General features: G+C 52.3%; 2 protein-coding genes across 2 annotated transcripts; both read left to right on the forward strand.

The window, feature by feature from the left end:
* The first annotated feature begins 340 nt into the window (after positions 1–340).
* Positions 341–9,213, forward strand: LOC130678892 (A-kinase anchor protein 17A-like). The gene is made up of 5 exons (XM_057495421.1): positions 341–499; positions 1,943–2,720; positions 3,482–3,630; positions 6,237–6,477; positions 7,530–9,213. The coding sequence occupies exons 2-5, from the start codon at positions 1,959–1,961 to the stop codon at positions 8,442–8,444; spliced, it is 2,067 nt and encodes a 688-aa protein (XP_057351404.1). The 5' UTR covers positions 341–499; positions 1,943–1,958; the 3' UTR covers positions 8,445–9,213.
* Positions 9,214–15,536: 6,323 nt separating this feature from the next.
* LOC118935977 (acetylserotonin O-methyltransferase) lies at positions 15,537–25,346 on the forward strand. The gene is given in 7 exon segments (XM_057495974.1): positions 15,537–15,616; positions 16,405–16,800; positions 18,080–18,215; positions 19,482–19,561; positions 22,151–22,226; positions 24,652–24,664; positions 24,779–25,346. Coding segments are annotated over 7 exon segments (1,044 nt in total). The 3' UTR covers positions 25,042–25,346.
* Positions 25,347–55,985: the final 30,639 nt, after the last annotated feature.

Raw genomic sequence — 55,985 nt, forward strand, 5'->3', positions numbered from 1 at the left:
TAAAAATAACCAAATCATAGATGTGCTATTAGATCACAGATAACGTATAATTAGGTCTTATTATTTTGCGGGCAGTAGTTATGGTAACTGCAGGCGCAAAAGCCGCCCGGCCCCTCCGTGGTCGTAGGCGGGGCTGCGCACCAACAGCCCCAGGTGGGGCCTCCGCAGGCCCCGGGCACAGCGCGGGGTGCGGGGTAAGGTGAACGCCAGCGCACGCGCAGTACAAACCCCGGCCCCCCGGAAGTCCCGCCTTCGAGGGCGGGTCCTAGCCGGCCGGAGAAACCTGAGGCCGCCGCGCGGCGGCTTTCGCGAGCCCGGGCGCCGGAAGCGGAAATACGTCATAGGGACGGGCGGCGGCGGGTAGTGTCTGGGGCCCCTCCCGCGGACGGTGTTGGCGCCGGACTGGGAGGCCGCACCTGCCGGGGTCGTCGGAGGAGGGCGGCCAGCTCGGGCCAGGGCGGCGGCGGCGGCCGGGGGGCGCAGGAGGAGCCCCGCGCCGGTGAGCCGACACGCGACCGCGTCCCTCCGCGAGCCGTGGCTTCCGGGGGGCGCGGGGCTGGGGGATTGGGGGCCAGAAGTTGCAAGGGCTGGAGTGTCTGGGAGCCCGAGGACCCCTGGGGCCGGGGGTCGCAAGGGCTGGGGAAACCGGGAAGCCCGGAGATACCGGGGCCCGGGGCTGTAAAGGCCGGGGGTACTCAGGCCCGGGGGGGCTGCAAGGACTGGGGTACTGGGGAGTAGAGGAGTTGCAAGGTCCAGGGAACTGCAGGGACTAGGGCCCGGGGGATACTGGGATGGGGGTTCCTGGAAGCCAGGGCCTGCCAGGGTGTGGGGTGGCGGAGGCTGGGGGCACAGCCTTGGCGACCCAGGGTGGCCTCATACTGGGCGGTGCCAGGGAGGCCGGGGTGCAGGAACGGGAGGTAAAGGGGCGGCTATTCCAGGAAACTGGGAGAGGGAGGCCGTAGGTGCCCGGAGGTGCACAGACCTACCCAGGTGAAGTGGGTGGTTGGGGGAGGTAGGGAGGCCGAAGGTGCTGCCTGGGGTATCAGGGCAGCCGAAGGGATGGGGGAAGTGCTGTGGAAACGGGGGTAGCCAGGTGACCAGGGTGGGCAGCCAGGTCTCTGGCTCGGGCTCCCCTCGCGGCCCTTAGCGTCCTGGGGGCAGGGCTGTGGTCTCAGCCGGGCGGGAGCCCCTCGCAAGCACCCTGGACCCGCACAGGTGGCTCCTGCATCCTGCTGGGACCGTCCTGCCCTGGGGCCCCTCCCCTGTCTGTCTTCTGGCAGGAAAAGCCTGTGAGCAGAGCTGGGGGCGGGTTATTTGGGCTTCTGTGGGTCAGGTTCTTCTCAGGAGCTTGGCTTTCTGGAAGTTCCGGCTTCTCAGACCAGGAAGACCTGCCTGCATTAGAGCGGGTGGGGGAGGAACAGCGCCAAGGGGCTGGAGCCCCCGTCGAGGGAAGGCCCTTGTATGTTTAACGTGGATCACCCTGGGTTATTGGTTGTTTTCAGCCCAGACGTCCTTCCTGTTTTTTTTTTCAGGGCCTCCTCCTCAGCCCGTCACAGAAGCCCTTTCCTGCCCTGTCCCTTCCCCAGCGGGGCCTCCACAGCCTCCCGGGAGCTGTGCGGGCTGCCTCGCCTCTCCCCACTGTACCTACCGGGGTAGGAAGCCAGCCCAGCCCTGCTCGTGCTGCAGGGCCAGGGGAGAGCTGCTGCTGGGCACTGGGTGTAGATCTGAGCTGACACAGGCTTGGCCTTAAGCTGTTCTTAAAAGTTTTTGTCAGCCCCGTTTTTCCCCCTTTCCTGTGATTAAGAAGAAAAACAAACTCTCAGGTGATGATGGCTTCTCATGAGGTAGAGAGCAGCTTCTAGCTTCTGTGACGTGGCAGAGAGGCAGCCTCGTTTCCCATCCCTGGCCTCCTCCTGACCCCGACTGTGTGCCTTTGTTGCAGGCCCCACGTGCCGGCTATGGCCGCGGCCACCATAGTCCACGACACGTCTGAGGCGGTGGAGCTGTGCCGGCCCTACGGCCTCTACCTGAAGCCCATCACCAAGATGACCATCAGCGTGGCCCTCCCGCAGCTGAAGCAGCCGGGCAAGTCCATCTCCAACTGGGAGGTGATGGAGCGGCTCAAGGGCATGGTGCACAACCACCAGTTCTCCACGCTGCGCATCTCCAAGAGCACCATGGACTTCATCCGCTTCGAGGGCGAGGTGGAGAACAAGAGCCTCGTCAAGTCCTTCCTGGCCTGCCTGGACGGCAAGACCATCAAGCTGAGCGGCTTCTCCGACATCCTCAAGGTGCGCGCCGCCGAGTTCAAGATCGACTTCCCCACGCGGCACGACTGGGACTCCTTCTTCCGCGACGCCAAGGACATGAACGAGACGCTGCCCGGGGAGCGGCCGGACACCATCCATCTGGAGGGGCTGCCCTGCAAGTGGTTCGCGCTCCGGGAGTCGGGCTCCGAGAAGCCCAGCGAGGAGGTCCTGCTCAAGGTGTTCGAGAAGTTCGGTGAGATCCGGAATGTGGACATCCCCATGCTGGACCCCTACCGTGAGGAGATGACCGGGCGCAACTTCCACACCTTCAGCTTCGGCGGGCACCTGAACTTCGAAGCGTATGTGCAGTACTGCGAGTACGCGGGCTTCATCCAGGCCATGAGCGCCCTGCGGGGCATGAAGCTCCTGTACAAGGGCGAGGACGGCAAGGCGGTGGCCTGCAACATCAAGGTGAGCCCGGGCCCGGCCTGTGTCGGCGTCGCCTCCCCCCCCCCCCCCCACCTCCCAGGCTCTGGCAGCCGCCCACGGCTGCAGTTGCAACAGGCCTGTGCCCAGGATTTCAGGTGCAGAGGTAGAGAATCAGGCCACCCTTTGGCTTTTACAAAATCTGTTTCTTAGGGACACATCAAAGGACCCAAGTATTTTAATATAGTGGGGAAGGTGATGGCCAGGGCCACTTCCATGTGAACTTCAGCTGTGTTCAGGCCAAGAGAACGTCCTTCCGTGAGGGCTCAGTCTGTCTGGCTGGGGTGGGCTCTGATTTGGGGTGGCTTTGCGGTGACAAGGAAGCCAGCCTGGTAGGGGAGCCAGGTTTTTGTGGCAGGACCCGCTTGCAGCTCTGGTTAGTGTAGGGCAGGCAGATGCCCTGTGCGGCAAGGTTGAGGGGGTGGGTCATGGAATGGGGGTGCCCCTGCTTGCAGGAGGGAACGTGTCTTCTGAGAGGGCTGGCTTGCTTCCTTGAAATAAAGGGTGAGGCCAATTAAGCCTGGTGGCGGTTCCTGCTCCCTGGGGAGGCACTGGCACTCCTGCAGGGGTGGCAGGGGAGGGGAGGACGCTCAGTGCCAAGCACCTGAGTGCCGGGGCCTCCGTGGGTCTGCAGGGTGGGTCCCGGCCAGTGGACAGTCCCCAGAATGCCTGTGAGGCGGGTGGGGAGCCTGCTGTGTGTGGGACGGTGCCCAGGTAACGTCTGTTGCTCCGCTTTGCTCTTGAAGGTGTCTTTTGATGCGACCAAACACCTGAGTGATGCCTCAATTAAGAAGCGGCAGCTGGAGAGGCAGAAACTGCAGGAGCTGGAGCAGCAAAGAGAGATGCAGAAGCGGCGGGAGAAGGAGGCCGAGGAGCGGCAGCGTGCAGAGGAGAGGTGCGCCTGTGCGTGCGCGTGTGCGTTTGCACACATCAGTGTCTGCACGTGCATGCATCTGAGGGTGTCTGCATTGGTGTGTGTGTGTGCATATGTCTGTGTGCGTGTCTGCATCTGCCTGTGGCTGTGCACGTGTGTGCGTGTGTGCATCTCTGTGTCTGCGTGTGCTTGTTCTTGTGCATCCACATGTGTCATCTGCGTGCACCCTGCTGGTCCCGGGGAGCCCGCTTTGCATGTGGCGTGTGCAGGGGGCCTGGCCTGCCTTCCTGCCGAGCCTCCCCGTGGGCACTGTCCTTGTGTCCTGCACACACAGCGGGCGTCTGGCCATCCTGCGGGTTGGCACTGAGGCAGAGGCCATGCTGACAGGGAAGCAGAGCGCAGATGGCAACCAGGCTTTATGTGAAAGGGTGGTGCTCGGGCCGCCTTCCGTGGCGGCACAGACCCCAGAGGCTGACCCAGCCGTGGTTTTTTCCTTTATCATAGTCGGTCTTTTGGTGTTGCAAATATGACTTAGGCAACGACACGACCAAAGTTTTAGCAAGTGAGAAACTGCCTGTGTTCCACGTACTGCTGCGGTCGGGGCGTCCTGCTGGCATGTGCCTGTGTCCCACACGCATTTCCGTCCTGCCATCTTGTGAACGTTAGACGTATTGGAGTTAGTGGATTTGCCCCATGCAGTCTCTGTCCTGTGTATGGGTGTAACCATGTCCCCTGCTGGGGGCACTTGTCTGCTTGGCCCAATTCACCACTGCAGTAATGGCCCCATGCAGCTGTGTTGGCAGCTGGTGGCCTGGATCTCCGCTCCATGGGCCGATGCCCGGGCAGTGGTCCCAACCACGCTTGGCCTAGCCCCACATCGCTCCCGGAGTCTGCTTGCTGACTGGGAGAGGACCGGGCAGTAATGTGTGTACAGGTGGATGTAGTTGGGGGAGAGGAGCCCGCAGGAGCGCCAGGACGTGGCAGGTGCTGGGCACAGAGCCGCCCTCTGATGGGGCAGCACATGGGAGGCCCATGTGGACTCGGCAGGGCCCGGGCCCTTGTGGACTTTGGAGGGCTCCAGGTGGGCGAAGGGGGGTGGTGATGACTCCTGAGGGGCTCAGAAGGGGCTGGTGTAGGTTCCAGGGATTCCATACAGGCATGGCAGGAGCTGGAGGACTTCCTGGGGGGCTGTCTGTGGGCTCCGGGGTTCAGGTGGGGTCTGTGAGGACTTGGGGGCAGTGTGTTTGGGCTGGAGGCGTGCTGTGATGACTCGGGGGCCCACGTGGTCTGCAGGTTCAGGAGGAGCCTGTGAGGACTCAGGAGGTCCCCCTTGTGGACTCAGGCCCTGTGTGGACATGGGGGTTCGCCAGTGGGCTTGGGAGGGCCCCTGAGGCTTAATGCCACGTGGAACGTGCCCATGTTGGCAGCTCCCAGCCCACCCAGGACGAGCAGTGGCTGGAGGCTCAGTCTGTGGACCCTGTGCTGTGTGCAGCCCAGCTGGCCCTTGTCTGGGGCCCTGTCCTGCCTTGTGACCCGCAGTCCCAGCGTCAGTCTTGCAGAGGTGTCCCCACAGAACATCGGAGCAGCTCTAGGCTTTGTTCATGGACGCAGGAAAGGTCAAGTGTCCTTGTTCCTTGGGGTAGGAAGACCATGCCTGTGGCCTTTGAGGCCGGGAGGCGTGGGAAGGATGGGCTCCCTGACCTGGGCAGGGGCCCCAGAGTGTTGAGGGGCAGGCCTGTGACAGATGCTGCCTGTGGTGGGAGCCAGGCTGGCCCCAGAGCCCGCTGCCCTTGGTGGCCTGAGTCTGCCTGCAGTGAGCCAGCCCAGCGTCCCCGAGGCTGGAGCGTGAGCCTCGGGCCTTGGGCTGCAGTAGGGAACAGCTTGCACGTGGACTTCATGTCCGCGGGATGGTCAGCTGCTCCTGCGGGTCCTGCTGGGCTGCGGTCCCTTGAGATGTGCATATCTGGAAGCCTGGGGCCTGGACGCCTGCCAGGGGCCTGTTGGTGCGCCGCTTTGTGGCCTGTGGCTCCTTGTGGCTTGGTCAGCCCGGCCCCCTCTGCGTGGTCCTGTTTGGCCTCTGGGGGCGCTGGGTTTCCGAGTCCCTGCTCTGGGCTCCTAGTGCCTCTGCAGGGAGGCCCGGGCTCTCCGCAGCCCGCTGACCCCCTGGGGGCTTTGGGAGTCGTCTCAGCACTGAAGCCTGTCTGGGGGTCCCTGCGCTCTGCCCGGTGTGCCCTGTGGGCCCCTGCCCAGGCTGCAGGGGGAGGTCTTGGGCTGCCCCTGTCACCACGCGGGGTCCCCCGAGACAGGCTTTGCCTCCTGGGCGGGCAGAGCTCTGTGCGACTGGCATCCCATGGCTGTGGGGCACCAGTAGGTGGAACCCGGTTCAGAACCCAGCCTGCTGCCGTCAGCCAGGCTCCTCCAGGGGCTCGGGTTCGGGATACCCCTTGGCGGGCACCCCCGGAAAGATGCAGAAACCCTCACCCTCGCGGACACGCGCTCCTCGGGTTCCAGCGAAGTCTGCTTGGGGATGAGCTAAAGTGCCAGGCGCGGGCAGGCCTGCCGCCCACCCCCCACGTACCGGGCCCCGGCGCCTCGGCCTCACGGCGCCCTGCGCGCGTTTTGTGCAGGAAGCAGAAGGAGCTGGAGGAGCGGGAGCGGGAGCGGAAGCGCGAGGAGAAGCTGCGCCGGAGGGAGCAGAAGCAGCGGGACCGCGCGCAGCGGCGGAGCCAGCGGAAGCTGGAGCGGCTGCAGGCCGAGGAGCAGAAGCAGCTGCACCGGAAGATCCGGCTGGAGGAGCGGAAGCTGGTGCTGTCGCAGCGCAACCTGCAGTCCATCCGGCTCGTGGCGGAGCTGCTGAGCCGGGCCAAGGTACCTGCCGCGCCGCGCGCCCCGGTGGCCCCGCGCGCGCTCTGCCCGGCGGTCCCGTCCGTCCGCCGCCACTTGCTGCCGGAGCCCAGGGCGGGACTGCCTCCCGGCGGGGTGTTGCGCGTCCGCGTCCGGGGCTCTGCGCGCACCTCTCCAGCACGTAGGGGCCGGGTAACTGCGCAGACGTGCCCAGGGCTGCCCTCAGCCTTCCAGGGACCGGGATCGGGGCTGCCAGTCCCGGAGCCACGAGGGCGAGCTCGCCAGGGGGCCCAGGCCCGGGACTCGACTCCCGCCGCAGATGCGTGGCCTGGACAGCCAGCCTTGCTCTGACCCTTGCCAGCCAGCGGCCGCGGCAGCAGGACGAGGGCCGAGCCTGGCGGGTACAGGGGTGGCCCAGGGAAAGCCCGTGCGCCACAGAGCCGGGAGCGCCGCCTCCGCAGCCACAGGCATTGTCGGCCGTGCGGCATGCGCCCCGGTGCTCCTCCCGGAGGCCACTGGCACTCCCGCCAGCCGGGTCGAGGACACGTGGATGGACATGGCCGGAGCTCCTGCTCAGGGGGCCGCGCGCCCCGGCATCTGGCGCGGGGTGACCCCATAACCTGTTGTCTACTTACAGTTGTGATAAGTCCCGGGAAGGAGAATGGCAGGCGTGCTGAGACAGGTGGCCGCTCAGCTCTTGTTCCATGGTGAATATTGAAGACACTAACCCAGGCTAGGCCACCACGTCCTGCGGCGGCCGCGGCAGCGTGTGTCCGCGCCGTAATCTCAGCTCCCTGCCGCTGGTGACTGCTTGGGACCCTCCCGCAGGCCCCGCGGCACCTGGAGGGCCCGGCCCGCCTGGGACGCCCGCCCAGGCCTGGCCTGGCAGCTTTGTGCGGGGGCTCCTCGCTCGCTCTGATGCGTGGCGGCCCCGGGCGTGCAGGGCCGGGCGGGCCGGGTCTGGCCAGGACCTCTGGCCATAGCCCCGGCCGCGGGGCACCGCAGACCCCGGCGCCGCCTCGGAGTGTCTGGTGGGGCGCAGGTGGGGCTCAGATGTGCGCCCCTTTGTCCTGCAGGCGGCCAAGGCCCAGGAGCAGGAGCAGAAGGAGGCGTCGCTGCGCCTGCAGCAGCTGGAGGAGCGGCGGCGGCTGCAGGAGGCGGAGCTGCGGCGCGTGGAGGAGGAGAAGGAACGGGCGCTGGGGCTGCAGCGCAAGGAGAAGGAGCTGCGCGCCCGGCTGCTGAGCATCCTGCTGAGCAAGAGGGCCGACGACCCCCGCACGCACGACGAGCTCGCAGCGGCGCACGCAGGCCTCCTGCAGCCCGTGCTGGACATCCTGCAGACCGTGTCGGCCGGCTGCGTGGGCGCCGCCGTGCTGCCATCTGTCGCGGGCCCGCCGCGCCCCGGGACGCCCGAGGACACGCCGCCCCAGCCGGAGGGCAGCCGCGCACCCAGCGGCGTGAACGGGCGTGTGGCCGAGGAGGCCCCGGGCACGCAGGCGCAGGACCCGCGCCGGGCCGGCTCCCCCGAGAAGCGGTGCCCGGCTGTGCTCGCCTGCATTCCGGACAACCAGCAGCAGCCCGCGGGCCCGCCCGCCACCAGCGAGCAGAGCGCGCCCAGGAAGGACGCGCGTTCCGAGCAAGACAAGTGCAACCGGGAGCCCAGCGGGGGTCGCGGCCGCGCCAGCGGGGAGCGCAGCGCCGATGACAGGCCCCGGGAGGCGAGCCGGCCGCGGGCGGGCAGTGCGGAGCGCGGGCGGCGGGAGCGGCGCGCGCACAGGAAGCGCGCGCACGAGGACGCCAGCCCCCGCCGGCGCAGCGGCAGCCCGGATCGCTCGCGCTCGCGGAGGTCGCGCAGTGGAGACCGGCACGGCCGGAGGGACCGGAGCCGGGGCCGCAGAGGCGGCTCGGGCCGCAAGCGTAGCCGCCAGCGGCGCAGCGAGCGGTCGCGCTCGGGGTCCACCGGCCGCCACCGCAGCACCTGGAACAGGTAATGCCGGCGCGCCCCAGGCCGGGGCCTGCGCAGATCTGGATCCTGCAGGCCCAGCCGCCGGCGCCAGGAACCTGCGCGCTGCCGCCCTCCGGGGGCCGCGGCCGCTAGCTTTACTTTACCCAGAAAACTGTTGACGGAGAGCTTTACTCGCACCGCCCTGTAAGTCAGGAGGCCGCGCAGGCGGTGGCGCATCCAGGCCACCCCGCGCCGCAGCCGAGCATCTGAACGCCGAGGCGCTCCCCTGCCACCAGCCTGGCTGCACGTGCCCACAGCGGCGGGGGAGGCCCTGTTCCTGGCGCTTTGCTCTCCCCGTTCTGGCACCGGTTGGGAAGCAGTTCTGGTCTGGGACGCGGAAGGAACGGAGGGGTCAGGCCCGTTGCGTCCTCAGTGAAGGAGGCCCACATCCCGCCGGGAGCGACCCAAGGCGCTGCCACTGGGCTCAGGGTGCAGGGCTGGACGCCCCCTCACCTTCAGAAACGTTCACTTCTCACGAATTCAAGTAATTGGGTCTAAAAACGGGTGAAAAGCTTTGGTTCCTAGTCAAGGGTAGCGTGTGTGTGGTTTTTTTAAAGAGCTGTTTTGCTAAGTTATTTTTACTTGGAACGTTTCAAAAGGGATTTAAGGCTGCACACTTGTTAAATTTTATAATTAATTGCTTTTCCAAGCAAAGCTCAGAAGTCCTTAAGAGTAGTTGTAACGTTCACGTTAGGAAAGGTGGTGTTCATTCCAGGTTGCATTTTTATGGTGAAATAAAACCCTTTTCCAGTGAACACACTTTCCCATAGTTGTGTGTCTTACAGTTTTGGGGCTGCGTCAGCGATTGGAGCCTGGCTGAGAGGATTTGGAGCGGGTGGAAATGATTCACTTCCCCCAGAACTGCTGCTTCGCACGGCGTGTTTCAGGCTGGGGACCCGAGGAGGAGATGTGGCTCCCCAGAGGCGTCCCATGTGTTCATGGGGCACCCCTCTTAGCAAGGTCACAAGGTTACTAGTCCATCCAAACCTAAAAGGCCAACTTAAAGGGGAATTACTTGTTCTTTCCTGCCTGGGGATGGGGTGGCCATGGTCCGTGGCCCCGCCGGACCCAGGTGTGTGACCTCCTGTCCATCTAGGCTTCCTGACCTGTCGGTGTATGGGGGCCAGTCTGGGGCCTCCCACCCGACTCGCAGCACCACGGGGCCCAGGGCCCACCTCGCTGTGGATGGCTTCTTTCCCGCCCCCAGCTGAGCTGTGGGCCCCTGCGTGTGCTCTGACCCCCGGGGTTAGGAAAGGCCCTCAGTCCTCCTGTGCAGCCACACCAGGGTACCCGCTGCCCAGCCCTGAGCGTCTGAGCTGTTGGCAGCGCACAAGGACCCTGGGACCAGGTGTCACCCGGGGTCCGGGGGTCTGAGGTCAGGTGACCTCAGGTGATGTTGTCTCCGAGGTCAGAGGATCTCTGAGGTCGGGGTCTGTGCCGTCAGGGAGTCTCTAGCTCGGGCACAGCCCGAGTGTGCCTGAGCTGGAGACGTGTGGTGGACACGTGTCCCGTGATGGACACATGTCCCGGGACCGAGGGGGTCAGCGTGATGGCAAGTGGGCAGCTGGGATCTGTGCCCAGGGGAGCAAAGGGGTACGCAGACCACACAGCTCAGACTCCACAGCCAGGGGGCTTCTGGCCGGGGGTGGAGATGGGGCAGGTGGATCCCCATGCTGGGGTAGCGCCCAGCGGGGAGGAGGGGTGCATGGCCTTGTGGGTCGTTGGCTGTGGGGTCCCGGAAAGCTGAGGACGCCACCCTGACCTACGGCACAGAGTCTGGTGGACGGAGTCAGGGTCATGCCCTGAGGTTCTCTGGTGTCCCTGGGCGTCATTCGCCGAGCTTCCCCGTGCATACCCTCAGCTCTGCCCTCTGCTGCCCGGCCCAGCTGCGGGTGGCTGTGTCTGCGGAAGCCTGAGTGTAACGCTTTTCTCCTGGGGTCTACAGGCTTTGCCTGTGTGACAGCCACCAGGGTGTGCCCATCAGGGCTGTCACGCCTTCCTGGAGGACTAGTGCCTGCCTGTTTCTTCCCTGTGTGCACAGCCTCTTCCTCCAGGCAGCCCTTCCTGGGCCGGCGTGCAGCCCATCTGCACCTAAGGATGTCACTCCCATCAGCCCACAACAGACAGCTACCGGCTGCATCCTGGTGTGGGGGGGCCATGGGCTGAGTGTGTCCCAGAATCCACGTGTGGATCGTGACCCCCCCAACGGGGTGGGGTCAGGATGGGCCCTCTCAGATGTGGTGAGGTTACGGGGTGCAACTCTCACGATGGATGAGGGCCCTTACAGGGAGACCCCCACAGAGCCCCAGTCCCTTGTCCACATGAGGACACAGTGAGGAGATGCCGTCCCTGAGCAGGAGGCCTCACCACACACCCACCTGCTGGCGCCTTGACCTGGGCCTCCTGGCCCCAGAGCCATGAGAGATCCAAGTGTGTTCTGCATAAGCCCCCAGCTTGTACAAGTTGCCCCCAGCCCGTGGGACTTGCCCCCAGCCTGTGGGATTCTCTCATGAGCCGGGTATCACAGGGTCACTCAGTCTAGTCCATCTGGAGCTGATGGCAGCACTGTTCTCCCCACCCTATTCTCTGCTCTCCTGCCCGGGCTGCACCCTCTCTCCCCTGCCTGCTGAGGCACCCCTGGGCTCTCTGCCTCTTCAGGCCCCCAAGTTTTATCCCCAAACAGCAGCAGGATGAAGCTGCTCAGTGTGGCAGAGACTGCACCCCTGTAGGCACAGCCTGGCTCGCAGCCTCTCTCCAGCCCCAGGGCCTTGGCACCTACCACCCATCCCCTGGGGCTGCTCTTCCCTGGGTCACCGCATGCTCTCCCGGCAGAGAGGTGTGGAGGTCTCCCTGACACAGTCAGAAACAACAGCACCCCTCCCCCAGTGCAGCCCCAGCCTCCTCCACAAGCACTGGGTCACCGTCATGACCGTCGTTCCCTCTCATGTCTACATGTGGCTTCTTATCTGCCTGTGGCTCTTCCTCTTGGTTAAAATTTAACTCCCGGGAAAGGGGAACCCTCCTGCACTGCTGGTGGGAATGTAAACTAGTTCAACCATTGTGGAAAGCAGTATGGAGGTTCCTCAGAATGCTCAAAATAGAAATACCATTTGACCCAGGAATTCCACTTCTAGGAATTTACCCTAAGAATGCAGCACTCCAGTTTGAAAAAGACAGATGCACCCCTATGTTTATCGCAGCACTGTTTACAATAGCCAAGATATGGAAGCAACCTAAGTGTCCATCAGTAGATGAATGGATAAAGAAGATGTGGTACATACACACAATGGAATATTACTCAGCCATAAGAAGAAAACAAATCCTACCATTCGCAACAACATGGATGGAGCTAGAGGGTATTATGCTCAGTGAAATAAGCCAAGCGGAGAAGGACAAGTACCAAATGATTTCACTCATATGTGGAGCATAAGAACAAAGGAAAACTGAAGGAACAAAACAGCAGCAGAATCACAGAACCGAAGAATGGACCTACAGTTACCAAAGGGAAAGGGACTGGGGAGGATGGGTGGGAAGGGAGGGAGAAGGGCGGGAAAAAAGAAAGAGGGCCTTACTATTAGCATGTATAGTGCGTGGGGGACACAGGGAGGGCTGTGCAACACAGAGAAGACAAGTAGTGATTTTACAGCATCTTACTACGCAGATGGACAGTGACTGTGAAGGGGTATGTGGGGGGGACTTGGTGAAGGGGAGAGCCTAGTAAACATAATGTTCTTTCTGTAATTGTAGATTAATCATACCAAAAAAAAAAAAATTTAACTCCCAGGCAGAGGGTTCTGGCCCCTGCTGGGACCCTCCTGGCCCACGACTGGCAGGCTCAGTGAGGAAAGTCCATATGTGTTTTCCAATGAGGAAAAAGAAGAAAAGCACATTCTTCAGCCAAAAACATCAGCCTTTCTGCAGTTTTAATGTGTGTTAGCAACAAATCAGTTTGAAAATAGAATGTGTGAAACTGATGTTAGAATTGTTTCTAACACACGGCCACTGGAATGGCCCTACAAACCCTATTCATAATAGGAAAGAGGTGCAGGCGAGGGCGTGCAGAGATGGGACCCCTGGGCACTGGTGGTGGGAATGTAAAGTGGTGCAGCCGCTGTGGAAAATCGGCTGGCAGTTCTTGAGGAAGTTAAACAGAATTACCCTGTGGCCTAGCTTTTTCACCCCTACGTTTATACCCACAAGAGTTGAGAATGTGTTCAGATGAAAATGTGTGCACAGACGTTGACAGCAGCATCGTTCACAATGGCCATAAACGGGGAACCGGTGTCACGGATGCACATGTGGTCCATGCACACAAGGGAACATTACTCAGCCCTGAAGAGGAGGGCAGCCCTGAAAGGCACACAGCATTGATGGACCTGAGCTTGCAGTGCTCAGGTAGAGACGCATACACACAGGGACACATGGTGGGGGGGTCCATTTATAGGAAACGCCCAGAACAGGCAGATCCACAGAGAGAACAAGGATTCGTAGCTGTCGGCAGCTGGGAGAGCTGGGGAGGCCTTCTTGTGGGGTGGACTGTTCTGGAACCAGAGAGAGGGGAATGATTGTGCAACCTTGTGATTGTGCTAAAAGGCCCTGAATTGTTCACTCTAAAATGGGTAAAATGGGAAGTTCACCCTGAGAACAACCTCAGTGTGTAGTGTTCTGGCTTTTTCAGTAATTTCTCTTTTCTTGGTTTCTGGAGGTGACTCACTCCAATTCCCTGTCCGCCTCGGTCTTTGATAAGCCTTGCCTGGTTCAGGGGGCTACCATGTGGAGCCCCGAGGCTGCTCTGGGGAGAAGTCGGAGGACACGCCTCCCCTCCCGCCATCTGGGACCCCCATGGCCAGTGTGCATGGCTGTCCAGCTCGGTGGGGTGGGAGGGTGGGGGGCGGCTGCCTCATCTCTGCTTGGCGTGTTCTGCTCACCTCAAGATCTTTACTTTTTCCCACCTGCAAAGAACCAATTCCTGATGCATCTGGCCTTCCTAGGCTGTGGGCATTTTCCAGGGGACACTGTATGACCCCATGCGCCAGCCCCATCAGAAACGTTCACATGTAAGGCAAATGGGCGAAGGTGCGTTTTGGAATTGAGGCAGGCAGTCCAGCAACACTGTTTACGTTGCTCCACTTCCACCAGCCCTGGGGTTCTGCTCACTTGAGCCTCAGCCCCATTGTGTTTAACAGCCCATCTCCCTGATGCAGGGCACCCGGGCCTGCCAGGGTGGATCTTGGAGGTATCAGACTGACCCAGCTCACCCCAACTGTTCCTAAACCTTTTCCCAGGACATGTGCTGGTCCCACGTGCACGGTGGGGAAGGCACTCACCCCGGAGGGCGTTGTTCTGTGGGAACCACGGTTTTCCTCATCTGGGATCCCCTACTTTTGCGTCCTGCGGGCATGCAGCACCGCGACCCTTGGAGACTTTGCCCATGCGCTCATGCCAGTGGCTGAGAATTTACCAATGTGAATGCAACCAAAGTGCCCTCACCTCCTGTGTACTCAGAAGCCGAGGAAAAACTGGGATCTCCCTGTTCGCCTCCCACACGTGTGAGCTGTAACCCACATGCCCTAAAGCCCACCTGCTTCAAGCATACCATCTGGTGTGTTTTAGGATATTGAGAGCTAGGCCACCATCGCCACGGTCGGGCTCAAGAACGTTTGGCCTCCCCCAGGAGAAAGCCATGAGGTAGGTTCGCCTTTTAAAAACTCCGGTCAGCGTGCATTGGTGTCCCCGTTCAGCCCCGCCGACTGGGTTCTTCTGTGTCTGGCCTCTGCCTTCTTCTGGCACAAAGCCGACCATAGAGGGCCTGGCTGGCCAGGGAGATGCTGTTCCTGAAAGCAGGTCCACTCGGTGGTGCTCGCTCGCCCAACATCTAAATTCCTTGTTTTTTTTTTTAACTTGTTTTCAAGAAAGACTGTTTCTGAAAGCAGAGCCCTGGTGCCTGCCTGGAATGGCATCCATGAGGCCCCCATCTCCACCCTCCACCTGACTCCTGAAGTCGTCGGCTCGAGCAAGACCCCGGTGATCCGACAGCCCTGTAGATCAGCGTCTGAGAGGGGCTACCTGCAGCCCCACCAGGCAAATGCCATCGACGGCCGGTCACCGTGTCCTGGACAGCGCCGAGGTGGCTGCCGTCCCGCAGAGACGAAATCAAATTAAACTGAATTCTAAGATGATTTAAAAAGGGTAAATGAAGTGAAAAAAATAAATGAATTAAAAATAAAATGAAAAAATACTTTAAAAATAAAAATAAATGTAAAAGGAGAACGCAGTAATAAAATACATCGCATGAAATCAGATCCGGGGCAAGGCCCTCCTGAAGCCGGGTGACACTACGTGAACTTTGGCCCTGCACATGCTCTTGGGGAACCACTCCTGTCTCAGAGCCCCCCTCCTCGGGGCTCCAGCCACCAGCCCTGCAGAAACACATTTCTTCCTTTCGTGAGCTGTGTGAATAACCGACTTGCACCCCTAGGGACCTTCCTGCCCTGGTTGGCCACCTGTGTCCCAGTGGGTTGGCCCAAGCAGAGGCTGGATAGCATTTGCTGGTATGGAAAGCACAGAAGGGCATCATTTCAGACAGTGTTTAAAGATCCTAAGTCACGAATATCTGGCAAACTGTCCCCCTCTGCGGTGGGCTGAATGGTGCCCCCCCAAAAGACATGTCGAGGTCCTGACCCCAGATGGGGTGAAATGAAGAATATCTGAGCTGAGGTCTTTCTAGATGAGGGTGGCCCTCCACCCAATGACAGGTGTCCTCATAAGAAATAAGAGGAGAGACACAGGCACAGAGGAGAAGCCACATGGAGATGAAGGCAGAGACAGGAGGGATGTGGCCACACTCCCAAGGCTGCCTGGAGCCCCCAGAGGCTGGCAGAGGCAGGAAGGAGCCTCCCCTGGGGGCCTGTGGAGGGAGCACAGCCCTGTCCTGCCTGGACCTCAGACGGCTGCTCTCCAGGGCTGGGAGAGGCCGGTTGCTGTGGTTTTAAGGCCCCTGACTTGGGGTCATTTGTTACGCTGCCCCAGGAAGTTAACGCACACATGCCCTTCTCTCCCCGTTTGAAGGGGCGCAGAGATGGCTCCATCCATGGAGGGGGTCACCAGCGCTGGTGATGGTGAGCCTACTGGCTTTGGATCAGCTCAGCAGCTGACAAAGTAACGGTGACAGCTAGGGGTCTCAGGCATTTTTAGGGCTGTGTGCCATCAGGGACAGATGGACTGAGCAGAACACCAGAAAGCGCCCATAAGCTTTGTCACCCCATTAATTAGGCCAATGGGATTTTCTGGAGTGATCTGTCTCTGGCTCACCACTGGCCTCCTGCAAGGACCTTCTGGTAGTGGCCTTGAGCAGCTAGCCGTCCCCCGCTTGCTAACAGACCCACACTCCGTGAAGCTAGGAGATCGGGGGGCCCTCCAAGCCAGCCTGTTGTGAAGAAACAAAAGTTCCCCGGAAGAAGAGGCCCACCAGCTCCTGACCGAATATTCAAAACGGCTTCACGGTCTCCCAGGTAGGAGGCTGGCGAGAACAGTACATCGGACATGCTTGGATGGCACAGGACGGAGTCCAGGAATGGGGACAGGCTTGGTCACCTGGGGCACGGGGCCAACTGACACCCAGCATCTCAGAACAATGTTTTCAAAGCTTACGATAAAACATTCATTACAAAGCAGACAAAGTTTATGCAAAGATAAGAATTAAAGCCGTGAAAACATTTTCTGGTAGAGCAATAACCTACTAACACACTAAGAGCCAGGTGGTGCATTTATATTAGGAGCAAAGTCGATGCCCTATTCCACATTTTAAAGATACACCAGGGTGCAAACATTTGCTCAAACCTCTAGTCTCAGTCTTGGGGGGTGTATAGCCAGAAGTAGAATTTCTGGTTCCTGTGGTCATTCTGTTTGATGTTTTGAAGCACGTCCATCCCGTTTTCCGCTAGCAGGATAGGTTCTCGGAAAGCGCATTCCAAGCTCCTGCTGCTAGTGCTGCGTGCGTGCGCTTCTCTCTTGGACGTGCTTTTTGCTGCCTGTGAGTTGGGGGTGTTCGACCTGCTCCCCAAGGCCCCGGAGCCGCCTGGCTCAGCGGCGATGGCTGCACGTCTGGCCACTGGCTCCCACGGGACGGAGCTTCTGTTGGACGCCTGTGCATCCCTGAAGCTGCACCAAGAAGAAATGCGGAGAGGAGAAGGTAGGTGTTGTTTGGCATTTTACAGGAGGCGTTTGAAGTTTGCACTCAGATGCCTTTTCTGCAAAGGGCCAGAGAGTCAGTGTTTGCAGAATGTGGGCCATGTGGTCTTAGCAGCAGCTGCTCTGGGGGCCTTGGAGCTCGGAGACCTGATGTAAATGAGTGTGCATGGCTGGGTTCCTATAAAACTTCATTTACAGAGACAAGCGGTGGGCCGGAGTTGGCACCTGGGCTGCAGCATGCTGACCCCGGTTCTAGGGATTTTCACGTGCTGCTGTGCACACAGACGCCGTGAACCAGTCCCCATTGGGAAAACAGGCAGGGGAGTCATTTTCCCATTAAGCCAAATTTGTCCGACGGAAGGGCTGCCGTTCGTTTTGAGATTATACTGCGATGTGGGTGTTGAAGTGGCTTTTCTCCTACGAAGTAGGGTGATGTTAGCTTTTCTTTTCTCTGAAATGTCCTTACTTTGTGAAATTTAAATTGTGAGTGCTGTGATGATGGGTCAGGGTGTATTTAGAATTTTGTAGCCCTGGGGATTGGCAAAGTCCAGAAACAGTGCACGAAGAGGGGAAGTGTGTGCCCGGCATGACAGGGGCAGGTGTGCCACATCCGGGCAGAGGCTTCCGGAGCCAGCAGCCGGCTCACCGTCACTGACCCTGATGTTTCTCCTTGGCGGCTCCCCCTCTGGGTCTGGAGCCTTTGGTTCTTGTTGATGCCCAGCCCGGGTGAGGGGACACGTAGGTGTCCAGGCCGGGAGGCCCTGGGATGCTCAGCTTGGAGGCAGATGACTGGAGAGGATCCGGTTGGTTCTGTGAGCTCTGCCTCTGGGGCCCCAAGGAGTGGCCCTGATTGTTCAGAGGTGACAGGAGGCCTTCTTCTTCTGAGCAGGGCAAGCCATGCGCCTGTCCTAGGAGGGACGGCCCACTCCAGGCACAGGACTGCAGTGGGATCCCCTGTGGGACAATGGGAGCTGTGGGCGCTGGTCCCGAGTGGGGAGGAGGGACATAGGCTTGGCGACTGGGGTGGCCATTTGGAGACATGGCTCGGACCTGCCGAGGGGCATCCTTGGTCAGGATGAGGCCCCCCAGGTGGGGATGGGGGGTTGAAGGCTCCCAGCCAGGGCACCTGGTGTTGGGGGTCACGATGAATTACCCCAGGTGGGGGTGGAGGGGTGGGAGCCCCAGCCAGGACACCCGCTGTTTGGGGTCAGGACAAGGCCCCCAGGTGGGTGTGGAGAGAACCCCCAGCCAGGGCAGTTGCTGTTGGGGGTCTGCCCAGAAGGTCCCTCTCTGCTCACTCAGGATAAGCCCCCAGCTGTGGGGAGTTCCTCGCTGGTCAGAACCACGTTTCCATGGTGCTGGTGGCAGCGTCCACGCGGCACAGATAAGCAGTCTGACGGCTCCTTTTCTGTTGTTTTCATCTGCTTTCAGGTTTGTATCCCAACACCGAGCTGTCCAGCACCTACCCGGCCAGGGCCAGCCCCACCTGCCAGTGCGACGTGCTTCTGTCCACGGCGGGGACCACCTACGGGTGCTGGAGGCACCTCATGGGCTGTGGGCTGTGCGGGTCAGCAGGCTCCCTGGGCTGCCTTCCAGGCTTCTGAGCACCCGGAGGGCCAGTTTTCCCACAGAACCAGACCCGACACGGCTACGCTTGGGCCCCCAGGTCCTGTTCTCCTTCCCCAGATGAATTCGCTCAGTGTACATGTATCCTGATAGGAAGTCCTGCGGGTCAGTGGTCTCCAGGGTACCAGGGGGTGGCAAAATGGCCTCCAGTTGGGAACCAATGCTCTACACTGTCCTTCTTAGTTATTTCAGCCCAGCCACACTGTGAGCCGACAGTACGTCCACCGGGAAACACGGGGGCCAGTTTAATTTGAAAGGATACGATCGATACGACATGTATTCATGTTTATAAGCATCATTTGACTTCATATTTATATTCCAAGATCCCATAGATGTGAGACACAGCCCGGGGCTGCCTGCTGGATCTCTGCCCAAGGGTGCAAGTCACAGAAGGCCCCCCGGATCTCTCGGGGCCTTGCTGGACCCTCAGGCTGGTCCTAGTGGCTTCAGAGCCTCACCCCAGGGGCAGAGAGATGGTACTGTCGGTGCAATGGAGAGGGTCGTCCTCCTACAGGCTCTGCCCTGGGCTTCCGCACAGGTTCCCATGCCGTCTGCACGTAACATCCGCACCCCTCGGACCGCAATGTGCTGATCTTTGAGATACTTCCACGGATGAATCTGTGTGTGCATAGAGCAAACACAGAAAGAATCGATAGTTTAAAAAACCAGAGTTTGTGGTTCTACTCATGTCAATCCTCCCTCTGGGTGATGATGTGCAAACCCACCATTTGAGTACAAGATGAGGTGCAGTTTGCAATCCGGCCGGTTGCCCGGGTAATAGGTCAGGTGGTTGCTCTTCTTTGCACACATGCACAGAGATCTGGGGGTGCCTGGAGTTCTGCCATGAAAGTCCCGAGGTGGTGAGGAATCAGGGGCTATTTTCAGTTTCCATCTGGCTGTGGGCTGGTGTAGGAAGAGAATGGGGAGGGATGCGGTGTTCCTGGGGCTGCTCGGCGCTCCCAGCCCTCCCTTCCAGTGGAAATGGGCTTCCAGAGGAAGACGATGCCTTCCAGCCATGCTCCACGGCTCCCGCAGCTGGGCGCACGTTGGCGGCTGACCGAAGGATACAGCTCTTGGCTCGGCAGGGGGTGACCTGTGTGATGGTTTCTGACGACCTCTCTGGGTTTTCATAGTTTTGACAAGCATACTTTCACACACCAGGTTGGAGGGTGAGTGGCTCAGTACAAAGTGCATGTGAGACCTGCAGGAGGCCTGGAGCGTCCACGGGAGATGTGTGCTCACCGCCTCTGACCCATCACTGTTCCGTGTCATCTGTGACCTTGGGGGTGAGCAGGTGCCCCTAGACTTTGCTGCTGGGCTTCCAAGAGTATTAATCCTTGTTTCAATAGTGCCCTGTAAGCAAGTGAAGGCAGAAAATGGAAATCCCACGTGGGGCGGTGGAGAAGGGCTTCCTTCCGCATCCTGAAGGCTGAAGCCCTCCCAGCACCTCCCCATATGCAGCCAACTAGCAAAGGCGCAGAGGAGGGAGTGGGTGGGTGGAGCCGTGGTTCTCCAGGTCCCTGGGGCACCTGCCGAGACTCAGTTATTGGGTCCCCACCCTCTGAGGTTCGGACCCAGGGCATCTGGGTGGAATGGAGCCTGCGTTTCTGACAAGCACACAGGGATGGTGGTGGCATCTGCAGGTGTCCTTGGGGCACAGTTACCCTGAAGTTCCCTTTAGCTTTGTGACATGCCCATGCCAGCTGGGGTCTGGGTCTTTGCTCCATCACCCCTGCCCAGCCACCTCCAGGGGCCTCCTGCTTTCTGGGTGGACAGCTGGTGAACAGCACCCTGTCCAGGCTCCCTGCCTTCCCCTTCCCTGGACATTGTGGTCCTGTTCATGAGCAAGTGTTTTCAGACATTGTGGAATCCAGGTCCCAGTGCTGGGGCATTGGTGTGTCTAGACCCCTTCCTACGAGGGTGGAATCATGCATTATTTATATAGTCAAGTGCTCAGAAGTGGTTCAGTAGTAAGTGATTCTTGCTGCCTGTCCGATTCATGCTCAGTTTGTAGAGGGACCGTTAAGCTCTTCACTTTATAATTGTTTGTTGAGCTCTGGCAAGAGCCTTGGGTCCTAATCCCATCAGTGTTACATGTGGGTCTTATCCTGCAAGATCCAGGAAGCTGTTTCAGATAAATACCCAAACCAACGTTCCTACACACCGTAACTGCCCCACAGGGCCTGCAAATTCTCTGCACACTTTTGTTGAGACGTGTCCATGAGTGTGGGTTAAGGGTCTGTGCTCCGGGGTCACTCCCTAAAACAGTGATCTTCACTCGCCTCCCAGACTGGCTTGTCAGCCTTGGCTGGCTTTCCCTTTGTTAGAGCTTCTTTCTTCTCTTTTTGCTTGCATTTTAATGTTTGAAGGAGCAAAATATGCATGTAATTCAAAAGCTAAAAGCCGCCTGAAAAGGCCTATGAGGAAGAGTCTAGCTTTGTATCCTGACCCCTTGATTTGCTTCCTCTCTGGGTCTTGTAGGTGAGCTGTTTCATCCTGGGTGTTGGGTTTGTGCTTCCAGTGCTGACTTTGTAAGAACAGCAAACGTTGGAAATTCATCCCATGCTCTTGGGTAGGAAGAATTAATATTGTCAAAATGGCTATCTACCTAAAGCAATCTACAGATTCAAAATACAGAAAGCATTCTTCAATGAACTGGAGCAAATAGTTCTAAAATTCATATGGAATGACAAAAGACCCCAAATAGCCAGAGCAATCCTGAGAAGGAAGAATAAAGCAGGGGGAATGAATTATGCTCCCTGACTTCAAGCTCTACTACAAAGCCACAGTAATCAAGACAATTTGGTAGTGGCATAAGAACAGAGCCACAGACCAGTGGAACAGACTAGAGAGCTCAGATATAAACCCAAGTATATGTGGTCAATTAATATATGATAAAGGAGCCATGGATATACATTGGGGAAATGACAGCCTCCTCAACAGCTGATGTTGGCAAAACTGGACAGCTACATGTAAGAGAATGAAACTGGATCACTATCTAACCCCATACACAAAAGTAAACTCGAAATGGATCAAAGACCTGAATGTAAGTCATGAAACCATTAAACTCTTAGAAGAAAACAAAGGCAAAAATCTCATGAATATAAACATGAGGAACTTTTTCATGAACATGTCTCCCTGGGCAAGGGAAACAAAAGCAAAAATGAACAAGTGGGACTATATCAAGCTGAAAAGCTTCTGTACAGCAAAGGACACCATCAGTGGAACAAAAAGACATCCTACAGTATGGGAGAATATATTCATAGATGACAGATCTGTTAAGGGGTTGACATCCAAAATATATAAAGAGCTCACATGCTTCAACAAACAAAAAGCAAATAATCCAATTAAAAAATGGGCAGAGGAGCTGAACAGACACTTCCGCAAAGAAGAAATTCAGATGGCCAACAGGCACATGAAAAGATGCTCCACATCGCTAGTCATCAGAGAAATGCAAATTAAAACCACAATGAGGTATCACCTCACACCAGTAAGGATGGCCACCATCCAAAAGACAGACGACAACAAATGCTGGTGAGGATGTGGAGAAAGGGGAACCCTCCTACACTGCTGGTGGGAGTGTAAATTAGTTCAACCATTGTGGAAAGCAGCATGGAGGTTCCTCAAAAAACTAAAAATTAAAATACCATTTGATCCAGGAATTCCACTCCTAGGAATTTACCCTAAGAATGCAGCAGCCCAGTTTGAAAAAGACAGATGCACCCCTATGTTTATCACAGCACTATTTACAATAGCCAAGAAATGGAAGCAACCTAAGTGTCCATCAGTAGATGAATGGATAAAGAAGAGGTGGTACATATGCACAATGGAATATTATTCAGCCATAAGAAGAAAACAAATCCTACCATCTGCAACAACATGGATGGAGCTGGAGGCTGTTATGCTCAGTGAAATAAGCCAGGCGGAGAAAGACAAGTATCAGATGATTTCACTCATTTGTGGAGTATAAGAACAAAGCAAAACTGAAGGAACAAAACAGCAGCAGAATCACAGAACCCAAGAATGGACTAATATTTACCGAAGGGAAAGAGACTAGAGAGGGTGGGTAGGAAGGGAGGGAGAAGGGGAATAAGGGGCATTATGATTAGCACTCATAATGTAGGGGGGCACAGGGAAGGCAGTATAGCACAGAGAAGACAAGTAGTGACTCTATAGCATCTTACTACACTGATGGACAGTGACTGTAATGGGGTATGTGGGGGGGACTTGATAATGGGGGGAATCTAGTAACCATAATGTTGCTCATGGGATTGTATATTAATGATACCAAAATTTAAAAAAAGGAAAAAAAAAGAAAACAACAACAAAAATATTAGGCTAAGTAAAAGAAGCCTGACAGAGAAGACCACATGTTGTACAATTTCATTTATATGAAATGTCAAGGAAATGCAAATCTACAGAGATAGTGTGTTAGTGGTCACCTTGAGCTGGAGATTGAGTGCAAATGGGCATGAGTTTTCTTTTTGTGGTTATGAAATGATTCAAAACAGTATTGTGGTGATAGTTGCATAACCATGTGGATAAATTATAATCATGGAAATGTATGCTTAAAATGGGTGAATTTTATAGTATGTGAATTATATGCAATAAAACTTAAACCATTATAAAAAACAGCAAACGTGTATACATCTGTGGGTATGTGTATGCATGCACATATCTGCCTGTTTATATTTGTGTATATGCATACATCTGTATATACGGATGTGTATATATATATGTCTGTGTATATGTGTATATATATATATGCATACACCTATGTGTATATGTACATGTGTATATACATGTGTGTATATATGTATATGTTCTGTGTCTGTGTATATACACATGCATAATGCATGTGCATGCATTCACCCCCCACACATATGTGTGCAAATGTGTGCATGCACATGCATGTGTAAACATGCACAATGTATTCGCACACATGGGTGTGCATTGTGTGTGTTTATGTGCAATATATGTGCATAATGTATATGCATGTATGCGTGTCTATATGGATTATATGTACATATGTATGCACACCTGTATGTTCTGTGTGTATATGTGTATATTTGCAACATGCATGTGCACATATGTGTAACACACGTGTGTCACATACATGGACATGCCAGCATGTGTGCATGTATACATGTGTACACATATATGGATAAATTTTGGTACAGCAATGTCACATGCTCTACTTGTCACCTTGCACATGGCTTTTTTCGTGGACAAGCAGCCAAGAGAACCCCCCAGATCTGCATGTAAGGAGCCTCCTTGCCGCTCCTGTGCCCCCCATGCTCTGCCCACGGCCATCCCCACATTCACACCACCAGCCCCCTATTGATGGAAACTCTATTAGAGTCACTGTATCATTGCAAATCACTACCAATAATACAGGATCTTGTTTGAGACAATTTTTTTAAAGGCATATTTCATTGTGTTTTGTTAGAGGATCGAGTGCCCAGTAAAATGGGTTGAGATTTATATGAAAATCATCTTCATATTTGGTCAGGATGCTTGCATTTGAGATTTCAGAGAAAATGGAATGTTAAATAATTTTGAGGATTTGTTTCCAAACAAGGGAGGAAGAAATAAGAGAAACCACAAAGTTCCACATCTGCTTTTCAAATTGTGAACGTTGGGTGTTCAGCTGTACATTATTCTGCCCAAACAGGAAACTCCCCAGCAGGCCTGCCAAGGCCTCACATCCTCCCTTCCATGCTGACTTTCGAAGGGTTGGGGCATCTTGCTTGCCTGTACTGAGAATGCTGATAAGACTTCCTTTAACTTGCATCCCATCAGCGCATAAAGCAGTTGGCCCATGGAACGTCTGCCACCTGCTCTCTTCCTGGCCGCGCCGGCAGCTGCTTTATGCTTTATGCATCCGTGTTTCTGCAAATTCCCGCTACACTAAACAGTACATGAAGGTTCACACCTGAGACTACATAGTGGTCAAGAACACCATGTAGGCAAGTGGTCCAGTGAGAGACGATTCCCCCAGACCCTGACCCCATGTCCACACCTCCACACTCCCCGGACATTAGGTCTTTGTGGGGAAAATGAATTTTTCCTGTTTGAAATCTGGGAATGATGGTCACATGGCTCTTAGCCGACACCCCCGGGGCTTGTGAAGCCGTGTCCAGCCCATCTCAACGTGGGAGTGGCTCATACTCCCCTGAAGGTGAAGGCAGCATGGCTGGCCAGCCCTGTGCGTGCAGGGCCACTGCCTCCTCCATCCCTGGTTAGGCCCTGAATGGCCAGCATGGTGGCGTGGGGGCGCTTTGCACAATGCCCCTGGTCACCGGGTAGAGCTGGCCGGCCCCCAAGGCCACCTTCCTGGAAGGGACAAGGGTGTTCGGTTTGTGTCTATCCTGCAGATAAGGATGGAAGGTGCCTGGGTGGAGGGAGAGGTGTGGCCAGGGTTCTGTAAGGGACCGGAGTAGGGGCGCAGGTCCTCAGGCCCGGCCATCCGTCCTCACGTCTGCCTGCCTCGCCCCATCCCAGGCGGTGACGTCCTTGTAATCGGAAGCCTCCTGGACGTGGAAGTGTGGGGACCCCCCACCACACAGCTGTACTAGCTCAACATGCTGGTGCACATGGGGGGCCGGGAGAGGACGTTCGCCCAGTTCCCCTCCTTCCTGGCATCCGCTGGCTTCTGGAACCCCCAGAGCAGGGGCCCCCTGGGCATCTATGGGGCCATCCTGGCCAGGAAGTTAGCCCCCCGTGGCTGCAGCTCCCACCCAGGTGCGAAGAGGTGGTCATGCTGATGCTTCTTGGTTTGGGCGCCCAGCCGGTGGCTCGGGGTGTTTGCTGACCGTTACCCCCTGCCTGTCACCTGGTGGACTTTGTCCTGTATAACATGCATGCAACCCGTGACATCGATGTGCATCATGCGTAGGGCCCGCCAGGCTGCTTAAAGCCAAATCCTTCCTGGGCGCAGCCTCGGCCAGGGAGGGGAGGCGGCAGGTTGACATGCACCAGGGTCACTCAGCCTCCCACGCTTGTCTTAGATGCAGCCACTGCATGTGCCGGGGTGGACGTTTGTTTTCGCGGCCACAGCATGGCAGGTAGACCTGTACATAAATGCAGAAGCCACGGGAGGGGACTGGGTGGTCTCTAAAGCCTGGTCCGTCCTCAGTCCCCATGATGCTCGGAACCCATCCACACTGCTGTTCTTGCTGGGCTGAGCTTGGGTCCTGCAGACACTGGCCGTGTCAGTCATCTCATCTTGTGGGGACGCACGGGCATGTGGGGCTCCTGGCACGCAGGGTGGAGGTCAGGGATGTCACTCAGCGCCCTGCAGTGCCCAAGCCGCGCACCCCAGAGAAAGGTGGGTGGAAATTCTGCTTTACCAAAACATGTCATTAATAGTAAGACCATTCCCCAGATACCTAACATCCTCCCCAGTAAACCGAAAGGTGAATGTGGCAAATTGTACGTTATGTAGGATTTTCGGTAATTAAGACAAATCCACCACAAGTGCCAGCAGGTTCCCCTCGGCACAGAGGCGGTGCCACACAGGCGGTGTGCGGGCTCTGCAGGATGGGCAGGCGGTCACTGTGGGAGACCAATGGGAACGGGGGACAGATGGCCCTCATGTCCCGGCCGGCCAGAGTGAGCGCTGGCTGCACGCACAGGGCACCTCCGCCCTCCCCCGTGAGCCGCAGGTGGAGTTCCTGCTTCTCAATCCAGGGCAGCAGGAGGGTGGAAGGGTGGCACGTGGGCCAGTGCGCCCATGTGGCCTCAGACTTCCCCCAGCACGGTGTGAGGTGGGTGCCAGGTGGGCACACCTGCAAATGGGAGCAGAGCAAGAGGGGTGGGCCAGTGCATGCCAAGCAAAGTCCCCCAGGGAGCTGGCTCAGGGCCCCAAGGACAGGGCACCTGGGAGAGGGGGATGGGCCACAGCACCCGGTAACGGGGTCACAGTGCTGGGCAATGGGGACGTCTGTGAGGTCCTTCTGAAAATCTCAGCCCCCTCAGAGCACTGAAGGCAGGTGGGCCTGGCCTCAGCAGATGGGATGGGGGTCCCTGGGGAGAGGGTGTCGCCTCCAGGAAGCCACCTCCCGCGGGAGTGACCGGGTGTGAGCCAGCTGTTGTCACAGTGGACAGCAGGGGTCGCCCTCACCTCGCTGTCTCGCCGGCCTGCAGGTCCACCCGTGTGTCTCCAGAAATCCATGAGGATGGGGAGGGGGTGGGAGATGGTCTTTTGTAAGCAAATGCTGCCCTAAAGACACCTGCTGCCCAGGCAGCCTCCCCATCCTCTCAAAACGCCTATGCGTAGCTTTTACAACCCCAAGTCGCCACGGTGACCCGTCCATCTCCCCCGCCCTTCCTTTCATTTCCCTCCCCTGTAACTTGCTGTTTATCTTAGATTCTCATCCGTCTGGGCCCTGCAGCTGCTGTCGGGACCCCCACCCCACCCTGCCCTGTTGCCCCTCGGTGTTGTGATGGTCAGATGATGTCCCATCACCGCGGGTCCTGTGTGCCCCACCGGTGTCCCCTCCAGGATGCGGAGCGATTCCCTCACATGGGCACTGGGGATCAAGGGGGGACATGTCATCGCCTTACACAGAAGGCAGCTGCCCTGGGGGGGCACCCCATGGGATAACCACGGAGCATCTCAAACCATCCTCCTATCTTTGAGGAGGTAGGCGGTGGAGACAGGAGCAGGGTGCTAACACCCCGTGTTACGTATGTTTATATGACGTGTTTGGGCATGATTCTATGATCCCTAACACCTGTTTCTAACACCCACATGTGGGTCTGGATGTCTCTCTCCATCTGTATTTACGACCGTGCATGTGTGTCTCAACTTACAAAAACGCCTCGCAGAGAGAGGTGGTACGCTCATTGCTGTGTTGAGGTTTTGCTAATGCTCTGGCTTGTCTGTAAACATATGCCACCTGCGTGTCCTAAGAACGTACTAAGGTTCTTAAGCTCAGAAAGCACTTCCCCTAGGAATGATGGAATTAATACAAATAATAATTGAAGGGCTCACAGCCATAAGGTGCCTGCTCTGCTGGGCACGGTGCTCAAGCCCTCCATGTCCTGAAAGATTCGCTGTTTTCTACGGCTTCCCTGGGCAGGTGGGCATCCTCACTTCCAACTTACAGAAACTGAGGCACAGAGTGGCTGACTTCCTGGAGGTGAGTGGCAGAGCTGGGCTATGAGTCTGGTGGTGACAGAGGTGGGGTGTGGGGTCTGACAGTCGCGTGACCCCTCCAGGAGTTGCCCGATTTCTATGTGGAAGAGAAACGAGGTGTGACTTGTCTCCAAAGGCACACCACATTTCTCTGTTTTTCCAGGTGAAGACACCCCGGGCTCCGTGTCTGCATTTGAGTGTTGACATGCTGTGGGGTAAGCATTCCGTGGCCAAAATGGGGAATCCCAGCTTTTATCTAAACTCTACAGGACCCCAAATCACAATATCGAATGTAAATCCATCCAAAGGACTTAAAAAATATGGAAAGAGAGACTTGAGTTCAAGTCCATGGAGCTGGGTTGCCTCGTGAAGGGACACAGTTTAACAATGTGCAGAGTCTGGGACCCTTCAAAGGGCCTGGGTGCACACAGATGGCCAGGTAGACACACCCAGGCACACCTGGGGGTATCAAGTCCAGCTCTCATATAAAGTAGGTGTCAGCGGGCAACTGTTTCCCAAACCCATCTCTTCAGGCAAACGAAACTAAAGCAAAAAAGAATAAATGGGACTACATCAAACTAAAAAGCTTCTGTACAGCAAAGGACACCATCAGCAGAACAAAAGGCATCCCACAGTATGGGAGAATATATTCAGAAATGACATATCCAATAAGGGGTTAACATCCAAAATATATAAAGAACTCACACGCCTCAACACCCAAAAAGCAAATAACCCAATTAAAAAATGGGCAGAGGATCTGAACAGACACTTCCGCAAAGAAGAAATTCAGATGGCCAACAGGCACATGAAAAGATGCTGCACATCACTAATCATCAGAGAAATGCAAATTAAAACCACAATGAGATATCACCTCACACCAGTTAGGATGGCCAGCATGGAAAAAAATAAGAACAACAAATGTTGGGGAGGATGCAGAGAAAGGGGAACCCTCCTACACTGCTGGTGGGAATGTAAATTAGTTCAACCATTGTGGAAAGCAGTATGGAGGTACCTTAAAAAGCTCAAAATAGAAATACCATTTGAGCCAGGAATTCCACTTCTAGGAATTTACCCTAAGAATGCAGCAGCCCAGTTTGAAAAAGACATATGCACCCCTATGGTTATCGCTGCACTGTTTACAATAGCCAAGAAATGGAAGCAACCTAAGTGTCCATCAGTAGATGAATGGATAAAGAAGATGTGGTACATATACACAATGGAATATTACTCAGCCATAAGAAGAAAACAAATCCTACCATCTGCAACAACATGGATGGAGCTGGAGGGTATTATGCTCAGTGAAATAAGCCAGGTGGAGAAAGACAAATACCAAATGATTTCACTCATCTGTGGAGCATAAGAACAAAGCAAATCTGAAGGAACAAAACAGCAGCAGACTCACAAACTTCTAGAAGGAACTAGTGGTTACCAAAGGGGAGGGGTGGGGGAGGGTGGGTGGGGAGGGAGGGAGAAGGGGATTGAGGGGCATTATGATTACTACACATGGTTTGGGGGTGCACAGGGAAGACAGTGTAGCACAGAGAAGACAAGTAGTGACTCTGTGGCATCTTACTACGCTGATGGACAGTGACTGCAATGGGGTATGGGGGGCATCGATAATATGGGTGAATGTAGTAACCACAATGTTGCTTATGTGAAACCTTCATAAAATTGTATATCAATGATACCTTAATAAAAAAAAATAAAGTAGGTGTCAGATACATTTATCAATAACCTAAGGGAAAGAAACCAAAATCGCAGTTTGGAAGAATGTAGGATTTTTTTTTCCTTTACAATTTAAAACAAAAATTGAAGATTATCAGAAGTTAGTGCAAAGATACTCAATTTAAAAATTGCAGCACTTGGAGGCAGCCTCCAGTTATCATTGGTCTATTTATTTATTAGGCACCGGGTTAAAAAGAAAACAGAACGGTCACATTGATGTAGTACTGTTTTATTATGGTTCTCTACACCTTCTGAAAATTTCCTTAAATGTGATTTTTAGTTGGTTTGTCAAGATATTGAATCGTTTTCCCTTTTTGTAGGATATTTCTGACGTTTTGGTAATATAAATAACACGGGGATGTCCTCATTCCCTGATTCACCGATTCATTTAGTCAGGAAACCGGTTACAAGCCAGATGCAGGCTGGGGTACAGAGTGGGGACCTCAGGGTGGTCAAGGGAATGGCCTGCTCATCCCACATGGACGTAACCCCCAGGAAGCTCCCCACACTGGGACTGGTTTCCCCCTGACGGGGTCAAGAAACCCTCATGGAAAACTCACCTCCTAGTCAGATCTGAGGGGCAGAGGGCTTTGTGAAATCCCGTATCTGGACAAACATCCCCCCAGAAGCTTTCTGCGGGTCATTTCAGAGAGTCCATTCTGCGGCATCGTCCCCCAGAAACACCTCGGCGTGACAGGTGAGCACTGTTTTCATTTGTCTTTCCTCCCTTCGTAGGGAAGGCGGTTCTCCATGGCATGCCTGGCCCGATGTGTGGTTTTCTTTTTTTTTTTTTTTTTTTTTTTTTTACGATTTTTTTTTTTTTTTTATTGAAGGGTAGTTGACACACAGTATTACATTACATTAGTTTCAGGTGTACAACACAGTGATTCAACATTTATATACATGATAATTCTAAGTACCAGCTATCACCATACCAAGTTGTTACAATATTTTGACTATATTCCTTATGCTATACATTACATCCCGGTTGCTTATTTATTTTACAATTGGAAGTGTGTACTTTTTCTTGGTTGTTGTTGTTAGGGCATCTCTCATTTTTATTGATCAAATGGTTGTTAACAACAATAAAATTCTGTATAGGGGAGTCAATGCTCAATGCACAATCATTAATCCACCCCAAGCCTAATTTTCGTCAGTCTCCAATCTTCTGAAGCATAACGAACAAGTTCTTACATGGAGAACAAATTCTTACATAGTGAATAAGTTACATGGTGAACAGTACAAGGGCAGTCATCACAGAAACTTTTGGTTTTGCTCATGCATTATGAACTATAAACAGTCAGTTCAAATATGAATACACATTTGATTTTTATACTTGATTTATATGTGGATACCACATTTCTCTCTTTATTATTTTTAATAAGATGCTGAAGTGGTAGGTAGATACAACATAAAGGTAGAAAACATAGTTTAGTGTTGTAAGAGAGCAAATGTATATGATCAGGTGTGTGCCTGTAGACTATGTGTTAATCCAAGCTAGACAAGGGCAATAAAACATCCACATATGCAGAAGATTTCTCTCAGAACAGGGGGGGTGAGGTTCTAAGCCTCACCTCTGTTGATCCCCAGTTTCTCACCTGATGGCCCCCCTGCGACTGTGCCTGTCTTAGGTTGTTCCTCCCTTGAGGAATCTTACCCGTCTCTGGCTAACCAGTCATCTTCCGGGGCCACACAGGGAAATGTTAAGTTGGTAAGTGAGAGAGAAGCCTTATTGTTTGAAATGGTTAGCTTTTTATTTCTTTGCATATTTATGCCCTGTGGCTTCTATGCCCAGCATTTGTCTTGAGGTATCTTTACCACTTGGAGGAGTTATGATACTCGGTAAATTTGATATGAGGCACGAATTCTATTTAAGAATTCGTTGTAATTAGGAAGGAAGAAGAAAAGCTATAGAAGTAGCAGGCGGGAGAAAACATGGGAAGATTGATTATTTCTTTGACATATCTTCTTGTAGAGTAACTTCAGCATGTATATATTTTAAGCTACTACTTAAATTGCGCACACACATTAACATAATAGGAGTATAGTTACATAACCAAGGCATACCTGTAATTACCAGCCATCTCCAGTGAAACCAAGAAAACCAGTTAGGCACCCTAGGCATTTGTGAAAACTTATCAATGATATGATGGTTATTATCTAACTGAATTTGAATAGTTTGAGAAAAATCAGACAAATTAAAACAACCCATTCCTGGGCACTGTTCACATCCCATATGTTCTTTTAACAGTAAATAGTCTGTAGTTGTAAGATTTTGGAGCGCTACAATTTGCACTTCTCCTAATTCTTGGTTGAGTTCCAACAGTATAGATCCAGTCAAATTTGTTGTTTTACTGTATGCACAGGCCAGCTTAGATATCTCCTTCATTCCCATGGCAAGTCCAGGAGCTGGTGGGATGAGTGCATCTACAGCTGTAGCAGTGCGTGGATCTTTGTTGGGGTTTTTTGATGATCTTCTTCTGGCATGAGTCTTCCCGAGAGTGCTGATGTTGGAAGTTCTCTTTCATATCGTTTCTTAGTTCATTTTCGGGGTAGCCCAATTAGGCTTTGATCCTCTGTATAAACACAAACAGACCCTTTGCCTACACTTTTATATGTCCTTTATATTATTGTGTAGAACTCATTAGAGGTCACCACATAGGAACTGCATTTTTTTTTTTTAATCATTAATCTACACTTACATGACGAATACTTACGAATACTTTGTTTACTAGGCTCTCCCCTATACCAGGTCCCCCCTATATACTCCTTTACAGTCACTGTCCATCAGCGTAGCAACCTGTTGTAGAATCACTACTTGTCTTCTCTGTGTTGTACAGCCCTCCCCTTTCTCCCACCCCGCTATGGATGCTAATCTTAATACCCCCCTACTTCTCCCCCCCTTATCCCTCCCTACCCACCCATCCTCCCCAGTCCCTTTCCCTTTGGTACCTGTTAGTCCATTCTTGAGTTCTGTGATTCTGCTGCTGTTTTGTTCCTTCAGTTTTTCCTTTGTTCTTATATTCCACAGATGAGTGAAATCATTTGGTATTTCTCTTTCTCTGCTTGGCTTGTTTCACTGAGCAAAATACCCTCCAGCTCCATCCATGTTGCTGCAAATGGTTGGATTTGCCCTTTTCTTATGGCTGAGTAATATTCCATTGTGTATATGTACCACATCTTCTTTATCCATTCATCTATCGATGGACATTTAGGTTGCTTCCAATTCTTGGCTATTGTAAATAGTGCTGCGATAAACATAGGGGTGCACTGATCTTTCTCATACTTGATTGCTGCATTCTTAGGGTAAATTCCTAGGAGTGCAATTCCTGGGTCAAATGGTAAGTCTGTTTTGAGCATTTTGATGTACCTCCATACTGCTTTCCACAATGGTTGAACAAGTTTACATTCCCACCAGCAGTGTAGGAGGGTTCCCCTTTCTCCACAGCCTCGCCAACATTTGTTGTTGTTTGTCTTTTGGATGGCAGCCATCCTTACTGGTGTGAGGTGATACCTCATTGTAGTTTTAATTTGCATTTCTCTGATAATTAGCGATGTGGAGCATCTTTTCATGTGTCTGTTGGCCATCTGTATTTCTTTTTTGGAGAACCGTCTGTTCAGTTCCTTTGCCCATTTTTTAATTGGGTTATTTGTTTTTTGTTTGTTGAGGCGTGTGAGCTCTTTATATATTCTGGACGTCAAGCCTTTATCGGATGTGTCATTTTCAAAGATATTCTCCCATACTGTAGGGTTTCTTTTTGTTCTATTGATGGTGTCTTTTGCTGTACAGAAGCTTTTCAGCTTAATATAGTCCCACTTGTTCATTTTTGCTGTTGTTTTCCTTGCCCGGGGAGATATGTTCAAGAAGAGGTCACTCATGTTTATGTCTAAGAGGTTTGTGCCTATGTTTTCTTCCAAGAGTTTAATGGTTTCATGGCTTACATTCAGGTCTTTGATCCATTTTGAGTTTACTTTTGTATATGGGGTTAGACAATGGTCCAGTTTCATTCTCCTACATGTAGCTGTCCAGTTTTGCCAGCACCATCTGTTGAAGAGACTGTCATTTCGCCATTGTATGTCCATGGCTCCTTTATCAAATATTAATTGACCATATATGTCTGGGTTAATGTCTGGATTCTCTAGTCTGTTCCATTGGTCTGTGGCTCTGTTCTTGTGCCAGTACCAAATTGTCTTGATTACTATGGCTTTATAATAGAGCTTGAAGTTGGGGAGTGAGATCCCCCCTACTTTATTCTTCTTTCTCAGGATTGCTTTGGCTATTCGGGGTCTTTGGTGGTTCCATATGAATTTTTGAATTATTTGATCCAGTTCATTGAAGAATGTTGCTGGTAGTTTCATAGGGATTGCATCAAATCTGTATATTGCTTTGGGCAGGATGGCCATTTTGACGATATTAATTCTTCCTAGCCATGAGCATGGGATGCGTTTCCATCTGTTAGTGTCCCCTTTAATTTCTTTTAAGAGTGACTTGTAGTTTTCAGAATATAAGTCTTTCACTTCTTTGGTTAGGTTTATTCCTAGGTATTTTATTTTTTTTGATGCAATTGTGAATGGAGTTGTTTTCCTGATTTCTCTTTCTGTTGGTTCATTGTTGGTATATAGGAAAGCCACAGATTTCTGTGTGTTGATTTTGTATCCTGCAACTTTGCTGTATTCCGATATCAGTTCTAGTAGTTCTGGGGTGGAGTCTTTAGGGTTTTTTATGTACAGTATCATGTCATCTGCAAATAGTGACAGTTTGACTTCTTCTTTGCCAATCTGGATTCCTTGTATTTTTTTGTTTTGTCTGATTGCCGTGGCTAGGACCTCTAGTACAATGTTAAATAACAGTGGGGAGAGTGGGCATCCCTGTCTAGTTCCCGATCTCAGCGGAAATGCTTTCAGCTTCTCGCTATTCAATATAATGTTGGCTGTGGGTTTTTCATAGATGGCCTTTATTATGTTGAGGTACTTGCCCTCTATTCCCATTTTGCTGAGAGTTTTTATCATGAATGGATGTTGAACTTTGTCAAATGCTTTTTCAGCATCTATGGAGATGATCATGTGGTTTTTGTCTTTCTTTTTGTTGATGTGGTGGATGATATTGATGGACTTTCGAATGTTGTGCCATCCTTGCATCCCTGGGATGAATCCCACTTGGTCATGGTGTACGATGGTTTTGATGTATTTTTGAATTCGGTTTGCTAAAATTTTGTTGAGTATTTTTGCGTCTACGTTCATCAGGGATATTGGTCTATAGTTTTCTTTTTTGGTGGTGTCTTTGCCTGGTTTTGGTATTAGGGTGATGTTAGCTTCATAGAATGAGTTTGGGAGTATCCCCTCCTCTTCTATTTCTTGGAAAACTTTAAGGAGAATGGGTATTATGTCTTCCCTGTATGTCTGATAAAATTCCGAGGTAAATCCATCTGGCCCGGGGGTTTTGTTCTTTGGTAGTTTTTTGATTACCGCTTCAATTTCGTTGCTGGTAATTGGTCTGTTTAGATTTTCTGTTTCTTTTTGGGTCAGTCTTGGAAGGTTGTATTTTTCTAGGAAGTTGTCCATTTCTCCTAGGTTTCCCAGCTTGTTAGCATATAGGTTTTCATAGTAGTCTCTAATAATTCTTTGTATTTCTGCGGGATCTGTTGTGATTTTTCCTTTCTCATTTCTGATACTGTTGATTTGTGTTGACTCTCTTTTCCTCTTAATAAGTCTGGCTAGAGGCTTATCTATTTTGTTTATTTTCTCGAAGAACCAGCTCTTGGTTTCATTGATTTTTGCTATTGTTTTATTCTTCTCAATTTTATTTATTTCTTCTCTGATCTTTATTATGTCCCTCCTTCTGCTGACCTTAGGCCTCATTTGTTCTTCTTTTTCCAATTTTGATAGTTGTGACATTAGACCGTTCATTTGGGATTGCTCTTCCTTTTTTAAATATGCTTGGAGTGCTATATACTTTCCTCTTAAGACTGCTTTTGCTGCGTCCCACAGAAGTTGGGGCTTAGTGTTGTTGTTGTCATTTGTTTCCATATATTGCTGGATCTCCATTTTGATTTGGTCATTGATCCATTGATTATTTAGGAGCGTGTTGTTTAGCCTCCATGTGTTTGTGAGCCTTTTTGCTTTCTTTGAACAGTTTATTTCTAGTTTAATGCCTTTGTGGTCTGAAAAGTTGGTTGGTAGGATTTCAATCTTTTGGAATTTACTGAGGCTCTTTTTGTGTCCTAGTATGTGGTCTATTCTGGAGAATGTTCCATGTGCACTTGAGAAGAACGTGTATCCTGTTGCTTTTGGATGTAGAGTTCTGTAGATGTCTATTAGGTCCATCTGTTCTAGTGTGTTGTTCAGTGCCTCTGTGTCCTTACTTATTTTCTGTCTGGTGGATCTGTCCTTTGGAGTGAGTGGTGTGTTGAAGTCTCCTAGAATGAATGCATTGCATTCTATTTCCTCCTTTAGTTCTGTTAATATTTGTTTCAGGTATGTTGGTGCTCCTGTATTGGGTGCATATATATTTATAATGGTTATATCCTCTTGATGGACTGAGCCCTTTATCATTATGTAATGTCCTTCTTTGTCTTTTGTTACTTTCTTTATTTTGAAGTCTGTTTTGTCTGATACCAGAATTGCAACACCTGCTTTCTTCTCTCTGTTGTTTGCTTGAAATATCTTTTTCCATCCCTTGACTTTAAGTCTGTGCGCGTCTTTGGGTTTGAGGTGAGTCTCTTGTAAGCAGCATATGGATGGATCTTGCTTTTTTATCCATTCTATTACTCTGTGTCTTTTGATTGGTGCATTCAGTCCATTTACATTTAGGGTGATTATTGAAAGGTATGAATTTATTGCCATTGCAGGCTTTAAGTTTGTGGTTACCAAAGGTTTAGGGTTAGCTTCTTTACTGTCTTACTGTCTAACTTAACTCGCTTGTTGAGCTATTATAAACACAATCTGATGATTCTTTATTTCTCTCCCTTCTTATTCCTCCTCCTCCCTTCTTCATATGTTGGGTGTTTTGTTGTGTGCTCTTTTTAGGAGTGCTCCCATCTAGAGCAGTCCCTGTAGGATGCCCTGTAGAGGTGGTTTGTGGGAGGCAAATTCCCTCAACTTTTGCTTGTCTGGGAATTGTTTAATCCCTCCTTCATATTTAAATGATATTCGTGCTGGATACAGTAGTCTTGGTTCGAGGCCCTTCTGTTTCATTGCATTAAGTATATCATGCCATTCTCTTCTGGCCTGTAGGGTTTCTGTTGAGAAGTCTGATGATAGCCTGATGGGTTTTCCTTTGTAGGTAACCTTTTTTTTCTCTCTGGCTGCTTGTAATACTTTGTCCTTGTCTTTGATCTTTGCCATTTTAATTATTATGTGTCTTGGTGTTGCCCTCCTTGGATCCCTTGTCATGGGAGTTCTGTGTGCCTCTGTGGTCTGAGAGGCCATTTCTTCCCCTAGTTTGGGGAAATTTTCAGCAATTATTTCTTCAAAGACATTTTCTATCCCCTTTTCTCTCTCTACTTCTTCTGGAATGCCTATGATTCTTAAATTATTTCTTTTATATTGATCACTCAGCTCTCTTAAAATTCTTTCATTCCTGGAGATCCTTTTATCTCTCTCTGCATCAGCTTCTCTGCGTTCCTGTTCTCTGTTTTCTAGTCCATTAATGGTCTCTTGCATCTCGTCCATTCTGTTTTGAAGTCCTTCCAGAGCTTGTTTTATTTCTGAATTCTCCTTCCTTAGTTCTTGCATATTTCTCTGCAAGTCCATCAGCATGGTTATGACTTTTGTTTTGAATTCTTTTTCAGGTAGACTGGCTAAATCTATCTCCCCAGATTCCTTCTCAGGGGAAGATGTAGCAGATGCCGAAGCTGTCTGGGTTAGTCTTGTCTGAATCATATTTTTTTGCCTTTTCATGTTGACAGGTGCTATTGACTGTCAGCTGGGAGGGCCAAAATTTTCACTTACTACTGGCCTTTCTTTACTGGGGCAACTGCGACCCCTAGTGGCTTGTGTTGGGTAATTGCGTGTACAGTGGGTCTTTGTGTCTTGCCTGGCCGGGAGGGAGAAATTTCCCTTTCTGTGGGCGGAATTTGTCTCAGGCTGCTTCTCTGCTTTTGCAGCGCCCGGTGGGGTGATGGATGGGGGGGCTGCTTGACTGTTTGCCTCCGTGAGGGGTCTCAGAGCTGTTGCCCAGGGGGTTAGTGCACCCGGTTTTCCCTGTAATTTCCAGCTGCTGTACTGTGACCTGGGTTGTTTCCGTCAAGCTGTTAAGTCCCTGTCCCTTTAAGACTTTCAAAAAAGCCCCCGCTTTTCTTTGTCACAGGGGCATCAGCTTCAGCACCCGCTCTGAGGTCTACCCCCTGTTCTCCCAGTATCCAGGGCCCCCTGGGCATATACTGTGTCTGCGCTCTGGCCCGGATGGCTGGGGCTGGGTGTTCGGCAGTCCTGGGCTCCGTCTCCCTCCCGCTCTGCCTGCTCTTCTCCCGCCGGGAGCTGGGGGGAGGGGCGCTCGGGTCCCGCCGGGCCGGGGCTTGTATCTCACCCCTTTCACCAGGCGCTGGGTTCTCGCTGGTGTAGCTGCAGTCTGGCCACTGTCCTGCGTCTTCTGGTCTCTCTTTTAGGGCTAGTTGTGTTTGTTGTATTTTCAAAAGTATATATGTTTTTGGGAGGAGATTCCCACTGTCCTACTCACGCCGCCATGTTGGCTCCCCGATGTGTGGTTTTCTTGGAGGAATTTCCCATTCACTGTCTGCTTTTGATCCTGACTCTTCCTTGTATCCAAGAATCAACTCTGTCCTATTTCCAGCCTTCCACCCTGCTCGCCTGATGTCCGTTTACGCTTCCTAAAATAAAAGCTCGCACAGTATTTTTCCGATGACGAATGAGATTAATGCTCATCCTATGAAACTTGGAAACTGAGAAAGCATTCCTAAAAATAAGAGAATTTGGACCCCCCCGCCCCACACCCGGGGTGTGGACAACACATGCTCTGTGGGGTTCTTTACGGACGTCTGTGTGGCTTATCCTCGGCTTTGGGTTATGGCTGCAGCGTGCTGACCCAGAGGTGGGGGGTGATCATTCCTGTGGTTTTAAAAATAAAAAGCCGCCTGGCTTGTGATCCCGTTTCAGCTGCTCCAGGAATCCTTCCCAAACGGGCTGCTGCATTTTGCACCGTCTCCCTCCGACTCAGGACCCGTTCACCAAAGTCCACCTTCTTTTTTTAAGCTCCATTTGCACGTGGCCACCTTCTTTCTCCCTGTTTTATTTCAAAGCATTTGGGATTTCTCCTGTGGAGAGACCACGACACGTGATGCTTTGGGAAACGACTTGGGGATTCTTGCTCCAGAGATTTTCAGGTTTGCCAAAACTTGGGGGAACATATTTTCCAGCCTTTCATTTAATAACAACCCTATCGCCCTTGAGAATGCAGAACCTTCTCTCTCTTCTTTCCCAACAATGAATTTGATGTCCCTCCAGGGACCACGGGGCCCTTCAGCCCAGCAGCAGACAGGAAGATTTATCATTTTCCCTTCAGGTCCTGCCTGTAAATACAGTCTGGGTTTCAGAAAGCTCAGAGTGATGGATTTGTTTGCTTTAAATGTGCTTTATTTCCCAGGAAGGAAATACCCATTCCCCTAGGAACGCCTGTCAGTTGGCAAGATATTCCCAGCTGACCTGCCAATGTGCTGAGCCCTCAGCCCCTTCTAATATGTAGGGTTTCTAAGGGCTTCGGTGGAGCAGAGAGAATAGTGAGTCGCTCACAGTCCATCTGTGATGCATCTGTTTCCATGGGTGACTCTGCCTGATGGAAAAGAGAGGGTTTTGTATGGAATTTTGCATGTTGACATATTGGGGGGAGTTTTTCCGTAAGCAAAACAATTTGCCATCAAAGTGCTTGGTTGAAAATGTCATGTCACCTTTCGATAGGGATTCACGACCACAGGTGTTTTGAACAGGCTCCAGAAATCAGAAAGACGGAGACGCTGGATAATGTTGGGGTCATGCGCTCTCAGACGCCATCCCTGGGGGCAGGACTGCGCAGCCCCGTGGACGTCTGCATGCGGGCTGATGCTTCCAGAGCCACGAGCTCTCCACCAGCGAGAGACCCGAAGTGTCCCCTCTGTGCTTCCCCCTCCATGTGCCTGCTGTGGGTGCTTCGTGCTGATGGTTCATGTGTCAGCTTGTTCATTGTACCACGCAAGGCCCAGATACCTGCTCAAACGTGACTGTGTATCTGTGGGGCTGTCAGGACGAGATGGGCACTGGGACCAGTGGGCTGGGGGCAGCAGGCGGCCTTCCCCAGCGTGAGTGGGCCTCGTGCAGTCAGGGGAGGGGCTGGCTAGCCCAAAAGGGCGGGAGGGACACTATGTCCCATCATCTCTCTCTAATCTGCCTATATATTAATTGTCTTTATATCTATCAATCTGTTTAGCTATCAGCTCTATGTATCTAGTTTGAAGCAATTATTTGTCTAACTATGTATTTTCTCTTTATATCCATCATCTGTCCACCTACCTCTCTATGTATCTATCATCTAATCTATCATCTATCTATTGACTATGTATCCATCTATCCATTTATCCATTTACTTTACTATCATTTATATCTATCTACATTATCATCTATTTATCTATCATCTATCTATATCTATCACCTATCTATCTATCTATCTATGTATCTATCATCTATGCATGTATCTATCTGTCTATGTATCTATCAATCTATCTATCTATCCATCCATCATCTATCATCTATCTGTCTATCTATCTATCTAACATCTATCTATCCATCATCTATCATCTATCAATCTATCTATCTATCTAACATCTATCTATCTATCTATCTATCATCTATCAATCTATCTATCTATCTATCCATCATCTATCTATCATCTATCTATCTATCATCTACCCATCCACCCACCCACTCATCCATCCATCCACCCACCCACCCATCCACCCACCCATCCACCCATCCACCCACCCATCCACCCACCCACTCATCCATCCATCCACCCATCCACCCATCCACCCATCCATCCACCCATCCATCATGTGTCTATCATCTTTCTATCTAGGTAGAAAGGAGGGCAGGACGGCACTGTCCCTGGCTGGCTCCAGGATGAGCAGAGCAGAGCTAGTCAGCCCAGGAGGAGTGGGGTCGGTGGGAGAAGGAAGGAGCCTGGGCGTCGGGGGGAGCAGCCTGTGCAGGCGTCAGGCGGGGAGAAGGCTGGCGGGGACAGAACACAGGGGTGAGGCCCCCGCTGCTGGAGGTGCTCGGGGAGCGCTGAGGCCACAGATTCCCCCACCCTCCAGACCTCACCCCCTCTGCGCGGACCCACCCGGGCACCCCCGCAGCCGTGTCCTTTCATCCTAGGCGGCCGTCGAGGCTCCAAAGCCTTCAGGGAGGGAGCAACTATCTCACCCCGAGTTTTCAACCCTGTAACGTACCTTGGTGGAAAGTCCACAGAGTTAAAAATGGATGCATCAGGGTCTCAAGTAACATTTTTGCCCTTTTTATTGTGTTCGTGACTTGTTAATTATGAATCATATAACATAGGAAATGCATAACGTAATATGATTTGCGGATAAATCATATCAAAATAAATATGTAAAAAATATATTATACCCTTATGTTGTTCTATCATATGTTCTATTCTGTAATATAATGTGGTATGTTGTACAGAATAATATATATAACATTATACATTCAAATTCTATGTAACTGTATAATAATATACGTCATACACAATGGTAACATACTGTATAGATTAAAATATAAATATATAATGTAATTGTAGATGATAACATTGTTATTATGTGATTAAATAGTTATAATATAGAATACATCATATAGTTGTAATGTATTACTACAAATACCCCATATATATATATATATACACAATATTGTATAAAACGTACAATATATTTATAATATATAATTATGTATACAGTATATCATAGTCATGGTTATGATTATAATAATAAGTCATATACAGTTATGTTATAATTTATAGCGATAAATAGAGATACATAATTATAACCACGGCAGCCGGTCTGACCCTGCACTGCAGGGGGTCCTAGTGGGACCCCAGTGGCCTGGCTGGACACACATTTGGCAACTGGTCTCCTGGCCTTTGCGGACCCCTGCGATTGCATGTGCAAATCCCCTCCTTCCATGGGGCTCGCCTGCTGCATTTAGTTCCTCCTACAAGCTAGCAGCTGGCCTCGGGGCTCCTAGGAATCGGGGCCAATCCGGACCTTCTCTGTGAGGGGTGGCTTGCCACCACAGGGAGGTCCTGCCAGCCAGCCGTGGGCCTCTGACCCCTCCCAGGTGTCCCTTGCCCGCTCTCCAAGGCCGTGGTGGGGACGAAAGCCCGAAGGGCCTGGAGAGGGCAGCTCAGGCCTTCTTAGCACCAGCCGTCAGAGACCCTGACACCACCTCCAAGTTCCCGGATAGGTGAGTCCACACCTGCTGGAACTGCGCCCGCATGCTGGCCAGCAGGTAACCCCTGGCTCCAGCCAGACAGCCTGCCTGCCCTTCAGGACCCTCCATCCAAGCCCCAGTTCGCCCCAGAGCCCAGTGGGGTTCTGTCCCAGTTTCTTCTCCGCAGACACATACAGAACCAGCTGGAGAAAGCGGGGTTCATAGACCCCCCGAGATGCGTCAGTTCCTCTGCTGAGAGGGCCCTGCCCGCCAACCCACTCAGCGCCCATGGCAGGGACGACAGGTCATTTCTGAGAAAGAAACATGGAGGGAAACATGGACCTGCCTCCTTCAGACGTCCACATCATAGCGATCAGCACGCAAGCCCTGGGCCAACCCGGATCCCGACATCAGCACGTCCGCTCTCCGTGCACGAGCCGCCTCCCCTCGGCTGGGGGCCCAGGGCTCGGCTCTCACGCTCACCCACGAGAGTTCTCAGTCCCGGGATGGCTTTGTTTGCATCGTACTTTGGAGGTGTCTACTGGCTGCCTCCTGGCGGCGGATCTTTGCAGAAAGATGGAGGTGGAGTGGGGAGTTATCGATCAAGTGAGTAAATGCACGAAGAGGAAGGATTTGTGGCTCTGAAGGTCAGAGTGAGAACCCATGGGGAGATGCCCAGAGGGAGGCTCTACGAGAGCCAGAGTGACTTCCCACAGGGGCCCAGCGGCCTTGTTTTGCAGCTAGAATCCACCTTCCTTTTCTGGCCTTGTTTGTTTGTTCTTATCATTGGATTTTAGGAACACGGTCTTCGGAGGTTGTGGCATACGGGGACCTCACACTGTCCCCACATATACACCCCGATGTGCTTTTAGTTCAGACACTGTTATGAGGAGCATCAGCCCAGGGTGCACGAGGGTTATTTGGGGCCAAGGGCGGAGAAGCGGCCAATGCGCAAAGAGCTCTCTGCCCTCCCCCCATCTGCCCAAACGCAGGCGTTCCTGTCCTTGGCAAAGGCGTCCCCACCCCTCCTGACACCAGGAAGAGGAGACAAGAATCATTACAGCAAACGAAGGGAAAGAGGGGTCTGCACAGCAGGCTTGACGGAAATAACCCCCATCCATCCTTAGCTGCCCCCAAGTATGTGTCTTCCTGTAGTTTAACTCCCCTGGAAGCCCCTCAACCCCCTTTTCCTTTGTCTTGTCACTTCTCCTCACACTTACTGTCACTTCTTTAAACGGGATATAAGCCCCCAGGTGTAACCACTGCTTTGAGGTCATTTCTGGTTTTCTGGGAAGCCCTGTATGCATCTGGAACATAGCGTAGGCTTCTGGGGGCTCCCATCATCCCTGTCATGTGGCCGCATCCCTCCCAGCTCTGCCTCCGTCTCCACGTGGCTTTTCCGCTATTGGTCTCCCCTCTTCTGCCTCCTGTGAGGACCCCGGTCACGGGTTTAGGGCACCTGCATCTAGGAGGACATCTCAGTTCCCTCACTTAATCACCTCTGCAAAGACCCTTTTTTCCCATTAATCTGTCCTTTGTCAGGTTAATTCACATGGCTCAGGACAGAACCTAAGAGAGTACAGGAAAAAGTACTTTTTTCCTCCGTTGCAATTACATTGTAGGAGTTGTAAATGGCTGAGGTGACTGTCAGCGAACAGCAACAAAGTGGCTTCCTGGCATATTTTGTGCTAAATGGGCGCCTCTTTTTCTCTTTGTTTGCAGAGAATAGGAAAGGTGTGTGACATAACTTGGCCCTCAAAAAACTCAAGGGGAAGAATGTCTTGTGTGCCAACAAGCTTTTCTTTCTGCTTGTTAACTAGCAGTTTACATTATTTATTTTTTCAAAGATTATATTCTCTTTATAAATGCCCTGGGGTGACCATAACACAGTGCCACAAACATGGAGTTTTAAACCACAGGAATCATTCTCTTCAGCTCTGGAGACCAGAATCTGAGGTCCAGGCGGGTCTCTCAGGTCCAGGTGGGGCTCTGAGGTCCAGGCGGGTCTCTCAGGTCCAGGTGGGGCTCTGAGGTCCAGGTGGGGCTCTCAGGTCCAGGTGGGTCTCTCAGGTCCAGGTGGGTCTCTCAGGTCCAGGTGGGTCTCTCAGGTCCAGGTGGGGCTCTGAGGTCCAGGTGGGTCTCTCAGGTCCAGGTGGGGCTCTCAGGTCCAGGTGGGGTTCTGAGGTCCACATGGGGCTCTGAGGTCCACGTGGGGCAAGGCCTGCTCCCTCCCCAGGCTCCAGGGGCGGCTCCTTCCTGCTTCTTCTAGCTTTTGGGGGCTCCAGGCGGCCCTGGGCGTGTGGCTGTGTCCCCCCCGTCTGTATCTCCATCTCCATGTGGCTTCTCCCCTGTGTCTGTGTCTCTCCTCTCCTGTCTCTGATGAGGACGCCCATCCCTGGGTTTAGGGCCACCCTCGTCTCAGGAGGACCTCATCTCAGATCCCACAGTTAGGCCCATCTGCAGAGACCCTGTTTCCAAACAAAGCCCTGCTCTCTGGCTGCAGGGGCCAGGACTGGACACATCACTCTGAGGGGCTGCAGGTCCACTCCGAACTCCCTCCTCTGAGTAGTACGTGAACACACATTGTATTTGGGTGAATTCCCATGATTCACATGCAATTAGTGCACCAACACATGTAGAAACTTTCCCCCCTAAAACCTGGGGTTCTCCTTGGAAAGGGATGGTGGGTGTCTGAGCCATTCATTCAGCGCCCATGAGACAGTCTCCCACTTTCAGTGGCCGAGCTCCCACGGGACGCTGAGATTGGGACATTAGGTTAACTCTCTGGGGACGGCTTGGGGACGATCCCCTCATCCTGAGGTGTCTGCCCTCCAGGCACTCCCCCAGCCCACCTCCCCTTTGCACTGGGTCCCCTGAAGGAATGGGGTCAAGGGGACCCTGAGAAAGTGAAGGCAGGATGTGCGAGCAGCTGCTAGCAGGCATGAGGACACTTTTGATGTGAAGAAAAGTGAAAAATTTTATGAGTGTAAGGATGTGAACAGGATCCAAGCGAAGCCATGGGCATTGTGAGTTTGAGGAAATGAGAAAGCCGGGCTCCGGGGGCCTCTTCCGGCAGAGTCCCTGGCGTCCCCTCCCTGCAGAGTTCCTGGCTTCCCCAAGGATTGTGGAGCTCACTGACATTCATAAAGCTAGAATCCTGCTCCTCTGGCCTCTCATTTGCCTTCTTTTATCTCATTAGAGGCCCTCTGGGGACAGTCTTGGCTACTACAGCCACACTGTGACATTTGGATATCCAGGGACTTCTTGATGGGCAGCCCGTAGTTCAGTAACTGACATTCCTGTCACTTGTGGTTTGCTCAGCCCCAAACGCACCCACTATTATGTTCTCATTAGCTTGGTGTCTTTGTTTCACCAGACACAGTTGAGCATTTACTGTATGCATGGTGCACACATTCTGCTGTGGACCCTGGAAAATGCAGCTATGTGCCTGTGAGGAAATTGCTTGGGGAGGGGCTAGGTGGGTCTATTACCTACTGGTCACCCCAAAGCACAGCAGAGGCTCTGGGCTTCTGACCAACTTCCTATCACCTTGGAAGGATAAAGTCCCCTCCATGTCATGGAAGCATGTGAGGATGGGGTGGTCCCGGATGCTGTGTGTCCATGTCCACATTTGTGTGTACGTGTGTGTGTGTGTACATGTGCCTGCATTTATGTGGGTGTCTGACTGTGCCTATGCTTATATTTGTGTGTGTCTGTATGTCTATGTGTGTCTGTATATGTGCATCTGTGTGCCTGTGTTTTTATGCCTCTGTGCATCTGTGTATGCATGTTTATGTCTATGTGCCTGTCTGTGCATGCATCTGTGTGTCTGTTTCTATCTGTGTCTGTGTGCATGCATCTGTGTGTCTGTGTTTGTGTCTGTGTGTCTATGTCTGTGAATCTGTGTATGATCATCAGGTCAATGTGTCTGTGTCCATGCACCCGTGTTTATATCTGTGTGTCTGTGTTTCTATCTGTGTGTGTGCATCTGTATGTTTCCAAGTCTGTGTGTGCATCTATGTCTATGTTTATATGTCTGTATTTGTGTGACTGCGTTTATGCATCCGTGTCTGTGTGTCTGTCTCTTTGTCTTTGCATGTGCATGCATGCACCTGTGAGCTCACACAGGGCCATCCACTGCACCTTCTCATCATTTGCCCCGAGCCTGGTGCAGCCGCATTGCCTGCGAATGGCCGTCTCTCCGTGGCCAGGCAGGCCTGTGCTGTAAAGCTTGATTTAGGGGCAACTATGCATTAGTCTAGGCCTGTAAGCTGTTTACTACCCTCAGGGTCCACATATTTCAGAGAGTATGCTAACACGAGTCACCTAGTGGCTGAGATTTGGCAGAGATTAATTAGGACAATGTTGGCAAAATCATTACCTCCTAAGAGAAAAAGACCTTATAAACAGCACCTGCCTAAAAAGCACAATGCCCATGAAAACAGCCATCAGCTGCAGAAGGCGAGGGACGGTCCAGCGCACAAGGCAGGGAGAATTTACGAGCCCCAAGTGGGTCGGGGTCCGGGTGCGGCACGTTATTGTCATTGCCCTGCGGTCATTGTCTTGTCTCTAAAGGATTTATGTTTGCAGACGTTCGCGAGTTACCACAGTGTCACACACAGAAGCCCGGGCTTCTGTCAAAGACGAGGGTTATTCTGTTAGCTAACAGCCCCGGAAACAGAATGTTAATACTGATCCTGCTTTAAAATATTAACAGTGCTTTTATCACATCTTTTCAATGTTAAATGTATGATTATAATTTTTTGGGAAAATGCTTATTCACTACATTGGATTCTGCCCCTGCATGGAAATAAAACCTGCAGATGGGTCTCTAAACACATATATGCTCCTAAATTCTGGGAGGCGAGGACCGGTTCCTCCATCAGGACGCGGGATCGCTTCTGCGGCGCCCACACCTTCCTCCATGTGAGTTCTTCGATTTTGCAAAACGACTCACACAGGAATTTTATTCTCTCTCATTTTGGCTCATGGTGGGTCTATGAAGGTTACCGTTAGTTAACGACTGCAGAGGTCGACCTGCGGTTGAAAGCTGGCTGCTCTCGCGCCCGCTCAGTGTGAATGCAGCGTGTCTCCGTCAGAACAGGGGGAACGCTTTGCTTTAGGGTACAAGGACACGAGGTGTAGTTCTGAGGGTGTTACTTTATTTCCAAAGTTTGGGGCTTTAAAAAACATCTTAGCAAAATGATTCCTTAGCTTAGAAAATGTAGCCAAGATCGATACATTCCTGTACATCTTCCCATGCATGGCTGGAAGGCGTACAATGGGGCATCCAAGAGAGTCGTGTCTGTTACTGCATGTGGTCGACAGAACCAGCCCCCTGCCTCCCCCAGGGAAAGATGCCCATGTCCTGTGCCCCAGAGCATGGGACTGTTATGTCCCTCCGCAGAAGGGAGGGGACATGCCTGCTGCCCACTGCTGGCTCTGCAGGCGGAGGGGGGGCACAACCAAGGAAGGTCGGCGTCTCTAGAAATGGCAGGAGAAATGGATTCTCCAGTGCCATGCCCTGTCCGCCGCGGAGTCTGAGCCCCTGAGACTCATTTCAGACCTTTGACTCCGATTCCCGAGCACCTTCTGTTGCTTTAAGCTCCTCAGCAGCTGGTCATTTGTTACAGTCTCTACAGGAAGCTCATACAGTGTCGAGGTCTGTCCCCCAAGCCCAGCTCTCCACACAGCTCGATCCCGAAGGCACGGTCCATTGCACTACATTGGGCATTTTTTCCATTTTTGCATATCCTTTTCTACCTCTGCAGCGCAACTGTGAGCCCGGGGACTTCAGACAAGCCACAGACGCTGCACAGGGGCCCCGGGTGGTGGTGCTGGTTTGACAGACTGGCTTTTGCTCTGCCTGAGGGGGGCTCTGGGCAGATGGAAGGGTGGGGTTCTAGTGGAGAGCTTGCATGCTGTTCCATGCAGAAAAGACCCGGATCCTTGCAGAGGAGAAGCAGCAACAGGCTTTCTAAGGGCTCCAGAGAAGCCTCTTCTGCAGGGACACCGGGGGAAGCATGTGGGCGGAGAATCACAGGGCTACAGGCCTGGGCACGTATGTGAGCTTGCTTCCTGTGACCTCAGACCTCTGTGTCGACATACATCATGCCAAGGAGGCCATGGGGAAATGTCTCATGCCCAGTGTGTCTGGAAATGGTCTTATCCATCGAGAAAGAGAGTTTTCTGCACAGAGTGGAACCCATTTCATGTTTGATCACCAGCAATTTAATGTCCTTCAAATGACAAAGCTTTACAGTCAGTAGATGGTGAGAAAAGAAGAAACCACCACGATGTGGGTGGGCCTCACGCAAGCCGTTGAAGGCCTTTGGGTGAAAACAGTAGTTTTCTCTGACAAAGCACGAATTCTGCATCCAGACGGTCCTCAGACTCAAATGGCAGCGTCTGCTCCCCCTGGGTCTGCAGCCCGCCAGCCTCCCACATTTGGACGTGGCAGCCTCCACAGTCAAATGAGATAATTCCTTATGAATATAAATGTGGCGGAAGCCGGTTGGAGGGGTGCTTCTGAACCCAGATTTCAGCACCAGGCGGCTGGGAAGGCTGAGCAGAGGGCTGGGGACATGGGTTGTTCATCCCATCTAATTGTGGATTGACGGGGACGGTGCATCCTCACACAGTCTGAGGATGCAGTGCATCCCCGTCGGTCCTCATCCCAGACGCCTGCCCGAGGGTGGAGGCGAGCAGATGGCTGCAGGGATTGCCCTCAAGTCCAGTGTCCATGCTGGCTGCACCTGCCAGGCATGAGAGCCAGTTCCCAGAGGGGCCTTCGGGTTGACCCAGCACCCCCATGCCAGCCCCACGGGGAGCAGAGGCACCATTTCTTTCTCCTGTTACCATTTTTTCTGCTGCTCGGAGGCAGGGATGTGCTGTTGCTGCTTGTCTCAGGATAGGGGAGGTAGATCACCAGCTTGTCATCCCCAGATACCATTTTCAGACCTTACAACTGTGGCAGGCTCCACCCCATGTTGCATAAGATAAAGCAGGTCAGCATGCTCCCATAGTAGGACACCCCAGTTCTCCCAGACTGGGGCGGGGGGTCCGTGGGGCCAGGGTTGGGGAGTCCCTGCCGTTATTCACATTGTTGACGTTTTATAGAATGCTGGGATTCATGCAATTTTGAAAGATATCACACTATGCATTATTTATCTTGATCACTGTTTTTTTGGGGGGGCAGGGGAGGTATCCTGTTTCATGTTCTGTCTGAGGGTGGTGCCTCGCCTGGCCGCGCCTGAATCCTGGTGTTTCTTAGCAGTGGGTAACTCACTGTTGCTCTTCTAATGGGATGCTGACGCTCTCACTGCAGGGCATTCCTCGGCTGAAGCCCGACCCGAAGTGGCGTGCCCAGTAAACATGTGGCCACAGAAGAAACTCAATCCCTGATCATGTGCTTAGGGTTCTACTAATAATACTCTTAACACCAGAGCAGAGAAGGGGGGATGCTCAGGGCTATGGAAAGGAAGACAGGTGCCCGTCACTCCGATGCAAGATGCAGAAACCAAACGCTCTAATGATTTGACGTATCCCTTCTTCCTGGAGAGTTGGGGGTCCACCTGGCCCAGAGTGGCAGGCATCTGGGCTGGCCCTGAGCAGCTCCAGAAATAGGTTCCAACGTTTGGGGGTATTGCACGTTCCAAAGGCCGACCACTCCCTTCCGGGCAGTAAGGGCTGAGGGGGCTCGTGCGGGCAGGTTAACATGGCTTAGCCCCACTGCTCACGGGGCCAGGCTGCTGGCCTCCATCCGTGATGTGAACCGGCCCATTCCCTCACCGATGAGGTGGCTGATGCAAGCCACAATTTGAGCATGTCCTCGTGCACAACTGATTTAAGCCCATTGATGTAAGTCTGCAACATGGACCCAACGCACCTTCTGTTTTGAGGTTCAGGGTTTGCACCCACCCAGCCAAAGTCTGGCCCTCACCCATCTGATTTGCTACGGCTCACCTGGGAAGTGCAAGGGAGAGGGGACGCCTGGAATCTGCAAAGGCCCTGAGTCTGGAGAGAGCATCGCTTCCGGCGGGCTGGAGCAGGACCTGTTTGCGCTCTGATGTGTATGCAAAGCGACAGGAATTACATGGTCACAGAGCACGGGGTAAGGAGACCTTCTGGGGATGCTCAGATGAGCTGTGAGGACTTATCAGGGAGACACCAGAGGGCCCGACACGCCAGTTCCTCCTCTGTGTGGTCGACGGGCTACATGCAGGTTTACGGCTCTGCAGCTTCTGTCTGACACATGGTGGGCGGCTTCCCTCTCGAGTCCCTGAGAAGCAGGTCTGACTCACCCCTCCACTGGGTGGAACAACTGGACACTCAGATGTGCGTCCTCCTGCTGCATTTGCCTGTGATGGGGAGCCCCCTGCTCTCACCCGCAGGAGCCAAGCTGAGCCTTCTGGGTTACGGAGCCCTGCTGGCTGCCAAGCCTGCACCTGGCCTTCATCTGGGCCAGCACACCCAGACGGCTGAGCCAGCAAAGGCATGGTGTAAGGCTGGGAGTGCTTCTCCCAGAGAGATGTGGACACAGACCTCGCACAGCCTCTGCTGAACAGCACTTCCTCCTGATTCTTAGACCCAGATGTGGCTTTTGAGGTTTTGGGGGCAGCAGAGGAGAGGACCTAGGGTGACAGTCTTTGGGGACGTCCCTGCTAATTCACAGCAAATTCTGTGTCCCCAGCAGTGGGTGGCTGCCATCGTAGACACCCAGCTCCTGGGCTGCCTGTCTTTGGAGACTTGCCACCAAAATGTGTGCAATAGGGAGTCAGCCACCGCGGGGAGTCGTTTGCCTGCATATTTCACTGAGCCACGGTTCCTCCCTGGTCACAACATACCTCCTATTTCCACCCACGCACAAGTTGTGCAATCTGACTTTGGGCTGATCAGCAGAGCAAGTCCACCACGGCCCTCTTGACCTCTGTCCCCAGAGGCTGTGTGGGCCACATAGGGGCCTGCCCTGACCACACGCAGACACATACGCAGCTCACACCTGTGATTCCGTCTCCAGAGGACCCCCTTCCTCTGCCTGCTCCCTGCTTTTGGGTGTAGTCAGCGGCTGCCGCAGGCGAGTGTATTTTGTGCAAAGTCCCCCGGGTGTTTGCATGGGATTTAGTCTTACGCACGATGATAGGCTCTCTCTTCTGGTAGCCTGACACCCAGGGAACTCTCCTTTGGCAGATTTAGTTTTGGGGTGTGAGGTTTAAGAGTGAGGTTTCTTCCAGAGCACTGGGATTTGGTGAGGTGGCCCCTGAAGATGCCCACAGGGCAGCCTTCATTAATTGTGGGGCCTCCCTGTGTCCCACGGCCTTCCCCTCCAGTGACACCAGAAGAAACATGTTTTATTCTCTGCCCTGAGTTCTGGCATGGAGGTCCTAAAACCCTCAGGATTTCGTGATAGCATCTTTTTGTCACTAACAAGATGCCCAGTGGCTGCTGCTTGGCCTTCAGGTGCAGCTGGTGGCCAAGGGGGCCACCGTGCGATTGGAGGCTGGCAACTTCCAGCTCCTCCTCTGACCTCCAGGGAGAGGGGAGCTTCCGGAGGCTGAATCAGCTGTGACTATGTTGTTCCCAGGTTGTGTGCTTTTATGATAAACTGACCATTGAATAAGTACAGGGTTTTGCTGAGTTCTAGGAGCCACCGGGCACAGGGGACAGCCCAGGACTGGGGCCTGTCACCTGAAATGGGGCAGTTTTGTAGGACTGAGCCCTGAGCCTGTGGATTGGACATTGTCATCAAGCCAACAGCATCTGGACTGAGTTATAAAGAGCAGGTTGCTCAGCTGGTGTCCAGACACAGGACACCGGTTGGGGCAGGGAAAGGCCCTGCAGGCTTGGCAGCCAGGGGTACTGAGAATAAAGTGACACTCGCAAGAGATGGGACCAAGCGTCGGCTCTTGGTACCTATTGCTTCTGCCGTTTCTCGCGTCCAGACAGAACGGGGCCCTCGATGCGTGAACGCATAATCCCACGTCATCTCTATCAGAAGGTCGTTCCTGTTGGATGGGACATTTGTTTCTGCAGTGCTCGGGCATCAGAAAAAGGGTGAATTCTGGGGTGTCCGGGTCTGCCAGTGGGAAAATGTATTCAGAACCTTCTTTTAAGGAGGCAGGTACACAGCGATCCTGAGGCCAGAGATGGCGACAGTTATTTGCTGCCAGTGACGGACCCTGTGTTATCCTCAGATGGCTTATGCTCAGCTCCTGGGGGTCTCTCATGCTTTGCCTGCCCTTACGTGCCCCCCAAAGCTCTTCAGTCCTCAGCGAAATTCCAGGTAATATTTTCAAATGAAATGTGCTGCAAAGACCCTTGGCTATTTGACCCAAGTCACCTTCCAGGGGACAAGAATCCTAACAAAAATATAAAAGCAAAAAAATATTTACTCCTTCAGCTTCTGCTCACGCATCACTAACATTGACCTGCAGCCAGAAGAACTTGGATGTGATTAAAGAGACTTTTGTTATACATCAAGTGTTTCTGTTGTTAAAAAAAAAAGAAAGAAACATAATTGCTCACACTGTGACCATTTAAAAGCTCCCTGAACCCCAAGCGACGTCCTTGCTGAGAGCCTGACTTCCCATAATTTCTCAGGTCGGCCTTGAGGTGCACCGTTAAAATGCAAATGTGCCAAACATGAAGCTTTATGGTGATTATGGTAACGTTTATATTCCTGGAAGGGGTTCCAGCCTGGCAGAAAAGGAGGTTGTGGAGCATATGGGGAATTCCCGTGACAGCATCCTCCTCCTTCAAGGTCATCTCAATGGCATAGAGCTTTTGGGGACCCCCGCAAATCCCAGCTCATTACAGATAACAGCACAGGAAGGAAAATAGGATTCTCCGCTTTTCTCCACTGCATCAGCAAATCCTTAGGTCAAGGTGTGATCCTTCCCCCTGCAGGATGCCTGGGTGGCTCAGGGCTTCCAGCCTCCTGTTGGGAAATGTTCCGGGAGCTTGTTTGATGAATAATTGATCCTGAAAGACCTGGACAGGGGCTGCAGCCCATAGGGGTGCCCTGGGACTGAGATAGTAGGGCAGACACAAGCTTGCTGCTCCGGAATGCAGGGGGATCCCAAAAAGCACCCTACATCTGCATCAGAGAAAAAACGGAAGCTGTCCACCACGGCATTCTCTTTCCGAAGAAGTCCTTCACCAATGAGGCGCTGTCTCTTTTCTGATTTCTAGGAACACACATGCGTATGTTTATTTGAAAGAATCAACTGACATATTGAGGGGAACATGTTCAAGATACATCCAGAAACCTCAAACAGGAAGAAAACGTCTAATTTCTTTAAGAATTAAAACAAAGGGAGACATATAATTTTTAATTATTTGCAGTCATTTGTTTTTTCTTTTACGAATGCATGGTGTTTTTGATGTACAAATAAACAAAATGCTCTAGTAATGGATGACTTGACTATACAAAATATCACAATAGTAAATGCAAATACAGTCAAAGAAAGAAAAATGATTTCAAATGAATCCTCTCTTCTCATGCCTAAGGATGATGTATTGATTACACTGAAGAAAGGGCAGGGTCTTAAGAAAACTGTTCAGGTTAAGTGGCCCTATAAAAGCTTGATATTGTTATACTGAAGACCAGAAATTACTCCATTGCAAAAAAATGATTTGAAGATGTCATGCTAGGTGCGATGATGCCTCCTATTCCAATGCTTGGAGCACCCAAGTATGTTTGTTACCTTAAGAGGAAAAAGGGACTTTGTAGATGTGATTAAGTTAAGGCTCTGGACACGGGAGATGGTCTTGCATGGTCTAGGTGGGTGCAATGTCATCACAAAGGTCCTTATAAAAGGAGGCAGGGAGTCAGGGTCAGAGAAGGAGACAGGACAATGGGGGCAGAGGTCACAGGGATGTGTCCACAAGCCAAAGAACACAGGTGTCCTCTAAAAGCTGGAGAAAGCCAGGAACCATTTCTCCACTGGGCTTCAGAGAGAACCAGCCCTGTTCAGACCTTGATTTGCCCCAGGGAGACTGGCATGGGACAGCTGACTTCTACACGTGTGACATCATACACACGTGTGTTTGAAGCCACCAAGCCTGTAGTAGGTCATCATGGCAGGAAACTATGTGCTGATACACGGGAAAAATCAGAGCCCATAAAAAACCTTCCGTGAAGGTACCAAAGGGTGACATTTGAGAACATCGTTGCAAAAATGGCTACTAATGCGGCTTGCTGCAGATTTGAGCAGATGCAGACCCTGCATCCCATCAAAAGTCCTTAGATTGGTAATAACCATGGTTACTTCCAGGGACTAAGTTCTCTTGGGAGACGGAGCCGAGTAAGAGCACAGGTGAGGTAAGTGCGGGGGTGTCCTGGGGTGGTTGTTTCATATGACCACAAACTACACAGCTTAACACAAGACATGTGAGCTCTTCAGCTCTGCAGACCAGACGCCTGAGGTTCAGGCTGCCGCAGGGCTAGCTCCCTCCACAGGCTCCAGGGGAGGCTCCTTCCTGCCTCTTCCGGCATCTGGGGGCTCCAGGTGGCCCTGGGTGTGTGGCCACATCCCTCCCATCTCTGTCTCCATCTCCAGAAGGCTTCTCCTCTGTGTCTATGTCTCTCCTCTCCTGTCTCTTACGAGGACACCCGTCATTGCATTTAGGGCCACCCTCGTCCAGGACGACCTCATCTCAGATCCTGCACTGAACCCCATCTGCAAACACCCTATTTCCTAACAAGGTCATCAGAACGTACACATATTTGGTGGGGGGGGGTGGGGGGCACCACTCATCTCATTACGGTAAGAAAAGACCAGAGAAAAGCCACTCCTCTAGTGTTCCAAGGTGAAAGCCCTCCTTCCCTCCTCCTGGTTCTTCTTCGGGTTTCTTTCCTCGCCAGAGTCGGCAGAGCCACCCCTGAGGCCATTCCCTCTCCTGTTTCTTGCTCATCGGCGCCACCCCTGTGTGTGCAGAGGCTTAACAAGGGCTGTGTCGATGTTGTGTTTCGGCGTCCCATGCACGGAGCCAGAGGTGACGGTGGGTGGTGGCTAGGAGAAAATTCAGTATTTATTCATACAGTTTTACCCTTTGGGAGTCCATGATCACAGCTCCCTTTCATGCAAGCTGACCGTGTGTCTGGAGCTCTGCCGGGCATCACACAAAATCCTTACATGTTGGTCCCAGAGACTGGGAAGGCTTGCTTTTCCCTTTTCTAAGTCTGCAGGAACCACCCCTCTCCCTCTGAGGGTGCAAATATCCCAGACATTGCCTTTTCAGACAAGGGCTCACAGTTGTGTTCTCCCCAAGCACCCTGTAAAGGGTTGCAGACTGGAAGAGAAAAACTGGACCAACAGGAGACAGTAATGAGGACAGCAGGCCACGCCGCAGAAGGAGAGGAGTAGGGATGGCTGTGCACATTTTTCAGGTTTCCTGAGGTCGCCTGATCCCACTGTGGGGCCCCTGGGGCTGCTTGCTGCCCAGTATGGCCTGAGTTGTGTCTCCCAAATTCATAAGCTGACATCCAAACTCCAGGACCTCCCAATGGGACTGTATTTGGAGATGGGGTTCTTAAGTAGGGGAGTAAAGGAGGTCATAGGATGAGCCCTGGTCACACAGGAGTGGTGTCCCTATAAGAGATGAGGACACAGACACGCACAGAGGGACGACCCTGTGAGGACACAGGGAGAGGACGGTGTCCACATGCCTAGGATGGAGGTTCAGGAGAATCAGCCCTGGCCACACCTGGATCTTGGGGTCCAGCCTCCAGGACAGGGGACATACATGTGTGTTGCTGAATCCCCCCAGTCTGGGGTCCTTTGTTATGGCAGCTTAATCAAACTAATACACTCCTTTAATAAACACTCCACCAGTACTCAGCTGGAGATTTTGCGGGTGCATTTGGAAATCAGGACCCCACTTCTTTGTATCTTCACTTAAAGAAAAGTGGAGACTGCTGGTTTGCAGGGAACCTACTGTCCCTTAAAGAAAGGTCACCCTCAAGCATGCATCTTCAAGCTAGACTCCATTTCAAGACAAGGATTAATAAGCTGCACGGCATTTTTACGAGGCTCATTTAACTAAAAATTCACGTCCCCCTGACATCTTTAGTATAACGGCACTAAAATATGGGGCATTAAAATTTGTAAGAGCGTGGTGTTTTGAGGAGGGCTGTTTGGCTATACGATTGACGTCTGTTCGGCTTAGCTATTTTTTTCTTTTTTAATCCCTGAAGTGTGATGGGGGATTCTTCCAGAGCACATTTATTACTTGGATTTTATGTCATAGAGTGGAATGGTTTTATTCCCCCAAATCCCATAAAAGACAGATACTGAATTTTCATAGCCCTTTCCTGGCACAAAGCTCCCCTTGAAAATTCTCAGTCAAGAGCCCATTCATTTCTGATGGCATTTTTTCTTGTATTGCTGGATTTATCCTGGGGCTTCCATCCTTTCCTTCTGCTAATAGGAT

This window comes from Manis pentadactyla, chromosome X, assembly GCF_030020395.1.
Source record: "Manis pentadactyla isolate mManPen7 chromosome X, mManPen7.hap1, whole genome shotgun sequence".
NCBI lineage: Eukaryota > Metazoa > Chordata > Mammalia > Pholidota > Manidae > Manis > Manis pentadactyla.

Coding starts and splice junctions, on each gene's coding strand:
- LOC130678892 (XM_057495421.1), top strand. CDS start 1,959: ATGGCCGCGGCCACCATAGTCCACGACACGTCTGAGGCGGTGGAGCTG. Junction 2,721..3,481: donor CGGTGGCCTGCAACATCAAG/GTGAGCCCGGGC, acceptor TTGCTCTTGAAG/GTGTCTTTTGATGCGACCAA. Junction 6,478..7,529: donor AGCTGCTGAGCCGGGCCAAG/GTACCTGCCGCG, acceptor TTTGTCCTGCAG/GCGGCCAAGGCCCAGGAGCA.